We start from the raw sequence: 72,089 nt of genomic DNA, 5'->3' as shown, positions 1-72,089 counted from the left end.
CAAATTATACCTACTTCCGTCTTTGTCAGATCGGCAAGAAAATCTATTCTTTTGGTGCTCCGGGATTTTAGTAGCTTATGTGTGCCGTGAGATGTAAAGGTTGAAAATTGCTGGCCTAGAGACATTGTAGCCATCATAACATTGTAGTACAATGCGTGTCTCAAGTGTTTGTGGTGATGTTGGTGTAAACACACCTACTGCACCACCAGTCATATGAAAGTATAGCACGGCCCTGGCCAGTTTGGCTCAGTGGTTAGAGCAGTGGCCCGTGGACCAATGAGTCGTGGGTTTGATTCTGGTCAAGTGCATGTACCTCGGTTGCAGTTAGTCCCCAGCCCTGGTTGGGGTCGTGCAGGAGGCAACCAGTCAATGTGTCCCTCTCACGTCGATGTTTCTCTCTCCCTCCCTCCCACTCAGAGAACATAAAATAGAAAAATATCCTCGGGTGAGGATTAAAAAAAAATCAGCCCAATATCTTTAAGGTAGAATTTTAAAAAGTGATTTGCTCAATTTCCTTTTGAAAAATAACCAAAATAGCACTGGCTGGTTGGGCTTAGTGGTTAGAGTGTCGACCTGTAGTCCAGAGAGATCCAGGTTCAGTTTCCACTAAGGGCACGTACCTCGGTTACAGTTTGTCCCCGGCCCTGGTTGGGTCGTGTGCGTGGCAACTACTTGATGTGTCCCCTTTACGTCGATGTTTCTCTCTATCTCTCTCCCTCCCACTCTATCTGAAAAAAAAAAAGGAAAAAAATGTCCTCAGGTGAGGATTAAAATATATATATATATATATACCAAAATAGACAAAACTAAAGAACACTGCAGAAAATCTATTTGCAATAAAACTAGACTATGATCTAACCCCAAACCACACTTTGATTCTTACAAAGTAGATGGTCCAGTTTTATTGCCTGTAGAAAAGAGTACCCCCAATAATTGTCAGGTCGGTGATGTGCTGGACCTCAGCTCTTGGTTTATGAGTTTATGGGTTCAAGGACTAAAGTCTGGTCCATGCTGCCCTCTGCTGGTAGCAGAGGCCACTGCAATGAGACCTTCACCTCCTCAAGGCAGCCTGGAGGAGGCCAAGGGCCAGCCAGAAGTAGAACCTAATTGTACTGAATTACTGGGAACAATGTGCTGTTGCTACTTAAGTATGAAAAGCAAGGAAAGACTAAAGAAAACTGGTAGATAGAATAACAGTTCCGTTCTCATCCCCAAATCTGTGAACATGTTACGTTACGTGACAGTGGAATGGGCGTAGGAAGGCTCAGCGACCGACTTTAAATCAGGGAGGTGATCCTGGGTTACCCGGGCGGGCCCAGGGTCACCACAAAGGACCTTTAACATGGAAGGAGAGGGCAGGAGAGGGGTCAGAGTGGCGGAGTGTTAGAGACTCAATCCCTTGCTGGCTTTGAAGGAGGGAAAGGGGCACGAGCCAGGAATGGGGGCAGCCTCGGGGGCTGTAGGTACAGGAGAACAGATCCTTTCGGACCCTCCAGCATCGACACAGCTCTGCCCACACCTTGGTTTAGTCCAGTGAGACTCACATCACACGTCTTACCTCCCAAACTCTCAGATGAGAAATCTGTTTGGTTCTAAGTCCTTCAATACGGGCTCATCTGTCCGGGCAGCAACAGAAGACTAGTGCGGGGCACGAAAGGAGGACTGGGGAGAATTCCAGCAGAGCCCCCGGCCAGGGCCTCAGGACCCACCGCTGCTGGAGGGTCTGTCCACCTGTGCCGTCCACGGAGCCCAGCGGGGCACAGCTTGATGTTTAACACTGTCCAGGAACGAACGAAAGGGCTCGCAGGCTCCGTGGACAAGGTCCTGGTGTTGAAGACCAGAGCGGCGCAGACAGCTGGGGGGGCCCGGCCAGAACCCACCCCCGCATTTCAGGTCAGGACCTCGCTGCCCAGCGGCACCGTGGCCTCTGGAAGGGTCACTACTGCCCGGTGCCCGTTGGTTCTCTCTGTGAGCAGTGCATGTGCCGAGAGTTACTAATGAACCAGGAATAATGAACGTGGTCTAATTGTCATAATCGTGGCTGTTGGTCTCTCACTGTTAACACCGATTTTCCCCCACAGCACGTCCTGACACCAGGGAGAAACTACAACTCGCCACAGTAGCACAAAACATCCAATGCGCTTAAATTGCTCCAAAAATCGTGTGGTCTAGAAGGAATAACTTGGCTGTAAAATCCACTCACTTCCTGTCAGATAGAATTCCTAGTACTTAGAGAATAAATACATCTCACAACGCATCAGAGCACAATTCTTATGTATTTAGCACGACAAGCAAGGTCAATAAAAATATTTCCCTCAGTTTTCTTGATGAAAATATTCACAAGCCCGTTCAAACCATTCAAAACTCTGAAAGTCGTGAACCCACCAATGCTTACAAATCCTCTGGAATTAACTTTGAAAACAAACAAAAAAGAATAAGTACGTCTAAGAACTTGGCAAGTAGCTCATACCTGCAAAGGGGAACATACAGTCACATTCCTTTCCATCTCTCAATAGCCCGTCAGATAATATGTGCCATTTGGCCAAATATGCTTTAGTCTTGGGGCAAAAGTGAGAAGGAAAAATAACCTTAGTTCTCCAACCGATGATTTAGCCATGCAATATAAATACTCAGATGACTTGAAAATTCAAAACAACTCATTGATAACTTACTGCAATCGACAGTTTCCACCCAAGCGTTTGGAACTTCCTGTTTGAAGCTGCAGGTTACATTTCCACACACAAGGACCCCGGTTTCCCAGGCTGGCTCCCCTCAGGGCATCTGGAAGGAACATCCAGAAGGAGCTCCTCCGCGGGCTCTGCATACCTGGAGAGGAGTCCCATTCCTTCGGGTCCCCACCACATCGTGCCTGCAATTTCATGTTTCTTGTGAAGAGTTCCGTCTTAGACTGATTTCCAGAAAGGATTATGGCCTCCACGCAGCCAGGCTGCCAAAAACTGCTGTTCACATCACAGGGTGGCCCCTTCACCCTTTGCCGTCCCTTTGTCTCCCGCCAGCTCTCAGCAGGGTGCTTGTGGCTGCAGATGGCCCGCTGCACAGATCAAACCTGGGCAACTATCAAACCAGGAAGAATTTAGTCCTCCTCAATTAGCTTTTCATTGCAAGGCCCTAATGGAGGAGTTGACTGCCCCCCTCAAAAAACCAATCTTTTAAAGAAACATAAGAGACAGTTCAGAGAGGAACAGAGAGAAGTTGGGAGGAAGGGGGGAGGATTTAAAAGAGTAATAGCTAGAAATATACCGATCAATTCAGATAGTATTCCCAAACCTCCACTGCAATTTCGTTCTTAAAACCTGGACCTAGAAATAGGGCAAAGAGCAGTGACCTTTTTTCAGGGCAACACAGTGAACTCTGAATGTTCATCTGTAGCCCAGAGCATGGCACGCCCGCCCAGCCAGCGTCTTCCTTGGAATGTAAACTAGGAGAAACTTGGAGCATTGTAATATTAAAAATAAAAATAAGAACTGCACTCCAGAGGCTGGTCACTTCTGCAACAAATCCCAGAAAACAAACTATTTCCTCTATAAGCAACTACGGATTCTTAGTATGCCCAATGTTCCGTGCTGTTGACAAAATATTTTTAACAGGTAAAGCTGCCGCTCTCTGTCTTTTGAGCACCTCAGGTAAGTAGAAGACAGGCAGTTCCCACACTTCTTGTGATTCACGCAGTTTGTCTCTAGAGGAAGAAGAGAGGAGAGAAAGTACGGAGCACTCGCTGCCTTTCCGTGGGCAGGCGGGAGCCCAAGTCCTTCTGGGCAGTACTTACCTCCCGAAGCCACAGCTGGAGACACAGTGTGCTGTGCCCGCAGTGCCCGGCCAGCAGACCCACCTGTGTCCCAAGGACCTTGCAACTCACAGGAGGTGGTCCTCACCTATTTCCCACCCCCCTCGGTATTTATTCCATAAGTTCACCCTGGGGTTGATTAGATGCATTCAGAAGTGCTCGGCGGGCAAAGTTGAAGCAGATTGAATGCATTAATGCATGAGACTGTCAAACATTAAAAAAAACACACACCACCATTTCTGATTGTTTCTGTATGTCTGCTGTCTTCCGCAGAAAATACAAAATTATCACATTTAATAACATTGCCAGCATTTTGTACAGAGAATATAATTTAGGAAATTGTTTTCAGCAACTTTTTTCCCTAGAACTTTGTCTCTAGGAGAGAGCATATGTGTTCTGGACCTGGTTGGCTTCCAGATTCTATTTTTTCCTCCAATATGTTGCCCTCATCCTTCGCGTGTAACCTCTGCCGGCGCTGGAGCAGAGTAACCCACCCTCATTAATCTTCTTTTCAGCGTTTTCTTGGTCAAGTCATAGGTCTCCACTCTTCTAAACAAGCATTAGTATTAGCTTGCCAATTTGAAAAGAATAGTCGTATTGGGATTTCAAAAGCAGAATGGCATAGATTTTATAGCATGATGTATTACTTAGCAACCACGCGTTGCATTTTCTATGTGCAAAACACATTTCAGTATTAACACATTTAATCAAGATAACAATCTCATGTGGTAGGCACTGTTATAATCACCCCCACTTTACAGGCAAGAAAAGGGAGGCCCAGAGAATTGGAGTAACTTGCCTGAATTCACCCAAGTGGTGGTACCAGAACCTGGGGTAAAACCCAGACCATCTCCAGTCTGTGAGCTCAGATAAATGCTATGCTGTCTCACTAGTGTATGTCTGTTCATTTAATGATTCTCACTTTAGGTATACGCATTTACAATTCACCTTGCTTTTGCTTTGCATATTTTGCGGCAATGTTCTCCCGGGCCAGATGATGTCTAGATTTCACGGGATGGACTTTGCATCGGGCGAAAACATTTCTCTGGGATTCTTTTCTGGCCACTTGTCGCGAGTAATTGGCACTGTGGGGCCTGTGTGCAGCCCTCAGCGCTGTGCGTGCAAGTGCAGAACATCCTGATCTTCAGGGAGAGAGGAATGAAGTGACCTGGCGTCCTGATAAACAGAGACTGATGACATTTATTCCTAGGCTGCTGTTGTTTAAGCAATTGCGAATGGGATTGTCTTCTTAGTTTCCCTTTCTGACAGTTCATTATTGGTGTATAACAATGCAACTGATCTGGATTTTGTATCCCGTGACTTTACTGAATTCGTTGATCAGTAGTTTTTTGGTGGATTCTTTAGGGTTCTCTATGTAGAGTATCATGTCATTTGCAATTAATGACAGTTTTACTTCTTCCTTTCCAATTTGAAGGCCTTTTATTTCTTCTTCTTGTCTGATAGCTGTGGCTAGACTCCCAGTACTTTGTTGAGTAAGAGTGGTGAAAGTGAACATTCCTATCTTGTTCCCACTCTTAAGGGAAACACTTGTAGTTTTTGTCCACTGAATATAATGTTGGCTGTGGGTTTGTCATATATGACCTTTATTATGTTGAGGTATGCTCCCCCTATATCCACTTTGCTGAGAGTTTTTATCATAAATGGGTGCTGGATATTATCAAATGCTTTTTCTGCTTCTATGATCATGTGGTTTTTATCCTTCATATTGTTTATGTGGTGCATCACAGTTATTGTTTGTGGATATTATATCAACCTTGCATCCCCAGAATAAATCCCACTTACTTCAAAAAAAAAAAAAAAAAAAACACCTAGGAATAAACTTAACCAAGAATGTAAGACACCTGTACAAAAAATTATAAGACAGTGAAGAAAGAAATTGAAGAAGATACATTTAAGTGGAAGCATATACTATATTCATGGATAGGATGAATTAACATGATTAAAATGTCTGTACTACCCATAGCAAGCTATAGATCCGACGCAATTCCTATCAAGAAACCAATGGCGCATTTCATAAAACTAGAACTAATATTCCAAAAACTTATATGGAACCAAAAAGACTCTGAATAGCCACAGCAATCTTGAGAAAGAAGAACAAAGTTGTAGGAAACATGCTATCTGATATCAAACTATACTACAAGGTTATAGTAATCCAAACAGCATGGTGCTGGCATTAACAACAGACACATAGATCAATGGAACAGAGATAGACAGCCCAGAAATAAACTCACACCTTTATGACCAATTAATATTTGACAAAGGATGCAAAACATACAATATGATAAAGCTAATCTACTCAATAAATGCTGTTGGAAAAGCTGGACAGACATGTGCAAAAAAATGAAACTAGACCACTTCTTCCATCATACACAAGAATAAACTCAAAATGGATTAAAGACTTAAATGTTAGACTCCAAATCATAAAACCCCTAGAAGAAAACATAGGCAGTAAAATCTCAGACATGTCTCATAGCAATATTTTATCTGATATATTGCTTTGGGCAAGAAAAACAAAAGAAAAAATACATAAATGGGACTATATCAAACTAAAAAGGTTTTACCCAGGAAAGGAAACTGTCAACAAAATGAAAAGGCAACTCAGTGAATGGGAGAATATATTCACCAATGACACATCTGATAAAGGGTCAATTTCCAAAATTTATAAAGAACTTATACATCTCAACCAAAACAAAAAACAAAAAAACAATACAACTGCAAACTGGGCAAAGGACCTGAATAGACACTTCCCCATAGAGGACATACAGATGGCAAATAGACATAAAAAAAATGATCAACATCACTAATCATCAGAGAAATGCAAATTAAAGCCACAATGAGACATTACTTCACATCTGTCAGAATGGCTACCACCAGCAAATCAATAAACAACAAGTATTTGCAAGGATGTGGAGAACAGGGAACCCTCCTGTACTGTTGGTGGGAATGCAGACTGGTGCAGCCACTGTGGAAAGCAGTATGGAGACCCTCAAAAAATAAAAAAAGGGAACTGCCTTATGACCCAGCAATTCCACTTCTGGGAATATATCCAAACAAATCCAAAACACTGATTCAAAAGGATATATGCACCCCTATGTTCACTGACGCACTATTTACAATAGCCAAGATCTGGAAACAGTCCAAGTGTCCATCAGTAGATAAGTGGATAAAAAATGTGTGGTATATTTACACAGTGGAATACTACTCAGCTAGAAAAAAGAAGGAAGTCTTACCTTTTGTAACGACATAGATGGACCTGGAGAGCATTATGCTAAGTGAAATAAGCCAGTCAGAGAAAGACAAGTACCACGTGACCTCACTCGTATCACTCATATGTGGAATATAATGAACAAAATAACTAACAAAATAGAAATAGACTCATTGATAGAGAACAGCGATCAGAGGGGTGGAGGTTGCAGGACTGGGTGAAAAAGGTGAAGGGATTGAGAAAAAAAAAAAAAGCCACCTCATAGACACAGACAGCAGCATTGCGATTACAGGAGGGAAAGGGGTGGACGGAGGTAGAAGAGGGTAAAGGGGGATTAATGGTAATGAAAGGAGACGTCACTTGGGATGGTAGACACACAGAACAAGGAACAGATGATGTGTTATAGAGATGTTCACCTAAAACCTATATAATCTCATTAACCAATGTCATCCAAATAAATTCAATAAAAAAAATAGGTCAGTGCCCCTGACTAAATAGTCAGGGATTGCATGTTTTAAAAATTCTTACAGCACACCAGTTGAAAATTGCTACTTTAGAGGCTGCTTTCATGAAAAGGAAACCGAAAACAAAATAAAACCAAAAAGCCTAAGTAATCTAAAGGAATATTTGCTTTTGATATGACTAGCTGGGCTGCTGATTCCAATTACTTCTTATGATAAGTATAATCCCAAGCAGTCATTATTATTAATTGTTAAAGATTAAAAGTGTGACATGGCAGCCCTGGCCAGCTTAGTTCAGGTGGTTGCAGTTCTTCTTGTCCACCAGAAGGTGGCAGGTTTGATTCCTGGTCAGGGCTCATACCCAGGTTGGGGGTTTAATCCCTAGCCAAGGCAACTGATCAGTGTTTCTCTCTCTCTCCTCCTAGCTCTCTCTAAAATCAATTATAAAAAAAAATTTAATGTGGCCAACTTATTTTCAATAATACCTGGGACAATGAAAACAAAATATAGCAAATAAAAGAAAATGAATGTCTCCCAATATGCCTTCATGTTTCTATCAGTCAAATGCCCCGTGAGGCAGTGATAACTGTAAAAGCTACACTGCAGATGAAAAGAAAAATGAGTTTCTTAAACAACAATGCAAATTGCTTTCTTTTCCTCATAAAAAACACTCCGGCCCCGGCCGGTTTGGCTCAGTGGTTAGAGCATCGGCCTGCGGTCCGGAGAGACCCGGGTTCGTTTCCCGCTAAGGGCATGTACCTCGGTTGCAGTTTGTCCCCCCCTGGTTGGTCATGTGGGTGGCAGCCACTCGATGTGTCCCTTCACGTCGATGTTTCTCTCTCTCTCTCCCTCCCACTCTATCTGTACAAAAAAAAACACTCCGTAAAACCATGCTCTCGATTTTGCCGTCATCTAAACGGTGGGTCGCATCTGTTCCTTCAGCTGAAAGAAACAGGCGATTAGAGACAGAGAGGATGCTCCTTTCCCAGAGCCTGTCCTGTCCGTCTTTCCAGCCTTCCGCAGACTCGTCTGCACTGCCCGCCGGCATCTGGGTTTGGGCAGGTCCTTTCCCAAACTTTCCCTTTGCTTCCTAAAAATATAGTAAACAGATTCTACATGCTGCTGTTTGTGTGCTTTTTGGCCTTGAAACACCCTTTGTATGCTACTCAGTTTCATTTGCGGTTGCATTTCTCGGGGATATTTTGGCCTGCTTCTATGTCTGCATACAGGATGCCCCTGGAAAAGGTATCATTTTATTTTTCTTTTCACCTAGTCTGCAAATCTTTCGCTTCCCATGAGGGTTATCCCTGGGATAAGCCGTCCATTTCATCCAGCCATCTGATTTCATAATTGCTAAATGAAGCTTTCCTGCGGTTTTCCATTTCTCCATTTCTACACTGACCACGGTTTTTTCTGTTCCTTTTTTAAGGTTCCCCTCGTCCTTTCCTCCCCTCACATCTGGAAAGTCAGAGTGAGAACATTCTGGTGTTTCATTCTACTGGTGATCACCCTTAAAGGTTGATAAACACACTTGAATGTACGTTACTCTGGCAACAGAAAAGAAACAACCAGCTTGTATCCCCGCCTGTCCTTCCCCCCCAGCCCCCAGCCCATCCCTTACAGGTGAAGCCCTTTAGCATATTTGACCTTGGAACCTTAGCTGTGCTCCTACTCGCTCTGCGATGCCAGGCAAGTGAGCTGTCTTGTAACCTCGGTTTCTCACCTGTAAGATACAATCCCCAACAGGGTCCTTTAGGATGTCAGGGAAGGTAGGGAATAAAGAAATCAACACATGTGCCCTGGCCGGTTTGGCTCAGTGGTTAGAGCATCAGCCTGTGGTCCAGAGAGACCAGGGTTCAGTTCCTGCTAAGGGCGTGTCCCTCGGTTGTGCTTTGTCCCAGGCCCTGGTTGGGTCGTATGGGTGGCAGCCACTTGATGTGTCCCTTTCACAACGATGTTTCTCTCTCTCTCTCTTTCTCCCTCCCACTCCATCTGAACAAAAAAAAAAATGGAAAAATGTCCTCGGGTGAGGATAAAAAAAAGAAAGAAATCAACAGACACAAAGTATTTAGCACAACACCGTGCACTGAGCAAGCGCTCAATATATGCCAAGGATTATGCCCTCCTTAGTCTGGCCCACACTGGGAACTGTAGGTGTCTTTTTAAATTACTAACTGAATTGATAAAAAACTCTGCCACCCTGATTCCTTAACATGCATTTCTTAGACTATTTGTGATGTCAAGCATATTTTAATAAAATATTTGGCTTTTTGTAAGCTATCTAATAAATCTGCTCATTTTCTCCACCTATATTTCTGTTTTTTTGTTTGATTTTTATCCTTACCCAAGGACATTTTTGCATTTATCTTCAGATAGAGCGGGAGGGAAAGAGGGAGGAAGAGAGAGAGAAACATCGATGTGAGAGAGACACATCAACTGATTGCCACCTACAGGACTCCATTGGGGCCGGAACGAACCGCAACCAAGGTACGTGCCCTTAGCAGGAACCGAACCCGGGACTCTCTGGTCCACGGGCTGATGCTCTAACCACTGAGCAAAACTGGCCAGGGCTCATTCCAGGGTTTTTATTTCCATTTTTGTTTTTGACCCTGACTGAAAATGTCTTAAACTGATCACTTTAAAAATAATGGTTCCATATGATCTCACTGATATGTGGAATCTAATGAACAAAATAGACCGATGAACAAAACAGGAGCAGAGACTTGGATACCTGGAACACACTGACGGATCTTAGAGGGGAGGAAGGCGGGTGGGTAGTGGGCACTGGAAGAGATTAGCCAAGGGACATGAATGGATACAGGGACAGCCCATGGACCCGGTAAACAGTGTGGTGACAGCAGGGTTGGGGCCTGGGTGGAGGGGGCAACGAGGGGGTAATGGGGACATCTGTAAGTGTCAACAATAAAAACTTTGTTATGTTACTACTTTCTCAAATCCTGCTGTGCTAAGAAGAATGCTTACATAACCCTGAATCTCATCAATCTGAGCTATTTTCTTTTTCTCAAAGGCTGTTGTAGGGTTTTCTCTTTAACCACAAGTGTATGAAATTGAATGACGGTGTGCTGGGGTGACACTTTTGTTTTTGTCTTTTCCCCCTTGTCCTGCGTGGCACTTTGTGGTCACTTGCAATCAGAGAACCTGTTTTTTGTTTTTTTTTTAAAGTTCTGAGAAATTTTCAACTAATACTTTGGTCGAACAATGCCTTCTTTTTAGACTCTTATTTCTTTTCCCCCCAGAATTAATTAGGTGCTTGAAATCTATTGTCCTTGTGTTATCTTTTGCCTGTTTACCATCTTAAAGCTGGAGAGCAATCCATTTTCACACCACTGTAAACAGTCCTCCCAACACATGCTTCTGATGACGTCTCTCTCAGAGCTACCTCCACAGGATCCTGATATCTGCAGAAACACACAAGACGTTTAGTCATCTGCTCCCTGCCTCTCTCTCCAGCCTTCCCTTGCCTGAACCCTTCCTCCAACTCCCATCCTACGTACTCGTGATGACATTTGCTACATAAATGCACCACACTCACATGCCCCTCTATCTGCTCCCCTGGCATGAACGCCTCCTCTGACTGGCCCTTAGAATGCCTGCATCTATCTGCCTGATTCTTCTTGTCCTGCAGGTCTCAGCTCGGGCCTCTTCCCCTGCAGGCTTCCTGCCCTCCCTCCTTGCGGGCGGATGCGCCTCCCAGGGCCTCCTGGAGCCCACCGCGGTCACGCTCCTGTAGAACGTACTCAGCACATGCGCACTGCGGGTCCGTCTCCCAGCAGACGCTGCGCGGCGGAGGGCTGCGGGGTCTCATCCCTGCAGCATCCCCGAGTCTGCGGCACACAACGGTCCACGACAGATATTTTGAGTTGCACATGTGCAACGGTGAGCGTGAGGTAGGGAAGCAAAATAAACCAAACGCTACAGAAAACAAACAGACAAGGAAACCCTCACACTATCGTTCATTTTTCCTGGAACCTGAGTTTGAAAGATCTTGGTTGGGCGGCAGCCTGAAGGCGTTGTTTTGATCAGGGGTAAAGGTACATTTGTTACAAACTGGCTTTAGGAGGGCGGGAAGGGGAAATCACAAAGTGCAGGAGACGGGCAGCAGCAGACGGAGCGTTCCGTGGGGCGAGGAGGGCGTGGACCAGAACCAGGGCCAGGGCGCAGCCTGCACGCGGAGCAGCGTGTCCTGGGCAGAGGAGGTGAAACAGAGAACTGAGAGGGCTTCTCAGCAGGACCCTCTGCAGGGAGGATCCGCACCTCAGGCCTAGGCAAAGTGAAATCAGTCGGTCAGGGAAAGGCCACGCCCGATGAGTTCACGTTTCTGTGGAATCTAAAGAACAAAATGAACCAGCCAACGAGATCCAAACAGACTCAGAGACACAGATGTTGCGGAGAGGCGGGGGCTGGGTGGGAAAGGGGACGGGACGGGGCAGGACAGACTGGTCGTTACAGGGCACACGGGCTGCAAAGTCCAGCACGGGGAGGACAGTAACAACATTGTGACAGCCACGGATGGGCTCCGGCGGTCCCGGAAATATCAGGGGGGCACTTTGTAAAGTACGGGATTATCTGACCACCACCTGTACACGTGAAACCAATCCAAAATTATATTGAAGGCAGACTGCAATTGAAAAAACAAAAAACAGCAGAGCTTTCCGTAAATATTATATAAATATTGTAACGATTTTGGGAAGTTGCCCTCTATGTGACACAAGAGTGTCCTTCCCACTATCATAAAATAAACTGATTAATAATTACATTTTTAAAAATATTTCACCCTGAGACTTAAGCTCTTTTCTGTGAGGTACGAAGCAAATTCTAAGAACAGACCGACAGCTGTGCTCGGCAGCCGTGGACCGTGTCAGGAGTGTGGACATACTGTCCGGAGAAAGGTTACCTCAGATGTGAGGACCCCCAGGTCCCCGAAAGCCTGGCTGAGGCTAATAGTCCCGCGTGAAACAAAAGGAAAATGTGTGAAGTTCGTCTCACAACTGGTGGTTCATAATAACATCTTTTTAAAAGTTGTTTATTGCTGATTAAAATCACTGGTGGATCAACGAAGGCATCCAGGATTACTGAAACATAAATAACAAATTACTTCAAGACTCAAAAATGCTTTAAAGGAGCAAGGAAAAAAAAATGGATATCAAACAATCTGAGCTACTCAGACTCAAGACACGGATGCAAAAAGTTCGTGAATTGACAGGCATCATTAAATCTTGTAATATTTTTGCTATTCATCCATTTTACAAAAGGTAATTTGCCTAAGGCATAACTAAATACAATGTGATACTGTTATAGTAGCCAATTTTAAATTTACAGTTTTTGGTCTCCACAGGTGTCTTCTCTTTTTCTTACTTTTCAAAAGTCTACCCATCAAGCTTGGAGCTCCTGGAACAACATCGTCAGTTAGGAGGACATCACTCCAAGCTGAGATTTACAGAAGCTGCTCACCACTCATTGAGAGAACTGAGCAACACGGCTATTGAATGGCCATTGTTGACAGTGCAGGGATATCTCAGGACAGGAAGCAAAAAGTGAGTTTGTCCGTGATGGGCGATGCCAACCCCAGTGCAGAATGCCCGAATGGAGCCGAGGAACCTCAGCTCCGCACGGCTGCCGACCGGGCAATCGAGCCCTTCTTCCACGACCACGTTGGCTACTAATCTTTTCTACATTTGTCTTTCAGATATTTGATTGAATCCATGTGTCTTCGATTTTGCATGAGCTCTTTTCCTTTATACAAATCATTTGCTATTCTAACAGAAGCCCAGGTGCTCGGCCTTTGGTAAACAGTCAATGAGAACTTCAAGTAAAAATGTACCCTCTCACCTAAAAGCGTTATCGACAATATGCAGTCATGGCTCTTCTCAACCCACACCCGGAGCATTGGTGGCAAGTTTCTGGTTTACTTAGTGTCAAACTTAAAGAGCTGATGAAAATGTTGGGCCAGTTACCTTTGCATTGATTATTTGCACCCAAGTAGCACTCAGTTTGGTTTTAAAAGACAACTGCAATTGTTGGACTGGGCTGATGAGCTTAGTGTCTCCAAAGAGAACTAACATAGGTGAATAAAAATATAACAAAAATAGACATCAGACTCAAGAAAAATAAATATCCAGATGCCAGAAATGAAGGAAGAAAACAAAGTAAAAATGATTGCTAATTTATGCCAGTCAATTCTGTGTGGTTTGGCAAAGGCCAATTGATAAATTTGCTAAAGTGCAATTCCTGTGTGAGGATAACACAGTCACATCTTCCAACACAACATAAGGTTTCTCTTTGAGAGATAACTCTGAAAGAACTACTAATAGATGTCCTTCAAGAAAAGGATATTGAACCCAAAGGTGCTAGTTGGATGTTATAAACTAAGGTAAGCTGAGTAAATATTGACCAGACAGAGTAATGATGACAATGACCAATGTGTGTATGGGGAGATGTTAAACACAATGTGGGAACTGAAGAATCAGACAGCAATTATGTGGGAGAAGGAACGAGGCATGAACAGAGCTACGGTCCCTAGAAATCATACAGGTCAGGATGAGGACAGAAATACTGATTCACTTTGAAAATGCACTCTCCCAAATGGTAGCCTCTGGCTCCAGGGGGTATTTCAGTTAAAATTTCAATTCATTAGAAACCAACAAAATTTAAAATGCATTTCCTGCAGCTCTAACATGTAAGGAGTTTGGCCTTCATCCCTTCCTTCCTAACAACAAGACCAACCTAAGCACACTGAAAACCAATGACGCTTCTTGGACCCATCAGAGATTGAGGTTTCAGGGCAAACCACAGTCCTGAAATCTGGAATCACGAGGGTCCAAAGGCGGTGAGACCTACTGTTTTTGCTCAAACATGGTCTGCTTTTGCTCAGGTCCCACCCAGATATGGCTTTCTCTCCCGCAGTCGTAGGTACAGGAGCGAGCAATATTCTCACATGTGCAACATGCGTTCCCCAAAATCCAAATAAACCAACCCAAAGCGGAGCTGCTCCTTTGGTCCCAGGGCTGGGTGGCAACAGAAGTTTATATTTGATCACTTGCAGAATATTCCAGAAGGCCTCTGTCCAGGTTTTTCCAAAAAATTATACTATCAGGGCTGGTCTTTGGACCTCTGCTGGGTTTGGTGACCAGCTTCAGTTGCTTACGTGAGTCATCCCTGCACTGAAATCAGTCCCAACCTGCTCTTCGGTTTCCAGTGTTACCACAACGTCATCAATATGCTGTCTTATTATACCGGAGAGCTGCATCAAGTCCAGGTCCTTCCTGACCACAGACAGGGCCAGTAAGCTGGTGAGTTTAGATAACCCTGTGACCGTACAGTAGACATACGGGCATCTATCCCATGTGAAAGTGAACTATAGTTGGCTCCTTCCCAAGATGGAATAGGAAGTGTTTGGGGAAAAATAACTGAGTATCAGTCTCCTTTAGCCTATTGTATTATTATTGTTATTGTTATTATTATTATTATTATTATTTCCAACTAGAGATTGCTTCCCCTGCCTAATAGTGTAAACAGAAGGCATGAAGGTCTGCCCTTGGGTGTTTTAATTTGGTATGTAGCCAACAGAACTGCCCAAACACAGGCAGGTAGTGAATTTAAAACAATAACGGAATATAGCAGGTCCTCAATGAGCATAGTTTTGTTCAATGTTGTCTTTGTTATAAAGTTGATCAAATGCTGTAGGAACTTAAGTCTGGTTTCTATCAATGAGTCTCTGGTAAAATTGGTTTCATTATAGTCATTTCCCTTAGAGTCCCAGAACCTATTGACAACTTACTGCTCTGAAGATTTGCTGTACCTAGTAGGCAAAAAGAAATTGCTATTTTAATTAATTACATTTGAAAAGCTGAAGTGCTTGGGTACCAATGAATTCTCTGTACAGTGACCCTCATGCAAAAGGCTTATAGCTCATGGAGACTAACAAAAGACTACCGAGGTTTAAATAAAGGTGTACCAGCCCTGGCCAGTTTGGCTCAGTGGTTAGAGTGTCAGCCCGTGGACCAATGTGTCGTAGGTTTGATCCTGGTCAAGGGCACGTCGTACCTTGGTTGTTGTTCATTCCCAGCGCTGGTCAGGGTCGTGCTGGAGGCAACCAGTCGAGGTGTCCCTCTCATGTCGATGTTTCTCTCTCCCTCCCTCCCACTCTATCTGAAGATAAATAGAAAATATCCTCAGGTGAGGATTAAAAATAATTAATTAATTAATTAGTTTTAAAAAATAATTATACCACTCACATGGCCACAGCCGTTCTGGACACGGTTTATCCACACCAAACAACAACAACGGCATATCTGAGCTGCTTTCCCAATGCATGTGTGTGCTCAACATGAGCTAAGGGACTCCTAACCCTGGGAACTTGGAACAATTTCTGGAAAGGTCTCAGAGGAAGGCTCTTGGGTTGTCCTTGGCTATGAAAGCGAATTCGGGAAGCAGACCCAGCCTGGAGCGCAGCATCCTGGCGCCTCCAGCTGATGATTACATCCCCCCCATGTTGCAGAAAGCAGGTTTTAGTAAATGTCCTATTGCAGAAAATTCACGCTTCAAAAATTCCAAGTTTGTGGTTTTATTTCCTCAAAACCCAGTTCCTGGTTCTTCAGATAACTTCATTAATACTTTGTATTGCTTTTATCACAGATTTTTCTATCATCTCTAAAGTTGGGAGGAAGAATAATTTTACGATGTATTCATTTATTAACTAAATATACACAATGTGCCTGATATCAATGTTAACAATTTTTTAAATTATGCAAACCGTGAATGATTGCATATAACATAAACTCATAGGACATCAACAGGAAAGACCGGGCTTCAGGCTTATGCGTCGTCGGGATGAGAGAGGAGTCTCCATCTCATGGTTGTATCAGCCTCTTCATCAAAATTGCCCACCTCCTGCTCCTTAGAAAGCTCCACCAATACCTAAGTAAGAAACAAAGAAGAAGGAAAAAGAATCCTCAAGTTGTTGACTGTCTTTCAAACAAACAGCAACAGCGCATGTTACTTTCATGTGCAATTTACAAAAATGGTCCAAGTTGACTCACCTTTTCCAATGTGCACTGAGAAAGGCTGTATTCCTCCAGGTCAAAATTGTGTTTTACTGGGAGGAGAATAAAAAGACTAGTGTAGATGCTTATAATTTATGACCAAGAATTATTTAAACTCACACAAAATAAACATGCAAATCATTCATATAGCTGGAATACAGAGCTGAATAAATAAATGCTTGGTGAAAGAAAAACATAATGAAAAGTCAGAGAGAATGTAAACACACGATGAATTCATTGTGTATTAGAATTTTCTCATATTACATTTTGATAATATGTGTTTTGTTACTTAGTCTCTGTGTCCCCGGAGATACACACGTTCCTTGAGGAGCTGCATAGTTGACCGATACATTCTTGCACATGAAGATGATTTCAGTCTCATTCCGTTCCCTTTCAAAGGACCCAACTCTTCTGTGCAATTGTCTCAGCCAGCTCACAGGCTGTACCAGCTCCCTGTGGCCTTCCCCACCAGGAAATCGGCCTGGGTGTGGTCACCAGATGTGCACATTCACGTGTTCCCAGTTCACCATTTATACATTGAGAACCTTCTATGTGTGGGAGCCACCCTGAGGTGCCAGAGGTCGAGCTGCAAATAAAACAGCCCAAAACAAAACCCCCTGCCTTTGTGTCGCCTGCATTCTAGTAGGAGGAATATGGGCATTAAACAAATGAGCCATACATCACAAATATGTTAATTTATATCAACGTAACAAGGTAAATGATGACTGCTTTGATGGAGGAAAGAAAGAAATCAAGGGAAGGAAACAGGAAGTGGTGGGCACGCTTCTGACAGATGGTTCGGAGAGGCCACAGTCACAAGGTCAGAACTGAACAGAACCCGATGGAAGCAAGGAAGCAGCCTGGAGCGTTAGGAAGCAGAGTTCCAGAGAGAAGATGAGCAAGTGCAGAGTCCGGAGGCAGGACTATGATGTGTGGTAGCATTTAGGAAGGACCAGGAAGGCAGGAGCACTGGTGACAGCCAGGCGGGTCCTTAGCTCTTTACAAATGAGCTCAGTTAATGGTAACAGCTGTGCCCAGTGATGTGTGTCGGAGACGAGCCGTCCAGACCTGCGGGGACTGTGCATCTCTGTCCGGTGCCCCCTGGCTTGTAAGCAGCAGTGCGGCCGGGGACCCAGCGGGCCTGCTGCCACAGTGTGAGCCTTTGCCACCTTGCTGTGCCCAGAAATTCCAGCCTGGTGGTTTGCTCTTGGGATTGACCCAGGGCACGTGGCACAATGATGACGAAGGGAGAAAATGGACACTTCACGTGGCCAGAGGAGGCGTGCACAGTGCAGGGGACGCCTTCGCTGGAGACACGGACCGCTCGTCCGCTCGTCTGGAACAGGGAGGCGGAACACACCGCAGCTGCAGGGAAGTGTTCGGTGGCCTCTATGTTCCCGGCGAAAGGTACAGCAAGGGCATCGGCCGCGGGACAAGAGCAGGAACATGGATTGTGTACATGTAAGCAAAGCAGACTTGACTAAAGGGCTTTCTGGGCTCAAAGCCACGAAATCACATGAAAACCAATCAAGCACAACAATGTGTTTTCTGTAGCTTCCATCTGCACGGGAAACTAACCTCTCTCCAGCGACTCGGATTAACCAAAATCAGGGTTAAATCCCATCATGTACCATTAGAATACTTAGGATCATGCCCCACAGGACAGAGTTTAAAAACTGTATTACACAGTTATCTGTTATGAAATTATTATCTAAGTCTGCATTAATTGTTCCAAAGTTTTCTTCTATAAATGGTCATTCTTACCTGCCTCTAATTTGTGAAAGGCCTGAGCGAGAGGATGAGCATCCGCCACGGGCAGTTTATAGGTCAAGAAGGAGGAATACCTGGGAATAGGAAAATGTCAGTTTGACCTTGAGTTTCAAGGAGAAAAAAAAAATGACCATCAATTGCTGATATTATCAGCAATTTCCTCTCTGTAATAAAAATAGTGTAAATGAACCCAGGCCCGCTGGCTCAGTTGGTTGGACATTGTCCTGTGCACCAAAAGGCTGTGGATTTGATTCCTGGTCAGGGTACAGACCTAGGATGTGGATTTGATCCCCAGTTAGGGCACATACGGGAGGCAACCAATCCGTGTTTCTCTCACATCGACGTTTCTCTCTCTCTCTCTCTCTCCCCCTTCCTCTCTCTGCAGTTCTATAAGCATATCCCCCGGTGAGGATTTAAAAAATAATAATGCAAATTAATGCAGATCACCTATGAAATAAATAAAACACTTTATCAAAGGAGATTTTCTGAAGTGGCTTTGGGAGCTGGCCATCAGAGATGATCTAGCCTAATTATAGTTACACTCAGTTTACCCAAACCTTTTTCTTGCTGAACGCGGTCACTGTGAACTAATCCCTTCAGTAAATTCAAATTAGGCTGAAACTAATCTCAACCTACTATTTCACCCTCATCACCAGAAAGCTAAGGAAAGGAAGAGGTTGGGAAAGAGGGGCATAATAGTGGAGGGGTTCAAAAGGCTTGACCCCATCATGCCATGGACTGAGAGGTCCCAGCTGGATTCCTGGTTTGATTCCTGGTCAGGGCACAGGCCCGGGTTTCAGGCTGGATCCCCAGTGGGGAGTATGCAGGAGGCAGCCGATCGATGTCGATGTTTCTCTCTCCCATCAATGTTTCTATCTCTCTCTCTCTACAAAAAAAAAAAAAAAAAAAAATCAATACAAACTATTTAAAAAATCAAAATCAAAAGGATTAACTAACAACGTCCCTGAGCTCCGAGGGGAGAAGAGCTCTTGTTCCCCTCATGCACCTTCCGGCTGTGTGAGCTCGCGCCCCGTCCTCTGCTCCTTCCCAGCCCAGAGTCTGCAGCTCCCAGGTGCCCTCACTGCCCAGACTTCCAGGGCTGCCCTCCTCATCCCAGACACTGCCCTTCCAGCCTGCCCACTCATGATCTCCCCAACTGTATCCAGACTGCGTCTCAGGTTTGTGACCAAAGGTCTAGGAGCAGGACTGTCGCAGTCCTGCCATGCTCGTCAGATAGCGCCATGATGTCGATACTGTGCTGAACAGAAACCGCAGTTATGTCCGGCTTCTTTGGGTGATCATCTCTCCAAGGGAGTTCAAGCTCAGTTCTTGCTCCTTGTCCCCTTCGCTCCAGTAACACATGGACATACACAAGCATTACACACACACACACACACACACACACACACACACACACCCCTTGCTAGTCTTCATTTTGAGTCATGAAAACTCCGCCAAAGGAAGACTCTTTGATGATCTCAGTTGCTATTTGTTCTCTATGAAAGGGATTCACTCTAAATAGTTACATCTTTTAAATTATAAATATTTACCTTCTAAATATTTCTAGGGAGGCCCAAGGAAGGTGCCAGGGGCCTGCCTGTGGTCCCGTGTGAGTTTGAGGCATCAGAAATTCATTCCCCCTGCCCCCCCCATTTTTCCAAGTCTCCCTCCAGAGCCCTGGCTACCCTTGGATGGCAGAGGAAACCCATGAAGGGGGTCCCCAGGCTTCCCTGGGGGACACAGCTTCCGGGGTAGCCCCCAAATCTCATACTCTGGAAGACTCAACAAGTCAGTTCTTGGGGTCCCTACTTTCATTATGAAGTCACATCACCCTGAAGTTCTTACAGAGCAGACAAGGAACCCCCGAGTGGGCACAGCCAGCAGGCTTCACCTTTCCTGGCGCATCGCCTGGGGGAAGAGCTTCAGGATCTCAGCGTGGACCAGAGCCACGCGAGCCGTTTCCCTCACTTTCAGTTCCAGGACGTAAGCCTGGCCAAGTCTGCTTTTCAGGTGCTGGATGGAGCCCACGCATCTGTGGACAAGAAGGAGAACGTGTGGAATAAGTACTGCCCCTGACATTTTTACATTATTCTTACATTTCAGATGTAAGGGAAAAGGCATCACTGACGGAGCCAAAAGGAACCCCAGATGGTGGCTGTCCCCTTTCCATGGGGAATCTCACTTTGGGGTCAAGTGAAGGCTATGGAAAGACACCCACCTCAGCCTCCCAGACACCATGATGGCCACGCGGTCACAAACGGCCTCGGCCTCAGCCAGGTGATGGGTGATCAGGAGGGCCCCCTTCTCGGTGTTCTTAATGGCTGTCTGGATCATCTGCCTGAAGGAAGCCCCCAAAATCAACACCATTAAAAATAAAGAGCTGGTGGGGGAACAGATGACAGGGACATTGTATAGGCAAATCACAGTTTATGACTAATATTTAGATTCTAATTTTTTTTAAAAAAAAGGGAAATGTGACTATTATACGGATCACTGTTGGAAGTGGGTGATGGGATTCATAAATGGTTCTCCCTCTCTCTCTCTCTCTCTCTCTCTCTCTATATATATATATATATATATATATACACATATTTTCATTCCTCGACCAGGGCTGGGGCTGCAACTGCAACCGAGGTACTTGCCCTTGACTAGAATCGACCCTGTAACTCTTTGGTCAGCGGGCTGATGCTCTACTGCTGAGCCAAACTGTCCAGGGCGATTCCCTTCATATTAGTATAAAATTTCCATAACCAAGTTCTTTTTAAAACTTGGACAGTCACAAATATAAAATTGAATTGGAAAATTCTATTAGTCCAAATGGAAAGTCTTTGATAGAAAACTAATAATTATTTAAAAACTAAGAAAAGTTACACAAATTTGACAGATTAGGTAAAAGGGGGAAAAAAGAAATGGGAAAGTTATGTCACTAACTTAATAGTTTGTAAGGAAGCAGCTATAGACATCTCAATAATTAAAAGACAAACATCAAAATACACTCCTAATTGCAATATCTAAAACCCCAACAAAATCCTTAGACATTTGTTGTTTTGCTTTTTTAGAAAAATGTGAAAAATACATGAATATGATACAACATTAGAGAACCTATTTGTTTGATAATTATTTTCCTAATTATATGGATTATCTTCACTGAACTAGGAACCAGTGGATTTGACTTTCTAAGATCAGCTTAAAAATGTAACTTTTAGCCCCAGCCAGTTTGGCTCAGTGGATGAGCGACGGCCCATGGGCCAAAGACTCATGAGTTTGGTTCCCAGTTGGGGGCATGTGCCTGGGTTGCAGGTTTGGTCCCCAGCCCCATCCCAGTCCAGGGTCATGTAGGAGGCAACCAGTGATGTGTCCCTTTCACACTGATCTGTCTCTCTCTCCTTCCCTCTCTTCCACACTCTCTATATCTAAAGGTCAATGGAAAACCATTTTGGGGTAAGGATGAACAACAACAAAAGCAAGTTTTACATAGGCGTATCCTTCTGGCTCTGAGGGTGACGATTCTCACCACATTTGCTGCTGCCCGACAGGGTCCATGCCTGTAGATGGCTCATCCAGGAGCAGGACAGGCGCATTTCCCAGGATGCTCAGCATGAAACACAGCTGAAATGCAGAGAAACACCTCTATTGGCTGCACTGCCGCGTCGGCCCTCAGAACAGCCTCACACAGCACACGTACCTTTCTGGAGGCTCCTGCCGTTAATTTCTGCACTGGGGCATCCAGCTGCTCCCGCAGTTTGAAGGTGTCCACCAGCCTGATGGGAAACAGGGCGAGAGTGTCAGATCCAGGGGGAAAGATCATCACGTGGAAGAGAAACAGCCTTAGAGGGAAGCTGGGTGCTATTATTGTCAAAACTCTGACTGTAATGACCAAAAGAAAATAACAGTTTGTTTCGGAAGATGAAAGATTTTTCATCTCATAACAACTTTTTAAAAGTTATCAATAAAATTTACTTTCAGGCCCGGCCGGCGTGGCTCAGTGATTGTGGACCCATGCACCAGGAGGTCGCAGGTTCGATTCCTGGTCAGGACACATGCCCAGGTTGTGGGCTCGATCCCCAGTGGGGGGCGTGCAGGAGGCAGACAATCGATGTTCTCTCTCAACCATGTTTCTATCTCTCTCTCCCCCTCCCTTCCTCTCTCTCTAAAACCAATAAAGATAAAAACATATATTTTAAAAAAGAGTAACTAGAATTCTGCATTTGGGAGAGAAATGGGTGATTATTCACTAACTGCCAAAAATAGTTCTCATCCTCCCTCCCTGCTCTACCACTGACACCCTCTGAAAAGGGGAAGACATCATTTCTACTTCCCATTCTTTTCTTTTTTATTGTACTTATCAATGACCTGGTCATATTTTTTTGGTCTTTCACCATTTTACTTATTTTTATTGTTGCAGGTAGTACAGATGTCCCCTCTTCTTCTCCATTGACCCCTCCTCCCACGCCCACCCGCTCCTGCCTTCCCCAGCCTCGTGTCTGTGTCCACTGGGTGTGCAAATCTGCGTATACGGTCTTCGGTGTCTCTCTTCCCACCCCTCCCACCCCGTCCCTCTGAGGTTTGTCAGTCTGTGTCCTACTCCCATGACTCTGGATCTCTTTTGGTCGACAGCTTGTTTTGGTCACTATGTCCTCCCCATTCTGTATGACAATTCATCACCCTGCATAGCCTCCCTGCCTCTTGACACAAAGGCACCGCATGACCTCTCTGTACCGTGTGATGGCGACCACGGCGTCCGCGTCCCTCAGCCCCTTCACCGCCGCGAACACCTCCAGGTGCTGCCTCACCGTCAGGCTGGGCCACAGCGCGTCCTCCTGGGGACAGTACCCCAGGAACCGGACCGTGCTGTCTCCCTGAGGGTCCCCAACTGAACTGCATCCTGCCAGCTCCACCTAAGGAAGCAAACCGATTTGAGAAACGCAGGCAGCCTTGTCTGCAGTCACACAGTAGCTCCAGAAACTGGCAGACAGCGAATAAATGTCTTTTTTTTTTTTTTTGGAGGATCAAAGAAATATTTGTAGAAATTACTTCCTATATGTTTTAGTTCATACTTTTTCAATGACTCAAAGCATAGTCATACAGAGATGTAATCTATATTTATCATGACATTGTGGGCCTGGGAATGGAAACTGTCTTCATTAACTACCTCTCCAGCCGTCGGCTTCGTGACCCCAGATATCACTCGAATGGATGAACTTTTACCGGCGCCACTGGGTCCCAGCAATCCCAGTATTTCACCTGGAAGAGAATCATTGATTATCCATATTGGATGTGAAGTGCTGGTCAACATGAACCTGTTTCTTCAATAACCTTCTTTAATAACCTTACTGCCATTTTGAAATGTATAACATACATGTAATCCATGCTACCAATACATGTTCTTGAACTCCTATCATTGTATAAACTATTAGTGAAAAGCTTATGAATTTGATGTCAATACATCTTTTTTTTTTAAATCTTTTAGTGAAAAATGTGCCCCGACTGTTTCCTATAGCAGGGGGCTGACCTGCTGGTACACGGATTAGGATAGCTCACTCGGGAAGTCGGGGACATTGCTCCATCCCAAATTCCACCACCTGTGTTCAAGCCATCTCTCACCTGCACTGAGATAAAAGTCTCTTAACTTATCCACAACCCAAATGTATAGACACGTAATAACCCGTGTGTGTTTTTCCTCAAACCTAACCTGTGACATAACACCGGCTGAAAACGCTCCATAGCGTTCCAGTGACTTGGTGGAGTCTGAGTTCTGTGCTGTATTTCACAAAGCTGCACCTGCTGGGCACCGGCCTCTCTGATTTGCCCCGCCTCCCGCAGATGCAGCCCCGCCCTCTTCCTGTGTGCCTCTCCCCTCCCAAGGCATCCCCGTGTCTGAGTCCCTGCCCTCGGGGTGTCCTCTGCCTGGGGCCCTTACCCTTGTGCTCACAGAGCTGGCACCTTCTCATCCCCCAGAGTACTGCTCCCGGAGGGTCTTCCCTAACTCTAGGTGAGGCAGCCCCAGGTCACACACCATGTCACATGTTCGCCTCTTCCGCATAGAACTTGCCTATGTGATCTTTGATACTTTTCTTGACAAGTGATGTTTGGTTATTGATCCCTCTTAGAATGTAAAATCCATGAGGTCATGAGCTTGCCTATTTCTCTCATAATTATATTTTCAGAGTCTAACACAGTCCCTGGAACCCTCAAAATACACCCGTTAAATGGATGAGGGCGTCAGCATGTACCGTAGTGCCTACTACACAGGGCTTCAGTGGGCATTTCTCAAAATAATGGTGAATTACAAAGAGAGTGGTTCTTCCAAACCTTTTTTAACACAGAAAGAGATATTTCTTATTGCTACTTTCTTCTTCCTCTTTGAAAAGCAGTTCATCTTCGGGCCTGCATATTCTTTGTGCAGACAGCTAGCGATTATGACGGGTCTCTGGAAGAGATGACAAGGTGATTGTCCTCTGAAACTTCAGAGACTTGGAGTTCCCATGTCCTCCCTCCTGGAACCCTTCCCGCCCTGTGTCATAAACCACATCAGAGTTGGCGTGGAGGGTGGTCCTATTGCTTGTTTCCAAGGTAACCTGCACTCGTTCATGTTTCTTGCTTCTCAATGGGCTGAGGAAAACAGCATCATTTCAGGGAAGGTGGCTCACTGCCTTCCCAGAACAGAAGTGTCTAACCTCATGGAAATATCACATCTAAGTCAAAGAAAAGAGTAATGCTTAGCCTGGCCGGTGTGGCGCAGTGGTTGAACATCGACCCATGCACCAAGAAGTCGCTGGTTCGATTCCTGGTCAGGGCACATGCCCAGGTTGTAGGCTCAATCCCCAGTGGGGGGCATGCAGGAGGCGGCCAATTGATGTTCTCTCTCATTGATGTTTCTATTTCTCTCTCCCTCTCCCTCTCTCTAAAAAACATCAACAAAGAAAAAAAATTTTTTTAAAGAATAACGCCTAAAATCCCAATCTCTATTTAGGATTTTATAACAAATTGCATCCATTCCTCAACTCATGAATTTTTTGTTTTCAATATTATAGCTCCAATGAGCAAAGCCCATTTTCTTCCAATCCATTGTGCTTTGTATGCTTCTTGGAGCTTCTAGGACACTCCCAAGAAGTGCCTGCACAGTTCGTAATTATGAAAACGCACCAAACACCCCCCTTTCAGAACGCAAACCAGCACCTCCACCTCTGCTCGTGAGCATCCCTGTCTAGTCCCATTAGCATGCACTCTGTCCCGTGCTCGGCTACCTCTTCGAGGCCAGAGGTGGTCAGGGCGGCTGCCGTCCTCACTCTTTCTGCTTGGACATCCTCGTCTTCTTCGACAGGTTCCTCTGGGTTTGGCCCAGCCTTTCTTCTTTGGGGGGAAATTCTGCAGAGAACGTGAGATGTTTGTGCCGTGTAATTGTTTTAGTTGTCAAAGATGGACCACAAATCAGCCTCCTGGTGATCTTCCCACTGTGCTTTCCCAATGTCACTTTCTTTCAGCACACTGCTGGTCCTGTGACTACTGCTCTGCTTTGGCCAGAAATCCCCACCCCAGTGGCCAGAATCCCTTTCTCTGGGTGGTTCCCATTCTTTCCGTTAGCACCTTAGACCATCTCTAATATGCTAGCAAGTACTGCTGTTTATTTTATTTGTTTATTTTTTAATCCCCACCAAAGATATCTTTCTATTTATCTTCAGGTAGAGAGAGAGGAAGAGGAAGGGAGAGAGAAAAACATTGGTGTGAGAGGGGCACATCAACAGGCTGCCTCCCACATGACCCTGAGCAAGGCCAGGGACGAACCGCAACTGAGGTTGGTGCCCTTGGCTGGACTCGAACCTGGGACTCATTGGTCTGTGGGCTGATGCTCTAACCACTGAGCAAAACTGGCCAGGGCACTGCTGCTCCTTTAAATATCGGCTCACCAACATTTTCTGTTTACTGTGAGCCCATCTGCGCAGCCCAACATTTGCCTTAGCATCTCTCACCGTCTGCCCTTTCTGGAGGCCCCACATGGGAAGCACTGGGAACTGTGCCATCCAACTGATTCCGTCCCATCTCTCCTGCTCAGAGACGGGTGACTGCCTTGGATGGCAGATCGGCACACTGAGGACTCATTACGAGGCTGAGGGACTGAAAGCTTCCCCTGCCGGTGAGTGTCCGAATCCGCTGGGAGCCCTGTTTCCCGCCGGTAAGCCAGCCGTCCCCTGACCGCCAGGAAAGCCAGCTGTTCCCACTGCAGAGACAGGTCTGCATGACAGGCTGACAGTGCAGCCGCGCTAGGAACGCTACAGCACGGTATTCAGTGTGAAATGAAGCTTGAGCCAACCTGAGAACGGGATCCTTTCGCACGACTGTCTGCCCACACTTTATCTCCATGAATCTTAGAACAAAAACGAACAGCAGAGCCTGAAAGTAAGGCTAGAAGCAAAGAAAAACAGTCGTATTTAGGTATTTCATTCACAGATGTAATTTAGACACTCGGACTACGTTGGCGACCTGCTGTCTTCAGGTGAAAGAGGTATGGATCGTCTTACAACCCAGGGAAGAAGTCCGTGAGCTCTGCAGAGACAGTCCAGCCTAATGGGACCCAACTCCTTGCTCCTCCCACCCCACAGCCAGCCTGCCGCAAACTCCCTCTGCTTCACCTTCAGCACTATCCGGGACCCAACCACATCTCACCCACGTTTGTGCTGCCCCACCCGGGCCCAGGTCATTATCATTTCTCATTATTAAAAAAGAAATATCAAAATATGGCAGCACCTTCTGACCTGGTCTCGCTCCCTCTTTTCCCCTCGCTCCCCACATGTATCCTCAACACAGCCTCTACAGCCTCTCTTGTTTGTTTTTGTTGTTGAAAGTATTACAGATGCCCCCCTTTTTACCCCATGGACCCCCTCCTTCCCGCTCCCACCCACCACCTGCCTCTCTTTGGAAACATGTCCTGTCAGCTCACTTCACTTAAAACTCTCCACTGACACCTCAGTTCTCAAAGCAAAGTCAGAGTCCGTATAGTGTCTGAGAACACGCTGGGGAACCTCTTCTATCCACCCACACGTGACCCTGCCTCCTGCCTGACCGTGGAGCAAGCCAGGATGACTCCTGCCCCTGCTATCGGCGAGCTCTGCCCGCGCTCTACGCCTTGCTTCCACGCCTCGGGTCTTTCTTTCTCAGCCAGGCTCTCCTGAGCACCCGTCTGGCACGGCACATATTATCTGCTTAGTTTGTTATGCGCCTTGCACTGAAACGTAACTCCAGGAGGGCAAGGACTGCTGTCTACAGCTGCTCCCAGGCCAAGAAAAGGACTGACACATTGTATTCAAAGACAGTAGCTTTCTTTAGTCTAAATATATCAACAAAATCATTTTTTTCCTTTTCTTTCTATTATTCAACTTTGGCTTTTTTAAAATCTCTAATTCAAAGGACTTAAGTTACATTTCATCTGTACTTTGGACAAGCTCTCTGAAATTTGGAGGGGGCAGTACAAAGGAGAAATAACATGAAAAGTTAATTTCATATTGAATTCTAAATTTATACCATCCATTCATCCATATAAAAAGTAATTCCAGGATTTAGAATCATGTTGGGATGTAACTGCTTATTCTAAGATTATATTAAAAACACCTTTAAAGTTGGCACACTTCAGGCAAGATCAAGTAGTTATTACAGTAAATGATAACTATCCAAAAAAAAAAGGAAAAAAGTGGTGAGTTAGAAAAACCTTCTTACTATTAGGCACACTAGAAAATCAACTGCATTCAGGTCAAAAGATGAGTCTTGATCATTTCTTTGGTGCTCGAAGTATCTCTGCAAAGGCAAAACAAAAACAAGGCTAAATGAAAATTCATCTGCTTCATAATTTTCATTTAAATAATATGGAATTTCACATATTGAATATTTTCCTTAAGCTTGAGTTCCCTATATGCACTTGTGACAAGCAATTCCCTGCGGAGATGTGGGGACTCCCTACTCAACTCTCAATGTTTCTCAGTGAGCAGGTAACCTGTATTTGTCTTCTCCAATTCCTCATTTTTCTTTACTATTTTGGTTTAATGTTGTCTGAAAGCCCACTGAAAGTGTAAAAGAGAGAGGTGCCTTCATTAGGATAAATTCTAGAGGTCAAACATATTTGTCCTAATGAGCCTCCCAATGGTGACTGTTTCCACCATAATAATCAATCCTGTTGTGTTATTCTGTCTTCCTCAATCAATACATGCAAAAAGTAACTCATTACTCCTAAATATGTGTGACAAGTCTAGGTTAGTATATTTCACTTTGCAGGTCTACTTCTGTTTCAGGAGGAAAATGCTTTAAACAAAGGAATAGATTTTCACTTGAGAATCCCAGGCACTGCTCAGTCAATGAAAAAGTGTTCTCACAGATGGAGGGCTTTTCAAGGTTCCCAAGAACACAAGCTTAGGGGAGCCCTCTCTACTGTGTTCAAAACCACTTCATTCAGGATGGAGCAGGGCCCCCCAAAGTATGTTCCTGACTGAGCTCTTCTGCTCATCTCATTGTACGTTTCTTTCCACTCGAATCATGGTCCGTTTCTTTAATGCTCCCTGGTCTTTCCTGTTTCAACACCTTTGCATCCCTCTACTGAACATGCTTCCCTCCTGCTACATTCTCCCTCCAGTTCATTCTTCCTCATTCTTCAGGACTGTGTTTAAACATTGCTTCCCCTTAGAAGAATTCTCTGACTCTCCAGAGCACATCAGCTGGGCTTCAGACTCTGCGCTTCTCCTTTGCAAACGTTAGGTCCCTTGCATTGACTGCCTTGAGGCTGGCCTTTGTCTCCACTACGCTCTGTGAAAGGTAGGACTGTACTATCTTGTCCATGAGATGTCCCCAATTACAAGCACCGTGCCTAACGTGGAATAGTGTTTAAAATATACTTGGAACGAGTGAATGATACTGTACATTGAGTGTATTTCTCGCAGTGGATAAGGAATACCCATGACACGGGGCAACATCTTCCAATCTGGCATTCGTTTTGAATAGGCGTATGTTTGGCAAAGTGCATACAGCAAAGCTTATTTAACAGCTTTACTGCGGTTCCATTTTCACGCCATGAAACCTACCCACTGTAAGGGTGGGGTTCTTAGGGAACGTGGAGAGCTGTGGAAGCAACACCGCAGCTGAACCTGAGAAGAGCCCACCGCACGTCCTCGCCGGCACCGCCCATTCCCTGCCCCGCCCAGATCCAGAGAACCCACGGCCGACGGTCTTGACAGACTTGGGCAAAGCATTTCAATAGGTTGCATAGTCAACATTAGGGACACCAGTTGACAACGTGTCTTACCTCTGCCAAAAAAATTAAAAATCCATCCAAGATGCTTGAGGGAACAATAATCATGCCAAAAACCAAGGCAGATAACTTGAACCGATATATTAAAATGAAGTCTATCAAGCCGCTGGAGGTCTACAAGGCAAGTTGAAATATATTTTGCGTCAGACCTGCTCAGTCATTGACATTTGAGAAAACATTTAAGATGTAGATGTTCTTATCCTATGTCTCATAAATCTCCTATATGCAGATACACTGCTTTCAGAAGGAAAAGGGAGAGGATACGCTTTCGTTAATGAGTATATGACTCCTAAAAAATCAGGATGTCCTCTCCCCTACCCTGAGGTTTTCTAAAATATGTTTTTTTCATTGCTTTTTTAGAGAGAGAGAGATAGAAACATCACTGTGAGGGAGAAACATTGTCCGGCCGTCTCCTGCACGCCCCCTACTGGGGATCAAGCCTGAAACCTGAGCCTGTGCCCTGACCGGGAATCCAACTAGAACCTCTCAGTCAGTCCATGCTCAATCCACTGAGCCACACGGGTCGGGTTAAAATCTATTCCAACTTTTTTGTTCTTGTTGGTTAATCCTCACCTGAGGATAGTTCTCCACTGATTTTTAGATAAAGTGGGAGGGAGGGAGGGAAGGAGGGGGGGAGAGATAGAGAGAGAGAGAGAGATTAATTAGTTGCCTCCCCTGCAACCAGGTAAGTGCCCTTGATCGGGAATCGAATCCATGACCCTTCGGTCCAAAGGCTGATGCTCTAACCACTGAAACAAACCAGCCAGAGCAACACTGAAGTTTCTAATCGTTATACCTGCTCCATCAATTCCCCATTTCACATACATGATTTTTCAGAGATTATACATTTTGATTGTAATGAACTCATTTTCTTTTAGCTTACTGCAAAATGTTGGGGTGGAGATAAAAATAACATTTTACTTTTCTAATTTGAGGATCAGTTTATTAGTAAACAAGTATGTTTTGAGCACTTTATTGAACCTTTGCTGAGTCTCATTAATGTATTAATTATAATAAAACTAGTAAGAATGAAAAGTGCTCAATTCATTGAATATTACACAAATGCCAGGGATTAAGAATTGAGCATAACGTGGCTGGTGTGGCGCAGTGGTTGAGCATCGACCCCTGCACCAAGAGGTCGCGGGTTCCTTTCCCAGTCAGGGCACATGCCCAGGTCGTGGGCCCAATCCCCAGTGGGGGGCATGCAGGAGGCAGCCAGTCACTGTTGTCTCTCACTGATGTTTCTATCTCTCTCTCCCTCACCCTTCCTCTCTCTCTCAAATCAATAAAGAAAAAAAAAAGAATTGAGCATGCACTGTTTACTTTAACCTCACAGCAACTCTATAATGTAGTTATTCTTATCATCCCTCCCTTTATATATTGGAAATCCAGGGTCCAGGGACATTAAATAACATCCTCAAAACGACACAGTTCGTAGGAACAAAGCTGGAACTGAAAACTATGGGTGGGCGTGACTGCTAAGTCTTTATGTCAGAAAACCATACTGTTTTGAAGAATTGTTATATACAGAGAATGTCCTATTGTTACTAAGTGAATTTAAAGTTATGGGAGAAAATGTAATGCATATATAAAAACAACTGGGGGGGGGGGGCACACAAAAAAACGTATAATCAAGGATTCAGTACGAGCACAGTAAGCGTGTTAGATGGGAAGTCCAGAGAGATTTCTCTCGCTGGGCAGCCCCACATCTCTCTACAAAGGTATTGCACAATTGTCCATGTCTGCGTATGTCTCTCCTTTTAGTTTTCATGACATCTCACTTCTCTATTTTTTCCCCCAGCTCCTTATTTTTGATAACAATGTGTCCTTTAGTCCAATTAGCTGACTCTGCTTATTCCACTAGGCCTCCATGTTTCTACTTTTGTGACTCGTTCTTTTCTTCCTTTCTCACCCACTGGAACAAGAGAAGATGTCAAAACGCATGAAAAGAAATATTGCATTGCCCGGGGTGCAGTGAGATGTGACCATGTGTCCACCACTGGGCTGAAATGTGGGCTGAAAGGATGCTTCCTTATTAGATAAGGGCCTAGGATACTCCTGAGGTGCCACACCCTTGGGGGTACAGGAGTCCACTGGACTCTAAAAACAAATTAACTATTGACTGTGACTTTACTTGGTGATGGGGAGACATTGCCTGTACTGTCCTTCCATGTATATCAAAGATCAAGAAAGGACATCAACATATGATACATTTATATACATGATCCTGCAAGTAATAAAACAATGACCTCAGTCCTAAGACGGGCATTAAACTGGTTTAAATGTACACTCACTGCATGGTGAAAGGTCAGTTATCATGCTACTTACCCTCAATACATATTTTGAATGAAATTAAAAGTTCTTGGTAAAAGGCATAAAGTTATTGCAAACTGCTTGAGGTCTCGGTGAAGATGTAAAACTTAGGCTACTCAAATCAAGATGCTGATCAACACAAATTTCACTTCAGTTGTTGATCATGCTACCATCTCTTCTTTTTCTAATCCTCACCCGAGGATTTCTTTTTCTTTTTGTTTTTTGTTTGTTTGTTTGTTTGATTTATCCTCACTCGAGGACAAATTTCCTTTTTTTTTTTTTTTCCAGATAGAGTGGGAAGGAGAGAGAGGAAGAGAGAGAGAGAGAAACACCGACGTGAAAGGGACCCATCGAGTGGCTGCCACCTGTATGACCCAACCAGAGCTGGGCAAAGGCAACCGAAGTACATGCCATTAGCGGGAACCAAACCCGGGTCTCTCTGGACTGCAGGCCGACACTTTAACCGCTGAGCAAAACCGTCCAGGGTGGATTATTTTATTTTATTTTATTTTTTTAGATAGAGTGGGAGGAGGGAGGGAAAGGGAGGAAGAGAGAGGAACATCGATGTGAGAGAGACACATTGACTGGTTGCCTCCCACATGACCTTGACCAGGGCTGGGGATCGAACCCACAACTGAGGTAAGTGCCCTTGACCAGGAATCAGACCCCTGGACTCTTTGGTTCGAGGGCTGACACTCTAACAGCTGAGCCAAACCAGCCAGGGCCCATCTCATATTTTTGACATGAGGAACAACATAAGGTCTGAGACCTGTTTTGTTCCTGAGTCTGTGACTAGTTTTCATGTGACCTTGAACAAGTTACTTAAATATTTTCACTCTAAGGAAATGAGGGGAATTATACTAGATAATGTTGAATTATTTTCAAATCTGACATTCCAGTATGCCATAAATATGTAGTTTCTTTTCAATGGTATAAAAATAAAATAAATAAACAAGTACACAAATAAATATTAAAAGGGGGAAGAAAAAGCAGAAATTATAAACACGTATTATACTATATCACTATGATGTAATTTTTTTACATTTTGAACAAAAATCTTTACTTTAAAAACTTTACTTTGCCTCTGTGATACTGCCTTATTTTAATACGCAATAATTCAAAAATGGATGGCAAAGGAAAAATGATATTCAATCATCTATAGATATATTTGAAAAATAGTGTTTCAGAGTCACCTGTTCGATTCTCTGCTGTGGTCCTTTATTTGCTATAGTTTGTTCCCGTCACAGTGAGAACATCTTAATCCACAAACGTTTGTCCACACACCTAACAGAAAAGGTGTTCTGCATTATCGTGACTTTCCCTAGAATGACGGTCAGGTTTCTTCATTTGCTCGCCTGTGCACGCGCAGCAGAGGAATTACGCAGGAGGAACTCGTCACGTGAGAATGCAGATTCTGTTTTGCCCTCTACCATGTTCTGAAGGAACTTTGTCCTCGTTAGACTTTCATCCCTTGTTGTACGTATGAACCGTATTTAGGGAAGTGGTCTCTGCTCCCTGAGCCAAGAGATGAAAGCTATGGTTCTGGAAGATTATGGTGTTTTAAGTTCGGGAAGGTCTGTCTTGTTCTGTGGAACTGATGCACTTTGAATTTCCGGAACTTGGATGAGAAAACTCTGTCTGCGTGTTTGTCCCAAAGCGTCACTGCGGAGCCTGCATCTCCAAGCAGAGCCCCCCCGCCCCCCCCCCGCCCTGCTTTTCCACTTAGAGCTGCAGGGTCGGGGCTGAGGGGGGTCTACTGTGGATGCCGACGTCCCGCCACCCGAGGGACTGTCAGATCTACACAAAGCACGGTGACTTGTGAGTATAAGGTAAAGCAGGGCCTGGTTTTTCACTTGATACAAAGAAAAACTACATTCCTACAGACTTGTCTGTGTCCTGGTCTGGAACGGCTTCTGTTTAAGGAGAACGAGACAAGAAGGACAAAGAGGCTGATTGCTCAGGACTGGAGACAATATGTTTAAGGAGTGTCTGGGGGGAACTCGCTGGGCTGTTCCAAGCCTCAGGATGGCACTAACAGACCTGTCCACAGTCCTATCGGCAATACCCCTGACATTGCTTGAACATCAGCTCTGAAAGAGACTTTCATTCAGAGTTGAAACTACTCGAAAATACAAAGTTTGTTAACTTTTGCTGGACATCTGTAAGAGTGGGAAGGAAATCAACTATGCGTCAGAGTCTTTTCTCGGACATCTGCACTGCCTGCCCAGCACCTGGGTTCACATGGGCAAAGGCAGTCAGTCTGTGGACTGAACTACCAGCTCCGCGCAAATGTGAATGGAAGGACTAGCGTGCCAGGCCCTCATGCCTGCCTTGACGCCAGTCTTCCAAGTGAGGTGCAGTATCTCTGAACTCGTACTGCATCGTCCTGCTGGTGGTAAGAGGGGTAGTCATAGACATTACCTGCTGAATGCCCAGAAATACAATCTAGAGAAGCCAGATCAGAGTACTGTCCACTGAGAAGGGATAAGGCAACGGCTACCTGCTGACCAGAACAGTCTAAGGCCAATTCCTGATAGAGGCCAGTGGGCGACTGCAGACGTGTTTTCTTAGCAGATGCTTCTGCTTCCTCTTGTGGTTTCAGGACTTCAACTCCAACAGTTGGGAGCTGCGTTTGCAAGACAGACATTGCTCCACCACTGGTTTGAGGGTATCAGCTAAAAGGAACCCACAGTGCTGGGATTAGGCACTTTGGGTTTCTTTTCATCTTGGGTGTCCAGAGTCTTGGGAAAGATTTCCATCCAAGTTTTCAGTAATCTTGAACTTCTAGTAATCATTCATTCATATTTACTCATAAATGCTCTGCCATATGTATAAAAACATGTTTGATCTCTGAAATTATTAGCATCTTAGGTTAAAAGACAACTTCTTAAAGACTGTAGAAATGGACTGTACTGTCAGGTTTTATCAATCCAATTATTATTGTTGTTATTATATTATTATTTTGGTTAATTCTTACCCGAAGGTATTTTTCCATTTATTTATTTATTTTAAGATAGAGTAGAAAGGAGGGAGGGTGGGAGGAAGAGAGAGAGATAGAGAGAGAGAAACATCTATGTGAGCGAGACACATCGATTGATTGCTTCCTGCATAAGCCCAACCACGACCAGAGATTGAATCCAGGTATGTGCCCTTGACTGGGAATCAAACCGGAGACCCTTGGGTCTGAGGGCCAGTGCTCTAACTGCTGAGCCAAACCAGCCATGGCTATCAAACCAATTTTGTCCTGCTATTGCCAGGAAGCCCTGTTTTCTGAAGGATTCATAAACTCAAGAGTAGTTTCCTGGGCTTTGGGTTTATACAATCTAGTCGAGGGACTGTAGGCGGATTCTGCAGGGACACTGCTGAATCAGTAACGTGTCACATTCTTTCTCCTTTCTCAGGGGCAATCTCCAGGCATCCCTATCCTATTGCTCAGGGCAAAGGTGACTGTGTTTTCTGTTACACTACAACTACAGGAAAGAACCCCTTTTAGTATATATATTTATTACATACTTACGATAAAGAAGCAAAATGACCAAAGGCCACTATTTTTCCTCCTCTTTCGAAAAATAAATGATATCACATATGTCAAAAAGACGAGAGAAGCTGCATAACCAATCGTAATTACAACCTAAAGATAATATGAATAATATCAAAGTCAAAACATAAGATATTAGTGGAGGGAAATTTTACATTGGAAGCATTTTTAAATATCTTATTGAATATTCACTTTGAATTTTTTTTGTCTTAGTTTAAGACAAAATAAAAATGAAAATGTCTTGATTATATAAAACACAAATGTAAAAATCTGTCATGAATTGCCTTATAAGACAATCTCTACATAATGTTTTACTTACCAGAGCAAACAAAATTCGACTTGTGATATAAACTTCCACTATGTTTATTAAGTAGATGATTAATAACATTGCCAGGAGTAGGAAAGCGAAGAGGCTGACATCCACCAGGGCCTGCCCAAACCAGTAGGCCGAAGGGTAGAGGCCTGAAATCCACAGCTGGGCCTTAGCTCTCCTCTGACAAAAAACACAGGATACACATAGACCCAATTAAAATCCAAATCCGAAACAAAAGCATTGGGAGATAGGTTAAATAGACTCGAATCTAATAATTTTAATTCTTCTAATAATTTTAATTATGCATATACTGTTTAATGGCATTTAGCTCATTGCATTAAGGTGACCATTTTAAAAATGAGTATGTTTTCATTGTATAGGTTTGATTCCCAACACCATCTCAACTTACGCATAATAAATAGAAAAGCAGATTTCATAATGATCAAGGGATAAATCTCCTTCAAAAGAAATATTATTTTATGACCCGAAGAAAAATAAGTTCTCCATTATCCAGATATGCTTTGGGAGAGTTACTGGCTCAGAATGGGGAAGGATGAGTCATCTAAATCTTCTACTCTTTGACTTGAATAATGGACATAACCAAACACAAATATAACAAACAACTGTATTCCCCACAGCAAAAAGGGAAGGGGATTCGGGTCTTAAATCTGGTCTTCAATTTCAATATCAATGATTTCTTCTTTGTAGTTAAGAAATAATATAGTCAAATGTTTTATAATAGTCCCCTTTGAAGGCTCGGATTAACCCGAATCCCTATAAATCACTGTACATTTCCTTTAATTTTGAAATAAAAAGTATTTTGTGCTTTTTTTTAAATTTATTTTTTTATCAATATATTTTTTAAATTTTTGTTACAGATGCTTCTCATTTTTCCCCACTGACATCCTCCCCCCCATCCCCCGCCCCATCCCCAGCTTTGTTGTCTGTGTTCATTGGTCATGCATATACGCATGTACGTCCTGTGGTTTCTCTCCTCCGGCCTCAACCTCCCTCCTCTGTGGCTTGTGCTTTCAGAAGTAAATGTCTGACTTGATAGAAATCGTGCTTCACTACATGGTCTAAATTAAACGTATGCCTAAATGCTTTCCTCACAGGATTGTCATTTTGAACACACAGCATTTACAACGCAGTTACTGAGGTCCCTGAAGTCTGTCTTTCCTCTGCCCTGTTCTTACCCTATAATCGCTGATGCTGCCCATGGCGATGTAGGGAGAAATGCTGCACATGGTGAAAAACAGGAAAACAGAGCCGTCCGGCAGCCCCGTCCAGGTCAACACGTAGTTCTGCAAATGCAAAAGGCATTGAAGCTAGTGAATATTTTAAAAAATTAAACAAATACTAATAACCAAAAAGTGGTTAAAAGGTAAGGACAAAATTAATTGTTTAGGGTTAACAATCAACGATAAATATTTAAGGGCTAAAGAAGGAACACAGGTGTCTTGGCAAATTCCTAATTGTTCAGAAGGAGCAAATCCAATACTTACTAAAGGAAATGGGCTTCTCCCGATGCGAATCTGCTGTGTGTGGTTAAGCATTCGAAGCAGACCGTTGCTGAGAATGTTCATAAGAATAGGGAAACAGTGCAGTCTCTTGGTATTGCACACAACTGAAAACCTATAATCCTTCAAATAAAGACAAATGAAATGTTAATTCTGAATAACTAAAGAACAAAGATTTTAGGGAACATCATGAACAAAATAAGCTGTTGACCAAAAGAGATCCAGAGACATGGAAGTAGGGAACAGACTGACGAACCTCAGAGGGATGCAGGGTGGGAGGAGTGGAAAGAGATAAACCAAAGAACGTATATGCCCATAGGCACAGCCAATCACCAAGGACATCAGGCTGGGGAAGGCAGGAGAGGGGTGGGAGTGGGGAATAGGGGTCAATGAGGAGAAAAAGGGGGCATCTGTAATACTTTCAACAATAAAAAATAAAGAAAGAAAATAAAGAAAGAACAAAGAAAAAGGTCAAATGTAACAGTGCCATATTCTAGCTGCGTGGCCCTCTTCAAGTTGACTGACGTCTCTGAGCAGCAGCATCCTCATCTGGGAAGGGTATATATAATAAATGGGTCCTCGTACAATTTCAGTGGGATAATGTGTATTAGATCCTAGCACAGTCAGCAATATGAATTTTTATCAGTATTACTAACTTTGGATGAAGTTGTCCTTACTTTGCTGACCAGGACATTTCAGCTGATGGGAGGTACAAGCGGCCCTGCCGAGGAAACTGTTTCCGTTTGCAGGGAGCAAGCAAAGGAGCCCTGTTCTGGACAGGAAACAGGCATGGGATTCATATAATATTCATGACTACACTGCCAGCAAAGCACTTTCCAGGACAGTTTCTAGGACAATGTGTATGTTCTTCAGGTTTATGACAATGTTCCTACATTATCAAGGGGTTCGATATTGTGTAAATGTTACCAAGAGTTCATGTAATAAACAGGCTGGATAAGTCACGGGTAAAGCAACTGCCTGGCGATGTAGTTCCCCACCCTGAGATGACACTGAGTGTGACGCACTTAGTTTAGGTAGAAGTGAATTCAGTGTTACCTCTTCTCCCCTTGTGGCAGGAAACAAAGAGGGAGCTTCACATAATTTGACTCCAGTTTTCATTAGAATGTAAGTAAGACTCAGAGTTGACTTATGATTATGAGGTATTTCCAATAGTCTCGTTCCTGGAAGGATCTCTATTGCTTGCACTCTTTACCCAAATTGAAACATGTCAAGATAGTAGGCAGAAAAAACTTTCCTCAGAGATTGCAATGGCTATAAGAGTATCTAATGTATTTTCTCAACATATAAAAAGCCTGTTTGGGTAGTTAGCCATTGAATAGAATCCCTTAAATTAATAATTATCTTGGTTGGTAACCATAAGTTCTAATATTTTAATAAGTTTGAATAATGCAATTATATCCAGCTACTCTGAAATATTAAAAAAAAAACAATCATCTAATTCCAACGTTAAGATAAAAAATGTTTTACAAAAACTTACTTAAACTTCACAAATGATTTAACAACGACCCAAAACGTTTTGAGTCAAGTTGCTGTACACTAGCTAGGTTGACTTTCCACAGTTTTCAAGACAGTTAAAATACAGCACTCGATCAATTTTTTTCATAAAAACAAACACGAGACGCAAGAGGCAAACATACCTTCTGTTTACCAGACACTACGATGACTCCATTGTATGACAGATCATCAGAGCTATTTCTATTTTTAAAGTCATCTATTTCCAACAGTATATTTTGATGCTTCAGGGACTGTATGAAATCTTCAATATTTGATCCTGGTATTAAATTAGTAACAGAAGACCATATAAAGTAACAACATATATGTCAATTTTTAAAAATAAACCATATACACAATTTAGATTTATGTTATGTGAAGACATGACTCTTTAGGCATCACAATAATAATATTGTCCCATGAAAGAGAATCCATTCTACCATCTTCTACAGTGATACCTCGGTTCTCGAACATAATTCGTTCCAGGAGGACGGTCGAGAACCGAATTGTTCGAGAACCGAAGCAATGAAACCCAATAGGAAAGCGTGACTCCACAAAGCGTGACTCTCTCTCTGCACTCACACTGATGACGCGAGCAAGGCGCGCTGGGCCGAATGAACGCCATTCGGCTCAACTCGGCTCATCTCGGAAGTTCGAGTTCCAAATATTTGTTCGGATTCCAAGACAAAAGTTTCTCGAATCTCCTGGTCGAATACCGATTTGGTCGAAAACCGAGGCGTTCGAGAACCGAGGTATCACTGTATTTATCAAATCTTACACTGTGATGAGTTAGCTTTATAATTCTATTTAATGAAGTTAACGTGTGACTAGTAACACAATATAATTCTATTTTATGACCCTTGGTTTAAAAAAATATACTTGAATTCAATAGTTTGTGGAAATACAATAATTATATGAAGAATACTTCTAACTGGTTAGCCTAAAATGCCCAATAATAGCTCTTCCCTCGCTCCCTTATTTTCCAAATAACAGAAAAGTAAATATATGTAGGTGTATATATGAAGGTATTTTAACACATAAATGTAGTTTACTTATCCCCATATATATTACATACATATATTTTTTCGTTAGGAGGTGAGAAATGAAGAGTGCCACTATCAGACCATAGTTGTTGTTAGGGTTCTAACTAAGAAAACAGAAAGAAGAGCTGAGAAAAACCCACAGTCTCTAGCATACAGGAGCCAACAACTATAAAGAAAAAACCAATTTCCAGGGTATCTAATTCAGAGCAGACAAATTCAAGGGGCAAAGTAGGCTCTGAAGCCAGAGTCAGGCTCATTAATGGGTTGACCACACCCAGAACAAGATGACCACAGGCTCCCTCCTCTGCTCCACAGAGCAGGAGGCAGCTGTACTTGTCCTCAGAATACAAGTCCCCAAATCTACTTTCTCCAAGACATTATCTGGGAGAAACAACAGTCTACAGAAACTCCAGGCAATGAAAAGACAGAATGGAATGAAGAAAGGAAAAGGAAGGACTGTCGTTTTTGGCTCATTTGGTCTTTGAAGTGGGAGTTGGGGACAGATGGGGTTTGGGCATCAGGAAAATAGGGCCAAGCCCCAGATGAGTTAGGATTCCCACTGGGTAGGAAAGGGCACCCGCACAGGAAATAAGTCTCCTTGCATCTTAGGGCAGCCACACTGAGGGAGACAGACAGGGCTGCTCCGATGACAAGATGAACCTCGTCCCAGCAATCGTGAATTTTTGAGAGATAAAGGAACAAGATGGCATGGCAGCTCCCAACTCAGCTAACTGAGCAGAGGGAAGAGAAAGGAAGGAAGTGAAGGCCCTAGATTGTTCTCAGAGACACTGGAGAGGGAAACCCATGCAGGAGACAGCAACAGGTTGAAAGGTAAAGAAATGATTCTAGGTCTTGGAAATCAAATACACAATTAGCAGGCCTTCCTTTTCCTTTTTTCATTCCATTCTGTCTTTTCATTACCTTTAAGGTAGTAGAATGAATAAAATTTACTTTCTAAAACTCAAATGGAAACCAACAAGAATGAGAAATAAAGACCACTTGTGTTTAAAGAGGAAACATCTGTAATCTTGAGTCACAAGTGGATATGCAGTGGGCAGAGGAACTCTTCAAAGGAACTCCCACTCTGAATAGATTATGTTAACATTTTAGAAAAAAAAACCTTCTTCTGCAAAGTTAAATGAAAAGTTAAATGAGCAGTAGATGTAAGCAGGGAGACAACAAGTACCCATTACTGAGGCTAACAGGAGCACAAATACCAAATTGTTAAGGAATCTTCCTCGATCCTATTGAATCTCTACATGTCAATCCATGTGTATAATAATTAAGGGAGAGGTTGGGCTGCTGCAACAAAGAGATCTCAGAATTGAGTGGTTCAATCAAGATAGAAGTTTGTCTCTTACACTGTCGATTGGGGTCCTCAGACAGAGAAGCAGCCCTCCTCTACCAGGTTAAGTAGTGGTCCAGGATCCTTGTCTTGTCCCCTCATCCCAGCCCCTCTATACTCAGAGAAAATGTACACAGTTCCTCAGAAATTGCTTGCTATTCAAAAAGTCTAAACACACACTTTCTTCTCTTATGATTTGCTCTCTCCGCCTCTACATAGAAATAACTTATTTCTGGATTTAAATTTTGTGTTTCTGTTCACCTGTGTTATTGATGATCAATAGGCTGGTAAGAGGGTCTCGGGGAAGTTGTCCAGGGGAGAGGAAATACAGTTCAGGTTTAAATTCCCAATCACTCTTTTCGACTAACACAGCTTCAACAATCAGTTCCACAGTCATTGGGAACAGTGCAATCCCAAATACCAACAGTCTACCAATAGAGAAAAAAATTACCACATGAATCTGAAGGAATTGTATTTATTCAGTCAGGCATTTCACAAATATTTGTAGTATAGCAACTTGACTCTATGCCAGCCATAATGATAAGTGCTAAAATTTTGGAAGTCATACCTTAGATGCTCCACAGTACAAGAAGACATTGCTATATCAACACCAAGCAATCAAACAATGACAACTAAACAGACCTGTGGATAAGGCTAATCAAGTGTTAACCTACAGATATTCCCACTGAATACTTATAAAACCAAATGCTGCATTTATCTATCTATCCTCTGGCAGGAATGTTGGGTGTTCTGTTCTAGTTTTACATTTTATTCTGGTTTAGCCTTTCCTTGAAACTCACTGTCCAGTAGAATCACAGTATTCTGACACTCACAGGGTCCACAGTGCGTTCTTCCCATGTTTTAGCTTTAAGAAAGAGAGCCGGGCTATTGCACAGAGCTGCATTCTCCAGAGCTCCCAGTCACTCACAGTCTTCTGAATTTCAGGAAGAGACGAGTAAGCTGGATCCATCTCACGTAGGTTTTCTGGGTCTCTCCTCATCTCTACTTGTTCAAAATAAACACACATGTGTGCACACACACCCGCACACAGAAGTTATTAATGTCATTCCTGGGTCATCACAGATTTCTCTTGTTAGAGAAACATTGTTTTGCGATGTTTATGGTTACAAAACAAACAAGGTAAGCAACAAATTATGTTCATCATGTCCACCTTCCATAACCTCAATGATAAAATATTCTGGATTCATACCAAAAAAAGAATTCAGTAAAGGGTGATCTCATTATGCCCAGTCTTTCAAAAGGCCCAGGAGGTCCGATACGTAACAATATTCTGAGGAACTTCAAGAAGTCTTCTCCACAGAAAGAGCCAATCCTTGATGTCTAAATGTCTACTGTTAAGGTATCAATAACTTAGAAGTCTAGGTGAGAGACGACCAGCTCTGAAACCACAAGACCTGTATGTGATTTTCAAATATCTGATTTACAAGTGGTATAATTTGGGGAAAATCACTTAACTGCTCTGAGGTCTGATTGTCTCATGTGTAAAATGGTTCCAGTTTCACTTGTTGGATTGGTTATTGCAGGAGAGCAATGCAATGCAGCCACCCAATGATCAAAGTGTCTGGCATACGCCCTCCCTAAATGACAGCTCTTACTGTGATCACCCATTAAAATACACAAAAGATGATTCTAAGCCTTTCCCCCGCGCGACCTTAGTGGAATTTTATACATGAACAAGCTGAGTGCAATTTTTATACAAAATATCTGCTCAGCCTTCATGAGCATGATTGAGAGCATTTCACATCCTCAAAGTATCCAAGAAACAGGGTGCATCTGGGGATAGAAGAAAACTGCCCAGAGAAGAAGTCAATAGTTCCGAATGTACATTTGGTTTATTCCAAGAGGGGTCTGTGTTCAGTCCTAGTAATGATGTTATAAAACAATGACTGCCCTTCCGAAACAGCAATGTCAAATTTGGAATGAGTAACATTCTTTAGTGTGAATCAGCTATAAGACATTATAAAATACTAAATTTGTATATGATCACTTGGGAATTGATTTTATATGAATTATACAAGTGAATTTACCTGGCTCAATAGGTGATATTTCTTCCACTTTCATGAAGACTTCATTCAGAGTTGACACAGAAATATCATAACTCATCACACCTTGGCCAGAATCCTTATCAAGATCACTGAAAAGGTCTAAGGTAACAGATAGGAATAGATGCATGTGAAATACCACATCAGTAACTAAACCTAGTAAATTAACACATTTAAAAGATGATGCAGAATATTGTTCATAAACTGTATATTTTTGCAATATCATAGTAAGCACAAGCAAACTTTCACTGGGGTGCTCTCCCCTTCTGAAATTAATATGTCAGACCTTCACTTCTATCCACAAACTGTCTGCATGTCTGCACTTTGTCTTATTCTCAGCTCATGAACTTCCTGCAAATGTCTTTGAGGAAATATAAGCCATCAGAGAGAGCATCATCTTCTATCCTCTGCATCACTCTGGGTCTGTATAGGTAGAAGACTTTTAGCTGCTCCCACCAAAGGCTACCTTTTGACTTGTGTTCTAAATTCCAACCCCTTTGGACATCTCAGGGACTTTCCCCAAATTATCTGTTCTCTCTGTCTCTCCTTTCTTCCTCCCTCGCCATCCTGACTTATCAACTTTTTCTACATGTACTGGGTCATGTAAGGTTGGCCATTAAAAAAAGGCAAGCAAAAAAATAAATCGATAAATATCTTCCCCCTACACACACACACACACACACACACACACACACGGCTCAAACATATGTATACTTTGTTTCATTTAATTTATCACATTTTATTCAACCTAACCCCCACAAATCCAAATGCTATTCCCTGTCCTTCCACAGAGAGACATCGATGTGAGAGAGACACATCAATTGGCTGCCTCCTGCAAGACCGCAGCCAGGGTTGGGGACCAACTGACCCACAACTGAGGTACGTGCCCTTGACCAGAATCAAATCCACAACTCTTTGGTCCATGGACCAACACTCCAACCACTGAGCCAAACTGGCCAGAGCAATTTCACATTTTTTTTTATCCTCACCCAAGGACATTTTTCGATATTTTGTTCAGATAGAGTAGGAGAGATACAGAGAGAGAGAAACATTGACATGAAAGGGACACATCGAGTGGTTGCCACCAACACCACCCAACCAGTGCCGGGGACAAATTGCAAGGGAGGTACGTGCCCTTAGCTGGAACCAAACCCGGGTCTCTCTGGACCACAGGCCGACGCTCTAACTGCTGAGCCAAACCAGCCAGGGCCGATTTCACATTTTTTAATTCAATTGTCAATGCTTTTTGTTTGTTTTTATTCCTTAAACTGGTCTTTCTCTCTCAAAAAAACAAAACAAAACAAAAAAACTCAGACATTCAAAGCTGTTGAATATTCCCTCCTTCTAGAAACATTTTCTCCCTTGAGTTAATACGAACATATTCTCCTGTTTTTGTCTTCAACTTCCCCGAGGGCTCTTGATTCCCAACACCCTCTGACTCCTCCTCTGCTGTCTCCTGAAGGCTCAGTCCTAGACCACTTTCCATTTCCGGCACTCTGATACCATCTCTTTGCGTTAACTCCATCTGTATCCAGTGATCCCCAAATCCAATTCTCACTTCCTTCTCTGACTTCCAAAATCTTAAACCAACTAGATGTTTGGCCACTTGACAGCTCCACTTGGGAGCCTAAAAGCATCTCAAAGTAAACATTTCCAAAAGAGAACATTAAGTTACCTTTCTCCATTTTACCCAACTGCCCCTCCCATCATTTTACAGTAAATGTCATCACCTTCCACCCAGTGACTCAAACCGAAATTCTCTAGGTCCCTCTTGACCACGTTTCCTTGTGCTCCACAGACTGGCCATCAGCTAGATTCTTTGGCTTTATCCACAAATATGTTTCAAATCCCCCCACTTCCATCCACCTTTCTACTGGTGCCATGGTAGCCCAATGACCATCACCATCATCTGTCACTGATCCCTCTGACATGGTCAGATGGTTGGTCTCCCAGTGTCCATTCTTATTCCTCTAGAACCTGAGTGATCTTTTATATCCAGAGAATGAAAATACAAGTCACATCACATCAATCCCCTCTATAATGACTTTCAGTACTTTCTCAGCACATCCATAAAATCCAAAGACCATGTCACAGCTTCTGAAGCTTTATACGAGAGAGTCTCTATCTATTCCTACTCTTACCCATCCCCACTGGCCCCTCTACTTCCTCACTCACTGAACTCCAGACACCCCTTTTCCCCCGGTGCTTGGAGTACTTTGAACCATTTTCTTCTTGCGGCATTCTGACACTTTGTGCAAACCACAACCTGACATCAGTCATCTCTCTGATCCATAGGCCTTGTTTGTTAGTTTATGATACAGCTATACATAGTTTGGTTTATTGTGTGTTTGCACATCTCTCACCCAATGGAATGTAGGTTCTAGGAGGGTAGGACCTTGTAAGTCTTATATATTCCTGTACCCTTAGCATCTTGAGCAGTACCTTTTATATAATACATTCCCAATAAACATTTATTGTGTAATATTCCATGATGGATACTTGGAGAAGCCGCTATATTGGACAGGGTGGTGGTCCAGCAAGGTCACTGCGAGGAGCTGGATGAGTACTGAGGTTACAGAAGCACTGTGTCTCCTCATGTCTGCACATGGCCTGCAACGGACTGTCCTGCTGGGACACAGTACGCCCCTGGCCTTGCAGAGGCCTGGGATTTCCCTGAGGAGGCTCTGCAGTGTGCTAAGCTCATGTTGAGCACAAGCCATATAAGTCAGAAAATGAATGTTTCTGGACACATCTCTTAACCAAGGATGGTTAGGAAGTAGCAAATAAACACCCCAGCTTTCTCACCCCTCTGGTGACGTAATTCTGAGCCCCGGCTCGATAATTCAAACTTCCCCAGCTTCTTTCTCTTCCCTCTCTCATGTTCCCAGTTCCTCCTGGTGCTTCTAGGCATAAGTTACCTAACAAATTGCACTAAAATCCTCACCTCAAGTTCTGCTTCTTAGGAAACGCATCCTAAAATGAAATCCAAGTCCACTACACAAGAAAAGTTGTAAAAATAATGTAAACACTTGTTCCCAACTTTAATTCCATTGTAATCATATTTAAGTTACCTGGAAATGTATTTGTCCTTTCCATAGGCAAAGTGTACACCAGCTTTTCTTTGCTTTCTGTTTTTAATTTAGCATCGGGGATGTGATGATTGATGAGGGATGTTATTTTTTCTGGATCACATGTTTCATTTCTGTACAAACTAATGTTTAAAAGAAAAGACAATACACTTGTGTTTTCTCCAGGGCTATCACAAAAGAGGAGCTTTCTACTGAATATCTAGCCTTTGAGTACTACTTTACTTGGCTTTAGGGAGCAAACAAAATGAGCTAATAATTAATGATAATAATAATAATGCCATCAGTTTGAAAAATCTTCTGGTCTATACAGAGAAGGTGTATAAACTCAGAACAACTACAAATATACAAATACATGATGGGATTGAAACTTGATATATACCAAGTAGAAAGACAAATAGAAGGAGGTGAGAACATTCAACAGAAGAGACTTCTTAGGGAAAATCGTTATTACACCAGACTGTGTAGATATCAGAAATTAGTGGCTATTAGAAAAATCTGGCCGAATGGCATGCTTCATTTGTCCAGAGAGTTTTTGTTTTAATTCTTTGCCTGGACACACTTCTTGTTAGACAGAGCCCTCTTTACTCTCTGCCCCCCGATTTACTCCCATTTTTGATACTAGCTTCTGAAATTATTTGATCTTGTACCCTATGGAAGAAGGAAACTATGCCACAGGGTTGCATGGACCAGCTGAGGAAAACGGAGGGGAGTCCATGGAGCAGCCCTGCTATGACCTATAAGTCTGGGCTGATAATTCTGAAATTTTGCTCATCACAATGGGATGCAGGAAAAACAATGGCCCAGAGCTAATCATAAGGCCCAATCTCTCTCACAATTATCTACCTTTTTGATAAACCAGTATTGAAAATACGGATATAGATATATCCAATTTATCCCCAAATTCTTTACCTTAAGTGATATCCAAGACCCCATTTTCTCCTCAAAAAGACAGAAGAGCCTGCACACATCAATCTCCCATTGGACATGATCACTTTTCTATCTGAGTAAAGAGGAGCAAGAGGAAAAGGACAATAGGAGTCATTTCTTCCCTCTCTAGAAAATACAAATGAAGAGTCAATGCTCAGATTTCCATAGAAGCGTTCTATGGGCATTGCCATTTCTACTATCTGTTAAAAATTTTGAAATACACATTAAAATGGATACACTTAAAGAGAGCTTATGAGTTCCAGTTCACTTTAGTGTCCTTCAAAATGTAAATTAAAAAAAAAAAAAACAGAAATTACTTGGGTGCATTTTCCATTCTGAACGGGATGCTAAAGGATGCATGAATATTTTCAACCAAATATATATTAAAGAATAATTGAATGTTTACATTCATTGAGAGCTGATCTGGGGGGGGGGGATCACAATTTTTTATTAGTGGTCAAAATCTCACGACCACGCAGTAGAGGAATTCTACAGAGGGACTAGCGGGCTCCTGTCATCCCCAGACGGCTGTGCTAGTAGCACCCCGAGGCAACGAGAGCAGGGCTGTGGCCCTGGAAATAAATATTGCTCAAATTCATTATTGTAGCACGAAGAGAAAATCAACAGTCACCAGCCAGGACGTCAGCCTCATCTATGACATTGGTACTCAAGAGGATCACACGGTCTGCTTTGCGCTCCTTGAGGAAGCTCCACACTCGCTGCCTTGAAAAGGGATCCAATCCAGCCATTGGCTCATCTAATAGCAAAACCTACAGAGGATGATGACAGGTGAGATATGTCTCTCTCCCAAGTTAACGATTTCCTGATGATAGCATGGAAAGCAATAAAAACCAAAAAATATTAACTATCCAACCATTTATGTCTGATATACTTGTAGTCATAGTTGAACAGAGCAGATTCTCTCCTGGTACATAATAATGGAAACTCTACTATTTTTAGTGGTAAAAGAAGAGCTTGGCTTTTTATTGATATTCCATCTGCATTCCTCCACGGGCATGATGGCACTTACCTGAGGATCTCCTAAAATGGCAATTCCAAAGGTCAGCTTTCTTTTCTGTCCTTCACTTAAATGTTTAGCAAGGTTATCCTGAATGTTTTGTATGTCCAACTCCAATAAAATCCTTTGTACCTGTAGAAGAAAATATGCAAAGCTTAAAATCCAAGATAATTCATATTATGCAGTTTTAACTGTTCCTTACACATCAGTAGATATTTTATATAGAACCTCAATGTCTAAAGTCTATTCATAACTAGAGAGGTCATTCACTAAGGGGAATTCTGTGGTCATGATTTAATTTGACAAATGGTTGGCAGTTTAATTAATCCAAGCATGCCCATCTACCTCTTGATCGACTTCCTGTGGCTGAATCCCTTTAATTTTAGCAAACAGCCTGAGGTTTTCCTTCACAGTAAGTGTGTCAAATTGAACATTGAATTGAGGACAAACACCAGTTTTCTTTCTGATTTCCTCCAAGTGTTGCATTTCAGAGAGATTTTTATTGTAGATGGTAACTGATCCTAAGAAAAGAAGTGAAAGATAATTTAACATTGACAAGATAATACATTTTGTTGAAGCTTTGGAGATCTTATACGTGAAAATATTTGCATATATACATAAACATCTAAAATGATGACTTCATATTTAATAACAACTATTAATCATTCTTAACATAAGCTTATGCTTAGAGTAGCATATATTCCCCCTGTAACATAATGTATCAATGAAATAAAGATAATTTTCATAAAAATGGGGGAAATATATTCAAAATCATATAGTTCTGATAAATACTTTTAGATAAACAAACATTATTTTCTCTTAAGGTATCAAATATAAAGCCTGAAATGAGAAAGGTGACATATGACCTCATTCTATGATCAGACATCTTGCCTTTGAGGAATTTCTTTTTGCTCACCTTCTGTTGGAACCGACAACCCATTAAGGATGTTTAGCAAAGAAGATTTGCCAGCTCCGCTATGACCCAGAATTGCTGTGATTTGACCTTCATATATGTCAAACAGCAAGCCTGTTGTTAAAATAAAATATCAACATCTCAGAGGGCATTAGGAAAGGCTGGTTCTAAAGACAAAATAAAAGCTATATACATTCACATGCTCATATGTGCACATTTATAGACACTGGAAGTAAGTGTAGTGTTTATATTTGGAATTAGAGTTCATTTTATCTTCTCACTCCAGACAAGAGGTAGTCCTTGCAGAAGTTGAAGATGTGTAGACCTAAAAAGTTTATGGTTATTGATGAGTGCGAAAGTAGCTAACTATGTGCTCTGGGCATTGAAATAATAAAATTTTAAAAATACCTCAACATATCCTTGGCTGAAATGAAAAAAAGAAACCACAGATCTACATAGTGTTTGATGAGGAAAACCTGATAAAGGGAGAATAAACTTGCTCATACAAGTACATTAAATTCTGAAAGAAAGCTCTAATCTCAGAGCAATAAGCAAGACCTTGAGTTAAGGGGTGCTGCATTCACTGGAAAAGGAACACAATGAAAACACAAAGGACAGAACTCTTAACTTTCAAGAGGATCTATGGCTTACTTAAATATTTGTTATAGAAAACTGTATTTGTTAGAATATTTAGCATCATATATGTTGGCTCATTCAAAACACTAAACTACGTGCGTCATAGAATACTGACTCAAGAAATTTAATTTATGGTCAATGGTGTTATTCATTTTGTTTTAGTTCATCTCACCAGCACATGTAAATTATGTGATTTTTCTGGCTAGTACAAAAAGTTTATCAATTTTACATCTAAATGTTCTTTCCTCATAGTACAAATAAAATAAAATATTCCTCATTGAAAATTCATCCCAAAAAACAAAATGAAATTGCAATTTTTATTGTATGATCCCATTTCTGTAGATTAACAGATCCACAAAACATCCAGAAGAATTTTACCCTCAGCCCTTAATCATGGCTAATTGCCACATGGTGGAATTAGAGTGTACACATTTTTCCTTTCTCTTTCTATTTTACTTATCTATACTTTCTAATTTCCCACAAGAAACTGTCCCCAGGTTTTGAAATAAAGAATTCAATTAAACGATAAAATGTTTCCTTTACCTTTCAATGCTTCCACCTTTCTAGACTTTTCCTTATATTCTTTTTTAACATTTCTGATTCTGAAATGACAAAAGGGGTGCTTATTTAGACATCACAGAAATAAAAATGATACAGATCATGAACAACCCTAGATGGATGCAGTCAACCACTTTCTGTGAAATAAGGAAGACGAAGGCCTTGTTTGAGAAATCATTTCCCCTGAAATAGGGAAAAAAAAGTCTTTTTCGAAATTTAAAATTGAACAACTAGTGTTTTGCTTAGAGAAGTAGAGCACTCTGTAATTATCCTCACTTTCTCCCTTTCGTCTTAGAACACTGGGTGTTTTCTCCCCCTTGTCAAGATTTAGTGCATTTATATGCATTCTATAACCATCGCCTCCCAAACCTGTGTCATCTGAATTCTCCACTCTCATAGCTCCTTTTTGGCCAGTACATCTGCATTAGATATGATCAAATTACTTTCTCCCCTAATCTTAAAAAATTCTCAAAATAGAAGTGTAGGCTTGACGTGCATCCTCACTTCTCACTTCCTCCTCAGTCACTGGCACTCTGGCTTCTGAACCCAGGACACTGGTGAACCTCGTCATACTGAAATCATTAGTGGTCTCCGAATCACCAAGTAAACAAAAACTTTTCCATCCTTACTTATTTGCTTATGAGTCATCACTCATGACTTTCTCCGTGTTAAAAATGTCTACTTTCAAGGAGACATTCCACTTTATTGGTTTTCTTCCTACTTTTTATTTTTTTCCCCCTCACCTGAGGACAGTTTTGCATTTATCTTCAGATAGAGCAAGAGGGAGAGAGAGAAACATCGATGTGAGAGTGACACATCGAGTGGTTGCCACCCTCACGACCCCAACTGGGGTCGGGGACAAACTTCAACTGTGGTATATGCCTTTAGCGGAAACTGAACCCAGGACTCTCTGGTCCGCAGGCCAACGCTCTATCGGCTGAGCCAAACTGGCCAGGACTATTTTTTCTATATATAAATATAAAGGTTCTCTTTATAAGGGTCTCTTCTTTAAACCAACACATCATCTTAGTGCTCCACAGTGTTCTTATGTATGTTACAGTTCATCTCAATCCTGACCCTGTCGATGTGTTACCTCATTGGTTCTCATGGTTTCAACACCAACGTAATGTTGAACCCATTTTTGGCCCTGAGATTTAGGTGGCTCACATATTGAAATATTTGCTGGATTTCTTCATACAACTATCACACACACACACACACACACACACACACACACCCCTCCAGTGGTTGTCAACCTTGAATGCACCTTGAAATTCCAAAGGGAACTGCCTTGATCCACATATTAGTATACATGTAATTAATTACCTGATAGCCTCCTTTCCTTGGAATTCTGGAGCTATTGGTTCAAAATAATCATCAGAGGGATGCTCAGGATCTGTTTCTTTCTCAATGATTCGATTATCAGCCCTTTGGTGTTGGAAACAAGATGATGAGTTCAGGAAGAATAATGGAGAATAACGACGCTCATTTCCATCTAATTAATCAAGAGGTGATAAAATATTGGATCAGTAACATTAAACCAATGAGCAAAGAATTCTTGTTCAGAATAGTGCAGAATGTCTTAGACTTTTAAGCATCATAGAGAAATTCTTTTCCAACTTCCTATTACTGAGCATATTATCAAGAAAACTTGATAATTAAGTAAGAAATAAAAATTCAAAGGAAGTAACACATTATCACAAAAATTAACCAATAGAACTTTCAATAAAGCATAAATCAAAGGTTTGAATGAAATGTGATCTAAAAGGTATTTGGAACAATGAATAAAAACAAATATTTAGAGGAAAAGCCTTAATATGCCATACAATTAATTCTAAACATATTTGTGAATTTAATCATTTGACCACAGCAATACAACTGAACATAATATTGAAATCTACATGGTACATGAGTTAAAAGTACATGGAGCAATTATATCTGTTCAGGGTGAATATAGGGTCCCTTTCTAGATTTAAAAAATAACAAAGTAGTATTTGCTATTAAGAGCCTTCAAGATATAAACCAAAAGTGATAGAAAGACAGGTCTACATAGAAACAACCTTAACTATAGTCAAAGTGGAAGGAACATAAAAAAATAAGAAGATAAATAAATAAGAAGACAGTGCAAGGGGAAAAGCATTCTGATTCCAGTGTATATGTAGGAATTCTGGGCATATGTAAAATTTTGGGTTGTTTGTGAGATGAAGGAAATCTAACGGGGCAATATGCTTCTATAAACATGAACAGTATAAGAAAACTTTTCAGAATGATTCTGAAATGGTCTCTCTAATTGTCATTTTGTGATTTCCTAAAAGGATGGCCATCTCCTTTCTGAAATGGTCCTCCCACAGATGGGAGGGAGGAAGGCAATGATTAGTTCAGGTCCTTACTAGTTGTATTTTGTTTACAATCTGTCCCATATTCATTGTAAGAAAAACAAATATTTACTAGAAAGCACTTTCACTGTATAAGCAAAAACCATCTTAAGAACTAAGTTATTTCAGCTTGTTCTGATACAAATCCTAAATATCATTCTTTGAAAACACTTTCAGGGATTCTTAAAAAAATGTAACATTATATAATGCTATATAATTATAGTATGTATTAAAATGATCGTTGTTGTCTGTTTATAGTGTATATTATTAAAGTCAGAAGAATGATTGTACATAGATATTTTTTCAGACAATTAAAACCATGAAGTAGAGCCCAGCTGCTGTGGCTCAGTGGTTGAGCATCGACCCACGCACCAAGAGGTCACTGGTTCAATTCCTGGTCAGGGCACATGACCAGGTTGTGGGCCTAATTCCCAGTGGGGGGCATGCAGGAGGCGGCCAGTCAATGTTCTCTCTCATCAATGTCTCTATCTCTCTCTCCCTCTCCCTTTCTCTCTCTCTCTAAAATCAATAAAGAAAAAAAATTTAAAAAAATAAATAAAACCATAAAGTAGAACAAAGAACTCATTCAGCCTGTGATGGGAAATGCTTATTATTCATCATTTCTTAAACTATATTTATAGAACCTTAAGAAAAAACTCTTAAATATGATCAACATTTGTAGAGATCAGAGAAAAATCCACTTTACTTACAGGGTAAGAGTTTGTCAAAGTATAATGCCAATACCAAGTACATAAAAGCATCAAATGCCAATATGAAAAAAGTTGCTATCATTATATATGAGTCTCCTGATGGGTCAGGAAAAATTACACCATTCATATTATAATCCAGGTGGATAATCTAAGATTTAAACAAAAATAATAATAAGTACTTAAATTAAATAAATAAAAATAATGCAGTGTAGTAGCAAGAATTATCATTTTATTAAGTAGCTTTTCAAAAAAAACCCTTTATTGAAGTTATTAGGAAACTACTCCTATATTATAGCAATCAAAGAAATATCAGAAAATACTGATTTAAAAAAAATACAGTGATCTAAGAATAGAAATTTAAATTATAATTCATTTGCTTGTTTTTTTGCAATATGACAAAATATTTATCCTATGCAACAAAAAAATACAAATTTTAGAGAGAAGATGAAGAATATTTTGAAACATCTTATTATAATACAGATGAGAGAACTTACCTCTTTTTCTAGTCATTACTGCAAATAAAGAATTGTATTTTGAATTTTTATGTAATAATAGCTACTATGTTCTAGGCACAGTGCTAAGTGCTCTTTATATTATCCCATTTAATCATCATCATAACCCTATGAGGTAGGCCTTAATATTTTTATCTGCATTTTACATATGATAAAACCGAGTCACATAGAAGTTGAGAGGCTTGACCACATGAAATTTTTAAAAATCACATAGAAAGGAGCGGCAAAGCTAAAATCAGAACCCAGGAAGTCCAGCTTCCAAGCCCAGTTCCTTACCTGGACACTATACAACTTCTCGATTCACGTTAAAATATTAACATTTAGCCCTGGCCGGTTTGGCTCAACGGTTAGAGCATCGGCCTGCGGTCCAGAGAGACCCGGGTTCAGTTCCTGCTAAGGGCATGTACCTCGGTTGCAATTTGTCCCCGGCCCTGGTTGGTCGTGCGGGTGGCAGCCACTCGATGTGTCCCTTCACATCGATGTTTCCCTCTCTCTCTCTTCTTCTCTCTCCCTCCCAATCTATCTGTACAAAAAAATGGAAAAATGTCCTCGGGTGAGGATAAAAAAATAAATAAATAAAAATAATAAAATATTAACATTTAATGAAAACGTTGAGTTTATTCTAAAAATGAAAGGTTGGATTGACAGAGGAAGCTCAATCAATGTAATTCAACATAAAACAGATTGAAGGTGAAAACAATGTCAATCTAATATGTAGAAAAAGTATTTAATAAAATTCAATATTTGCTTATAATGAGGAAAGTCTCCTCACTAAGATAAGAGATCTTCCTTAATCTGGTGAATCAGATGTACAAAGACCAACACCAAAAAATCATGCTTAAATGTGAAATGTTGAAAGCTTTTTCTTTGCCTATATTTCTATTCAACATTGTACTAGAGGTCCTGATCTGTGCATTAAGGTAAGAAAAATAAATAAATGGCATAAGGACTGCAAAAGGAAAAAACAAACCATCATTATTTGTAGACAACATGATTATACACAAGAAGGTCCCTAGATAAAACCATGAAAAATACTTGATTTAATAAAAGAATAGAATGTAGCAAGAATACTGGGAAAAGCCCTGGCCGGTTTGGCTCAGCGGTTGGAGCGTCGGCCTGCGGTCCTGAGAGACCCGGGTTTGGTTCCCACTAAGGGTGTGTACCTCAGTTGCAGTTTGTCCCCGGCCCTGGTCGGTTGTGCAGGTGGCAGCCACTCGATGTGTCCCTTTCACGTCGATGTTTCTCTCTCTCTCTCTCTGTTCCTCTCTCTCCCTCCCACTCTACCTGAACAAAAAATGGAAAAATGTCCTCTGGTGAGGATAAAAAAAAAAAAAAAAAAGAATACTGGGAAAAAAAATTACCAATGTACCAAAATTAGTTACATCTCTCTACATTAACAACACATATTTAGAAATAAGACTTTAAACATAGATGCTATTTATAACGGCATCAAAAGTATCAAAAACTTTGGAATAAATGAAACAAAAATGTGCAAGTCTCTCTGCTGAAACTAAAACAATTACTAAGGGAAAATTAATATGAAGATATATTATGTTCATGATTTTTTTAAAATGTCAATTTCATCCAAATTAAAAACTTCAACTGCATCAAAATCTCAACACCTTTGCATACACACTGTATGTGTGTAACTTGGTAAGTTAATGATGCAACAATGATAAATTATATCATTGCAAAGACTTTGACTAGAAAAGGCTCTCTTGAAAAAGAAAATAAAGTGATTGGATTGTTACTACAAGATATCAAGACCTATTATAAAGCAAAACCATTCACACAATGTGTCAACAGTACAAAGATAGACATATGGGCTAGTACATGATTGGTTGATTGTAAAACAAAGCACACACTGCGATTCATCTGGGGGAAGAATGGTCTCTATATAAAAGAAAAATTTGACAAACTAGACATCATCAGAATTAAGAACTTCTGTTCATCGAACAAAAGCATCACTAAGACAGTAAAAATGTTGGTAACAAATAATTGCAAAATGTCAGATATTCAGCATGTATAAGGAATTCCTACAGAGTATAAGGCAAAAGTAGAAAACTTGGCAGAAAAAATGGTGAAAAGATTTAAATCAGCAATTTATTTTTTTAATCCCAAAATACATTGCCCTGGCTGATTTGGCTTAGTAATTTGAGTGTTGGCCCAATGCAACGAAGGGTTTTGAGTTCAATGCCTGGTCAAGGGCATGCACCTGGGTTGCAGGTTCAATCACTAGCCCCAGTCAGGATGACTGTGGGAGAAGTCTCTCATATCAATGTTTCTCTCTCTATCTGTTCCCCTCCCTCCCTCCTTTCCACGCTCTCTAAAAATCAATGGGAAAAAAATGCCCTCAGGTGAGGATTAACAAAAACACATCAATAATCAGGGAAATGCAAATAGATTCTGTGATGATAAATTATAACATATCCACTAGAATGGCTAAAATTAAAAGACTGAGAATACCAAATATTGGTGAAGATTTGGAGCAACTGAAACTCTGAAACACTGTTGCTGCAAAAGTAAACTGATGTTACCACTTTGAAAAAAAGAAATATATTTGACAGTAGCTATGAAGATTAAACTCTAGGTCCCATTATTAAACTTCTAGATATATACCAAACAGACTAAATGCCTACATTTATTAGGAAACATGTATAAGAATTTTTTACAGGGTTATTAATAACAGTCAAAACCTGGAAAAGATTCTTGTCCACCAATACGAAAATCTCTAGTATATCCACACATTAAAATACTACATAACACTTAATTACTATAGCTACACACAAAGTATGAATGACATCTAAAAACAATGTTGAGTGAAAAAAAAACAGATTTTCAGACTGGCAAATCTCAGAGTACGGGGGTGGAGGGGATGGATGAGATGAACCAAAGAACTTATATGCATGTATGCATATCCAATGGATATAGACAACAATGCTGGGGGTGGGGGTTGGGGGGGGGGAGGGCAGGATGTGGAGGAGGGGGTCTAGGGGTAAAAAATGAGAAACATCTGTAGCAAAAATAAATTAATAAAAATTAAAAGAAAAACACAGATTTTCTAAAATACACTTTGTATAATGTCATTTAAAGTTGAAAACAGGAAAAAAATAATTACCTTTAGGAACACATACTTAGGTGATAACAAAAAAAAAAAAAACAAGAAATTATAAAACAGCTCTAGAAAGAAAGTGTTTGGAAGTGATTCTGAGGTTGTGGCAGCATTCTGTTTCTTGATCTAGTTCATAAACCCTTTGATTTACTTTATAAATTATTGGTCAACTCCATATTTATGTCTTACAAGTTTTTCATATTTGAGGTATCAAAAAGAGGTACCTGGCCAGTTTGGCTCAGGAGTTAGAGCATCAGCTCGTGGACCAGAGTCCCAGGTTCGGTTCCCTCTAAGGGCATGTACCTGGGTTGCAGTTTGTCCCTGGCCCTGGTTGAGGTCATGTGGGTGGCGACCAGTCGATGTGTCTCTCTCACACTGGTGTTTCTCTCTCTCTATCCCCCTCTCTCCCTCCTGCTCTATCTGAAGATAAATGCAAAAATGTCCTCAGGTGAGGATTTAAAAAAAAGAGATTTAACAACAAACTTTAATAAACTAGCAGAATACTTCATGAGAAGTGAACAGAAAGAAATTTTGTATATAGAAATAAGACTAGAAGAAAATATTTCAAAATGAAAATACATTTGAGATGTGAAAATTTGGAAGACTTTCTCATTCTTATTCAAGTAACATTTTCAAATTTAGCTTTAATTGTTTAGAACAAAAGCTCTTAATCTGAAAGTGTTGATTATAAAGAGTCATGAAGTCTCAAATTCTTTTTTAAAGTTCAATAGCAAACCGATCAATCATTCTCTCACCTGGGCCAGTCCAGCAGTGAAGGCAAAAGGACTAAAAATACTCAAAATCCACTCCAAAGCTGAGGGAAGTTGTCTATAAAATGCAGAGAGTCCCACACCCCCCCAAACGAGAGTGAGGAGAAGCACAACCAAATTGGTGAGGGCAATTTTCTTGAATAACACGCTCATCAGGAATGCTAAAGCTATCTGAAAGACAGAGAGGACGGGTAGATGTTATCAATTCAGTTCACTGAGAAACAGTAGCAGCACAATTAAATAAGGATCATAACGTCTTCATGAGTGAGTCAGTGATGGAAATATTAAGGTATCATTATGCTCACTCCTTCTCTCAACCCTTTATAAACAGGATCTCTATTTGTCCTATTCAACTGTTGGGCTTCTTTGCTGGGAGAACTGCTGAGGAAAGGGTGGAAATGCAGACTTGGAAAGAATGAAAGAAACTAAAGTGTCTACATACCTTCTGCAGAAAACAGGCTGAAAGGTGGGAGAAAATAGAGGCTTTTGTTCAGAGAAGGGAGAGGAACGACACAAGAAGTCAGGGCAAGGTGGGATACCACAGGAGAAGAGTTGCGTAAAGCTACCATGTGATGGGGAAATTTGGAGGAAAAATATTGGGTTCACTGCTCATATGCATCCTTGTTAATCATCTACAAAAGTCTTAGATAATTTAGAGTCAACATAATTGTTTTCTTTTTGATGCATCATTTCATTAATTCAGATCTTTATTTAAAGTGAGGTCCAGTCCGGCCGGTGTGGGGCTCAAAGGACTGACTGCTGTCCCATGGACTGAGAGGTCCTGGTTCCATTTCCAGTCAGGGCACAGGCCCGGGTTTTGGGCTCGCTCCCCAATAGGGGGCGTGCAGGAGGCAGCGGATCAATGTTTCTCTTTCACATCAATGTTTCTATCTCTCTCTCTCCCTTCCTCTCTCTTTAAAAAATCAATAAAAACAGTCTGGCTGGTGTGACTCAGTGGTTGAGCGTCAACCCATGAACCAAGAGGTTGCAGGTTCGATTCCTGGTCAGGACACATGCCCAGGTTGTGGGCCCGATCCCCAGTGGGGGGTATGCCGGAGGCGGCCAATTGATGTTCTCTCTCATCAATGTTTCTATCTCTCTCTCCTTCTCACTTCCCCCCTCTCTCTAAAATCAATAAAGGGAAAAAAATTTAAATCAATAAAAAAATATTTTTAAAAAGTGAGGTCCAACTTTATTTAGGTTACATCATTTTCTCACACTCATAGAGATTTTCTCAAACACACACACAAAGTGGACATTAAAGAAACAACTGTAGGAGCCTGCTAAGGCTATTTTTGCTACATATAGCTAAGACCTAAAGCCAGAGAAGGGGGTTGTCATTGTGTGAACTTACCAAGGATAAGCCATATAAGAAAAAGAGTGTAAATATGACCATGAAGCCTGTCATGACTATAATCTGGGTAGTCGTTATGATAATTCCAATAAATATGGAAATAATGAAGATGAAGCCAGCATAGATTAAACTCCAGGAAAACCTAAAGACAAAAAGTTATTGCAATTATTTTAATTGTATTACAAAATACTGAAAACACGAAATTTCTAAAGAATGATGTAATGATTGTCCCTGCGCTTGTCATCTAGATGAATAACTAAAATATTACTAATATTTCATTGGCATTGCTGTGCCTACTGGCTGTTAGCTCTGTATTCACATACTTATAAAAAGTATGAACACTGCATAAACAGGATCATCTTGTAGAAATTCTTCTACAACTTGCCTTTTATCAATCAACACATGCAATAGTATACACTGCTATGTAACATTTCATTGTATGAATATATCCCAAAGTTCTCTTGCCCACAAATATTTTGGTTGTTTCTTTTTCTTTTTTCCCCCTAGTGCAATGTTTCTAAGAGCATTCTTATACCTGTGCTTTTGGGGGGAAATGCACAAACATTTCTCTTGAGTAAAATTGCTGAATTAAAGGGGATAAGTATTTTGCATCTTCAGCTTTATTATAGATCACCAAGGTGTTCTAGCTATAGAACTGGAAGGAAACTTGGCAGTTGCCAACCAGCTGCGTAATCATGGCAGCATTGGGGGCAGATGATAATTCGACTGTTCTTGAGAACTCAGCCAGCAGCACCTCCACTCTACCTGATAGTAGAAAACTGAAATTCCTTTACTCCACTAAGCCCATTCCATTTTTGCCATTCCTAGTCATAGTTTCTTTATTTAAACTGATATAAATTAGGGTATGCCTTAAGAGGTCACACTGTTTTGCTTTTGATATGCTTAATGGTCACATTTTATGAGGCAGTTATTAAGAACTAGTATTCAACCTTAGATCTAACAAGCCTAGAGGGTGTTTTGGTCAACCTTCTCATTTTGCAGATGAGTGAATGCAGTCTCTATTCTTAGTTAAGGGCCTATTCAAGGTAATCAGTGAAACAGTTTAGCAATGCAAAGATGAAGCTTCTGGCCTTTGCTCGGTCCAGAGCTCTTTCCTCTACATGAAATTGCCTAAGTAAGAATTCAACAGCTGAAAACAATGGCAAAAGTATTAAAACTGGAAACTTGTATCAATATGTCCCAATAGACATGTTTACTGCTTATTTGATTTTTTTTTTTTTTTGAGAATTTCAAGGTTTATTTATTTAGTTAAATTTATTGGGGTGACACCGGTTAATGAAATTTATAGGTGTGCAATTATTCAGGTGTGCAATTCTATAATACATCATTTGTATATTGTATTGTGTGTTCACTACCCAAAGTCAAGTCTCCTTCCATCACCATTTATCCCCCCTTTACTTGGCTTAATCCCTTCGCCTTTCTCACTCAGTTCCGCAACCTCCCTCCCCTCTGACAGCTGTCAGTCTATTCTCTGTATCCATGAGTCTGTTTCTATTTCTTTTTTAATCCTCACCCGAGGACATTTTTTGATATTTTGTTCAGATAGAGTGGGAGGGAGAGAGAGAGAGAGAAACACCAACATGAAAGGGACACATCGAGTGGTTGCCACCCTCATGACCCAACCAGGGCCGGGGACAAACTGCAACCGAGGTACATGCCCTTAGCAGAACCGAACCTGGGTCTCTCCAGACCACAGGCCAACGCTCTAACTGCTGAGCCAAACCGGCCAGGGCTCTATTTCTTTTTTGTTAGTTTATCTGATTCATTAGATTCCACATATGAGTGAAATCACATGGCACTTGTCTTTCTCTGACTGGTTTATTTCACTTAGCATAATGCTCCAGGTCCATCCATGCTCTCACAAAAGGTAAGATTTCCTTCTTTTTTACAGCTGAGTAGTATTCCATTGTGTAAATGTACCACAGCTTTTTTATCCACTCATCTACTCTTGGGCTGCTTCCAAATCTTGGCTAATGTAAATAACGCTGCAATGAACATAGGAATGCGTATATTCTTTCAAATCAGTGTTTCAGATTTCTTCAGATATATTCCTCAAAGTGGAATCGCTGGTCATAAGGCAGTTCCATTTTTAATTTTAAAGGTAATTCCATACTGCTTTCCACAGTGGCTACACCAGTCTGCATTTCTACCAACAATGTACGAGGGTTCCCTTTCCTTCACATCCTCACCAGGACTTGTTGTTTGTTGATTTATTGATGATAGCCATTTTGACAGGCGTGAGGTAATATCTCATTGTGGTTTTAATTTGCATCTCTCTGATGATTAGTGACATTGAGCATCTTTTCGTACGTCTATTGGCCATCGGTATGCCCTTTTGTTTTAATCCCCACCCGCAGGCATTTTTCCATTTTTTTTGTTCAGATAGGGTGGTAGAGAGAGAGAGAGAGAGAGAGAGAGAGAGAGAGAGAGAGAGAGAGAGAGAGAGAGAGAGATCGACGTGAAAGGGACACATCGAGTGGTTGCCACCCGCACAACCCAACCAGGACCGGGGACAAACTGCAACCGAGGTACGTGCCTTTAGCGGGAACTGAACCCGGGTCTCTCTGGACCGCAGGCCGATGTTCTAACTGCTGAGCCAAACCAGCCAGGGCTGTATGTCCTTTTTGGAGAAATGTCTATTCAGGTCCTTTGCCAATTTTTAAATTAGATTGTTTGTTTTTGGTGTTGAGTTGCCTAAGTTCTTTATAAGTTTTGAATATTAACCCTTTATCAGATGTATCATTGACAAATGTGTTCTCCCATTCAGTAGGCTGTCTTTTCATTTTTTTGACGGTTTCCTTAGCTGTGCAAAAACTTTTTAGTTTGATATAGTCCCATCTGTTTATTTTTTCTTTTGTTTCCCTTGGCAATGAGATATGTCAGAAAAAAAAATACTGCTATGAGACTTTTTTTAAAATTTCATGTCTTTATAATGACTCAGCCTGTGTTAGAAATATCAGCATTTTTGAAAAAACATAACATGTTCTGCAGAATCCACTTCCCGAGAACATAGGGAACTACAATAGGTAGGACTTGAAAAACCACAGGGTAAGGGAATTCCAAGTACGGGAAGCTCAAACAGTATCTAGAAAAAGGAACTGATTGCAGAGTTGGGGGTAGGGATGGGAAAGATGTTACTGCACTCAAGAAAACCTTCATTATAAAAACAAAACAATTTAGACATCACACTTAAATAAACACTGATTATATTTAGCATTCATTACGTGAGCAAAAAAAAAAAAAAAAAAATGTTGTCATGAAGTTTATTTGCAATAGCTAAGTACCCTGTACTTAGTAAAAAGTTTCAGAATCTTTTTCCTTCTTTATTTTAGAATTTATATTTTATGTATATATTCATTTTACTGTTTTTGGTTACATGCATTCTAAGAAGCATTTATCCTGAAAATGAATCCACCTCTAAATATCCAATGTCTTTCTGATTTTAATGTAGAGTTGACTTGGTCCTACCTATTTCAGTTGACCGCAGAGATGCTGCCCCCCAAGACATGCCCTAAGCTGAAAGGGGGTCTCTTTTTTTCTTTTTTTTTTTATCCTCACCCGAGGACATTTTTGCATTTATCCTCAGATAGAGTGAGAGGGAGCAAGGGTGGAAAAGAGAGAGAGAAACGTTGATGTGAGAGAGATACATCAACTGGTTGCCACCCACTTGTTGCCAACCAGGGCCGGGGACAAACCGCAACCGAGGTACATGCCCTTAGCGGGAACCGAACCCAGGACTCTCTGGTCCATAGGCCAACGCTCTGACCGCTGAGCCAAACCAGCCAGGGTGAAATAGGGTCTTTTTTACACAGATCCCATCTCTCTTCCCTCTTCATGGACACCACACTCTTTTGTACTTTCCAAAATTCCACTACATAAACATCCTTATTTATTATTGAAAGACACCACTTCCCCTTTTTCTGTTTCACATGTCATATATATATCAGAATCAAAACTCTGTTAAGGAAACATAATTCAGAGAGAATTTAAAATTTCCTAGGCCACACTTGTATTTCAGAGAACATGTAGCTTGTAAAAAGATTGTTCGATACATAGTTCTACTCCAGAGAGTTCCACATTCCTAAATAGGATTTTCAGGATATGAGGATTATGCCGAGAAACATCTCCCAGGTTTCAACATTGAAGTTTCTTTGGCGGTAAAATTAATTGATTTTACCCCTTTTCCTTGACAGTGAGGACTTCGTGACTGATTGCACTGCAAAATTCTCTGCTTTGGCCTCCGCAGTTAAAGCTTGTAGGATTTGCAGTTTCCTCTATCAATCTTCCCTAGTTATTATTTTGCTAGGTCTTTGCTTCTACTCCTCAATTATTTGTTTCTATTTTATTATTACTATTAATTATTTTTAATCCTCACTGAGGGTACTTATATTGACTTGAGAGAGAGAAAGAGATGGAGAAAGACATCGATGTGAGGGAAGTATCAGTCTGCTGCCTCGCACACACATCCCGGTAGTCACCTCACCATCCTAGGTAGGTGCCCCAACTGGGAATCGAATGCACAGCCTTTCCGTGTGTGAGACGATGGTCCAACCAGCTAAGCCACCTGGCAAAGGCTATTTCTATTTTAGTACAAACACACACACATAGATACATTCACACATATGTATTTCAAATTACATAATCACTTTAAACTATTTGTGGAATCGGGCACGATATGAATGTATCAATGTATACAGAAAATTCTCTTGTTAAGTCCTTCCTATACACCAGTCTATGTGCTGGATACACTGGGAGCATTACATAAGTTCTCTCTTTTAACTCCAACATGAGATATTTAATTGCTCAAAAAAATATATCCCTGGTGACCCAACCTCTAAACACACTACACATTACAGGATTGTACTTTCTTCAACACAAGAAGCTCTCAAAAAATCAAATGGTAACTGCTAGCCAGAGAGTTGAAATAAGGGCCCCTGGGTTGCCATCGAAGCCCTGGCACTGGTCATCCATTTAACGCTGGGGAACTTAACTCTCCTTGATGTTAACAGTAGTTCTAGAACAGAGTTAGCTTTCTTTCTTTTTGCGTTTATCTTCAGATAGAGTGGGAGGGAGAGAGGGAGGAACAGAGAGAGAGAAACATCAATGTGAAGGAGACACATTGAGTGGTTGCCACTCACACGACCCCACCAGGGCCGGGGACAAACTGCAACTGAGGTACATGCCCTTAGTGGGAACCAAACCCGGGCCTCTCTGGTCCGCGGGCTGACGCTCTAACTGCTGAGCCAAACCGGCCAGGGCCACCGTTAGCTTAATATGCTCTGGCACAGGGAAAGCACTCAGTAAGTTATGATAACTAGTTTGCATGGCAAAATTGAACAAAGACTAAATCAAAAAGTCAGACAGAAAACAAAGTAGCCAGTGTAATCAGTTTAAATCATGATGTTCTGAAACACTTAATACTTTTTTGCTGTTTCTTCATTTCTTTTAAACTCATTTGTACCATTGAATCGGTCACTTACCAGAAAGCTGAATCTTGTAGACCCATCACTTTCATCAGATCCTTACTCTTTTTTCTCTCTTTTGTGACATTGAATGATGCAAAATATATAAATGAGGAGAAGTAAAGCAAGCAGTAGAAAATAAACATCTCATTTTGGAGGGTATCTTTAGCAATAAACGGTAATGTCTTCATATTTACAGCAGTAACTGACATCAACTCTTCCATCACCGAGTGATCTGTCATGGTCTAAGAAAATGTTTAAAACAACAAAATCATTATTTGAAATCGGCAAACTGGTGAGATCAATAAGCTATGGGGATTGTACCAATGTCAATTTCCTGGTTTTAACATTGTCCGATGGTGCCCTGGCTGGTTTGGCTCAGCGATTACCAGGTCGGCCCACAGGCCAGAGAGTCCCAGGTTCGATTCTGGTCAAGAGCGTGTACCTTGGTTGTGGTTCGCTCCCCCACTGTGATTGTGTGGGAGGCAACCAGTCAATGTGTCTCTCCCATGTCAATTTTTTCCCCTATTTCTCTCTCCCTCCCACTCTATCTGAAAACCCTCCAGTGATGATTTATATATATATAAAGAGAGAGAGATTGTCCAATGGTAATGTAAGATATTACCATTAGGAGAAACTAAGTGAAGGGCACACAGACCTCCCTGGACATTGTTTTTGAATTTCCACTCATTCCCTAACTACTGGAAATTTTAAAGTTAAGGGAAAAAAAGCAACGTGTTCCTTTGCCTAAACCCCATTTCACCATTTGTATACCTGCGTCATCATATAACCATGTGAAAACCTGCGTATATATCACCTGTCATCAAAATCTTGATGCTTCTGGCATTAGTTTACATTATTTATTAGAACGTTTCTTACTTCTATAATAGCAGCATTAATTGCAGTTTGTAAAGTCACAAATCCTGTATACCAGTATTTGGCCAGTGAACATGTTGAGTCATTTCCTTTACCCCAGCAATGAGCTGTAAAGTACAAAGAAGAGCAGAAATCAACATAATGGGATGAAGGCATTTGGAGAATAAGAAATGGGAATCCAAGAGAAAACAATCTAGAGGGGCTCCACCAGTAAGAACCTTTAACCACACAGAGAAAAAAGAAGCAAATGAAAGTTCTCAGTGAGGCAAGTTTATTCATGGAGATCATAGCATGCATAGGGAGGCTTAGAAGGAGAACAAGAAAAAAGCTCCAACCACACTGGACTCCTGACTGCGCCTGGAAATGCCAAACGCCCTCCTGTGCCAGAACGCTGGTGCTCAAATGCTTCCCCTCCAGAGGAGTTCATGGCTCACGCCTTGCCTCCATCTCTTTTCACAGGTAAACTCATTATAGAGGTCTTTCCTGGCCACCATACATGAAAATATCTAAAATAGCCCTTTCGGTCTCTATCTTCTGTCCCTGCTTTATTTTACTTTGTCGCTTTATCACCACCTGGCCAGAATGATTCATGCTAGCAGGCTCTGTGTTCTGTTCACTTCAATCTTCGAGGCCAAGAAAAATGTGGAACACACAGCAGACCCTCCGTGAAGGACTGGAAAAAAACAGGTCTACTAGTCCCTTCAATTCTGCTTCCTAAGTGCTCTTCGATCTCTTTACCTCCCTCTCAGCTGCCTCCACTCTGGTCTAAGCCACCAGCAGCTCACTGGTATGTTTGGTTTCATTCTCCCTGACTCCTCTGCAATCCATTCTCCAGGCTGTATCCAGACTGCTACCTGAGGCTTGGAAATCTAATCACACCTCTGCCATGATTAAAGTACCTGAATGGCTCTCCATTGCCCTAGGATTAAAGGACACCTCTGGACCTGGCCCTTGAATAATTTCAGCCTCATTCTCCCATCACATTGCTTCTTGTGTTCCCTATTCACTTATACGGTTCTTCTTCCATATACATGTAGCAGATGTCCCGTTTCACCGCAGGGCCTTCCCACCTGCCCTTTTTCCATCTGAAACACCATGCCCCTAGCACCTCACGTGTGCTCTTCCTTCTGACTTCCCCAGAATATTAGGAGCCCCTGGTCTAAGTCCCTTCAAGGACTTTCCCTTGCACTTATCATGAATAGATCTGCTCAGTCGATGTCTGTACTGCTAACTGGGACCTATCACTCTTGATCACCCTCTGCATCCTTCGCTGCATCCACCTGTGAGCTCACTATACATATACTTTTGTTGGATGGCTCTATGGTCGTCTGTGCATCATCCTCTAGTGGGAAAATACGATTGACCTTGGAAGAAGTTTAGCAATAAAAAGGTGCCTTTGAATGTTCTCATATGCCATTGAAAGCATCTCGGTTGACCGCCCCAACCTGTTCCTTATGTTAAAAACATAAAAAAGTGCTATAATGCTATTTTATATAGGAAATCACCTGAGAGATGTTGTTCCTTCACAAATGGAATGCCATGTCCCTGAAAAAATTTTAACTTATAAGATAAAGGGTCACTAAAGACAATTCCCACTGCGTTTAGGAAATGGCTTAGAAGTAGCTCGTCCACAGATTTTTGATCTGGCGCCCCAATGACTTTTTTCCCTGTGGATTACAAAGTAAAAATAGACATAGAAGATGGTTAGACTTGCACCAAAACAGAAGACATCCAACTGTCTCATCATACATTTTTTTCATTAGACTTAAGATAAAATGTTTCCCCGTTTAAATGAAATGTATCCCAAAAGGCAAGGGAGGAATTTTTATTTTAATGTTTTAGGTTCTAGAATCAGGGGACATACATGCGAATTAAGTATTTTCCTTTAATAATGACAAGTCTCAGGGCAAGTTTTAGGTACATGAGAGATTACGCCAGGATAAATATGCATAAAAAGGGATCATTGGTACGCATAAGAAATCAGTTACTGAAGTAAAGACATCTCCTATGATCTTTTGCCTTATGCAGGAACCAAGAGCACAGAGTGACTCTGTATCTAGCAGCCAGCAATGTCAGCAGTTAAAAACTGAGGGTTAAAAAGCAGGTAGCCAGACTGCACCCAGCTCACCCATGAGTGAAACACACATTTTGACTATCTCAGTTACATAGTGACCACATTTACAATTAAGGCCTTTAAAAGGTGCTTACAAATTGCACCAAGCACGGATTATCTTTAGTTTATCCACCCTCATCATAGTTTTGAAATTACTGTTTAATAACCATGACCTAAATTCTTTTATTTAGGTGTTTTTTTTTCCTTGCGTTATAAATCTTAATCATTGTATTCCCACGTTAAAAACACCCCCATCTGCAAATGGCATGTTCTTCCTAGATACTGTTATGCAAATCTGTAATTAGAAATCTATTGTTTTAGGTAAATTCCAATAGAAATGTAGGCCTCCCTAAATTGGACCCCTAATCAAGCTGAAAAAGGGTTTAATAGGCTAATTAATTATTGTTAGAGAAAGAAAAAACTAACCAAATTTGTATGCTATTTTAATACCTAAATAATTAGCATAATGGGTCATTGTAACTTCAAATTAAACATACTCACTCTAACCAAAAATATAAAGCAGTGTCAGTAATTCTTTTGTCATTAGCTCACTTACCTTTCATAAAGGGAGCAAGTGCCGTTTTATTCATTATCTGGTTGGTTATATTAGAGATCGGTGTATACACAACATCCATAAAAGAGTTATTGTATTTATCTACCCTTCCCAGGTCCTGAGGAGGCATTTCAGAAAACTGGCTATTTTCTTTTGAATATGAAATAAAGCCCATATACAGTCCTAGAAGTATTGGAAACCCCCATTCCTAAACACAGAGGGGGGAAAAAAAAATTTAGATCATAATCCCTTAAACAGCTCAACTGATACCAAAGAACTAAAGACAAATTCCAATCTTGCCATAGTCTTGGCTTCTCTTTGCTCTCCTTCAGAACAAAAGGAACCCAATGAAAGACACATAGTGAGATAATTGCCACAAATATCATTCTCCATGGTAGGACTACACTTTTTCATTCAATCAGGAACCAATGTAGAAGCCATCCTATAAACTAACAGGATGACCACCTCTGTATATGTGGGCATCTGATTCTAAACTCCATGAGACACAGATTATCCCAGTTAAGTTCATGGTAAAAATAGCAATGTTCTTGTCAGTTGTCATATCCTAGTGTGGGAAATCAAAGAAAATGAGTAGGAACTGAGTGGTAGAGACTGTCTTGTGTTTCACCAACATCAGTAATGTCTTCCTGCTTGGCACAGTGCTACACTATATTCCCAGCCTCTGGAACTTAAGTGGGACCAAGTGATTGAGTTCTGGCCAACGGAATATGGTCAGAAATGATAGAGTGCACTTCCAGGCCTGGCTCATGGAACACAACCTTCTGTATTTTCTCTGTCCAGGTCTCTCTACTGATCTTCTGACTGGATGCATAGAGCCAGGGAAGGTCTCCAAGGCCCAAGGAGAGAGCTGAATTCCTAGGTGAAGAAGTCTGGGATCCTGAAGACTATGTGCAGAAGATTCCTTCAGCTACCCAACCCATTTCACTGTTACTGCCAACTTTATTTAGGCTGTAACAAGAGTGAAAATTAAAACTCTTCTCTGAAGCCATTGCGATTTGGGCCTATTACCTGTAAATCAGGAATCAGTGGGCTGTAGGTAGCCCACTACCTGATTCAAACTGACAATCAGTGGTGTTACTTGGTCATAATTCTTGGAAATAATTTCTGTGTAGATCATTTGTGGCCTTGAAAATAAATCCTTAAAATTAAAATTCTTTGATTTTTGCTAGGCACTGCTATTATTCTTTCTTTACTCTACATGTAGTACATGCAAATTAAAGCAGCTTTAATAGTCGTTACAATTTATGATGTAATTAAATGTTCACTTAACCTCATTTTTAAAAAATGAGTCAATACATTCAGTCTTTGCAATTTTACATTATTTTTCAGGACTGCTGTGAGTCTCTCAATTCAACAAGTACTAGAGACAACCTGAAAATCAATAAATCCAGTCTGTTCTTTAAAATGTAAAGAGAATCGTTAGGCAATGAAATACAATAATGCTAATTGTGGAAAGAGGAAAATGTTCAAACATACCAATAAGCTCTCTCTTTTCATCCTCCATTTCTTAAGGAAATTTTTGCACAGAAGTGCTCGAGTTTGTTGATACACATTTTTCTGTTTCCTGTACATTTAGCCTGTTCTTTAAACGAACAAGGAGAGAGTAAACACGGTGGAGCATAAACTAGAAGAAAATGCATAATAAGAACCTTGATCATATTTGGGTGCAACATATTTCCTACCTTTAAGAACTAAAAAAAAAAAAAAAAAGGATTTAAAAATATTTCAATAACGCATGACAGTAAAAGTTTACATCACATACACTCACTGTAAGCTGTTTGGTGTGTAATAATGGGGAGATGATGTGACTATCATCATAATTTTACAACAACATAGTATTACAATAGAAAGGATATTAGATTTCAGATCCTGTCGGATACTTCACATTTTTTACCTTTCATAGTAGAAATTCAATTTAACTAGCGTATCTGAATTGTATCTAGCTGATTAATAATTTGTTATTCTTTGCATTTAAATAGAAATCCCAGAATTTACATCAAATTAACATCAAACTTCTGATTACTTGAATTCACCTGAATAATTAGTTATGTAACCCCAATGAAATATTTTCTTGTGGTATTTACCTTCCAGATTGACTTGAAAAACTTTTACTAAAAGAGTTAGGCTATAGGATAATAATCCATATTCAAACAACTTGAAACTTGATTTTGATACACAGGAAGAATAAAACAATGTATCAGTATTTTCTGAATTCAGAAGTCCCTGAATAACTACAAAGTTTAAAAAAAGAAAAACATCACACGGGAAAGTAATTTTTATTGCCCACGTGTTTGCAAGTAAACCAACAGAGATTTTTTTTTCCATTTTTGAAACCTCAAAATTAAATTCTTTTAGATTTGCATAACAAAATATTCATATAATTCTCCCTCCATTAGCATAGATGCGAATTTTCCTATATTCTACTCTTGTATCTATACAATAAATTTGGTAGGGAAAAACAGGAGGATGTTGTCATTAGGTCTTCAGTGTAAAAAAAAAAAAAACCATCTGAGAAATAGATTGATTTTAGCAGTGTCCACCCACCTATTTGGTATAACACAACAAAACGAAGCTTTACTTACTGTCAGAAAAATCAGAAGTAGTACTCTGGAAACACTCTCAAAGCACTGTTCTCTTTTTGTCTAAGGCAATGATTAAAGTTTCTCAATTGCCACTTCTTCATTTATTCCTTAAATGGGTGCCTACTCCCAACAGTTCTTAACCCAGGCTGAATTCTGAAAAGGGGTGTAGTCAGACCAAGCTGCACACGATGAACTTGTTTTGTTTTCTGTCTTTGCCTCCTTGAGCCAGTTATTCTGCAGGGAAATGACCGTTCTGTGGTTGGTTGAGAATAAAACAAACCCTGCGCTGTGCACTTGGCCTTTCAACTCCAGGATAAGGGGACAGTGGTAAACAAGGACAATGCAGCTAGCCCTTCAGATATGATGAATAAAGATGCGAGGAAAGAACAATAAGTGAGAAAAAACAATAACTAAGCAAAGTGGTTACATTTGTCTGAGGAATCTCTAGCTATTTTTTCACTCCTAATGCCTAAACACAACTGCCAATGAATGATACATTTGACTATTTTACATGAAATACACAGAATGTGCTGGAGCTGGGCTTTTTTTTTTTTTTTTTTTTTACCTAATAAAGCTGAGCAATCCATAGCCTGCCTTGGAGAAACACCTAAGTTGGACAAATAAAAAATAATAAATATACTCCTTTTTTTCCCCACTTTGTTCATTTTGGATGCAGAATTTCATAAGGCGACTGAACAAAATAAAAGTGGATTGCTAAGAACTGAAAAATGTATAAGAATCAAATGATTCAGGTCAATTTTTATGCATGACAACCTGGCAAAAAAACTGAAATTTATTTAACCGCTATTGAATAATTTATCTTTCCCTGTAAAGAGTTGCAAACTTTTCTTGACCCGCCAAAGTAAATGGCAAAACAGGAAACCAAAGTCCATGAATTGGGAAACCTCAAATATTTGACATGGCTCCTGATCCACAGATGTTAATAATCATAAAACTGAGAGATGTTCTGTAGAAAAGGAGAAAATTTTTAAACTTAAAATCATGATATCATGTATAAACATTTCTCTAATTGGTTATTGATTCTATCTTTTAAAATAGTCAACAGTGAACTATTATAACATGTCTTTTACATTTAAACATGGCAAACACAAAGGTAATAAAATTTTCTAAAGTTCTTGTCGATGGGGGAAGAGTAGAAGGTCATAAACACTGTTAAAATTTTTTATCAGTAATAGGTCAAGGGTGCAAACAAGAATTCTAAGCTT

The 72,089-nt window shown here is 41.3% G+C and overlaps 1 protein-coding gene across 1 annotated transcript; it reads right to left on the bottom strand.

The window, feature by feature from the left end:
* Positions 1 to 16,110: 16,110 nt before the first annotated feature.
* Positions 16,111 to 71,036, bottom strand: ABCA6 (ATP binding cassette subfamily A member 6). Its single transcript, XM_036269267.1, has 39 exons — positions 70,864 to 71,036; positions 69,758 to 69,905; positions 68,264 to 68,468; positions 67,100 to 67,261; positions 65,598 to 65,701; positions 64,737 to 64,963; positions 59,236 to 59,377; positions 57,867 to 58,052; positions 53,488 to 53,635; positions 51,729 to 51,897; positions 50,388 to 50,446; positions 49,212 to 49,322; positions 48,641 to 48,816; positions 48,308 to 48,427; positions 47,909 to 48,047; positions 47,260 to 47,350; positions 46,333 to 46,472; positions 43,247 to 43,363; positions 42,032 to 42,200; positions 41,460 to 41,626; positions 38,957 to 39,090; positions 37,284 to 37,421; positions 36,975 to 37,082; positions 35,785 to 35,958; positions 35,445 to 35,558; positions 29,609 to 29,728; positions 28,036 to 28,113; positions 26,636 to 26,727; positions 25,572 to 25,692; positions 24,637 to 24,754; positions 23,477 to 23,568; positions 23,044 to 23,222; positions 22,010 to 22,085; positions 21,839 to 21,933; positions 20,543 to 20,662; positions 20,216 to 20,356; positions 18,319 to 18,398; positions 16,552 to 16,607; positions 16,111 to 16,429 (listed from the first exon to the last, which is right to left on the bottom strand). The coding sequence occupies exons 2-39, from the start codon at positions 69,851 to 69,853 to the stop codon at positions 16,328 to 16,330; spliced, it is 4,866 nt and encodes a 1,621-aa protein (XP_036125160.1). The 5' UTR covers positions 69,854 to 69,905; positions 70,864 to 71,036; the 3' UTR covers positions 16,111 to 16,327.
* Between the last annotated feature and the right edge of the window lie 1,053 nt (positions 71,037 to 72,089).

Source organism: Molossus molossus, unplaced genomic scaffold (assembly GCF_014108415.1).
Source record: "Molossus molossus isolate mMolMol1 unplaced genomic scaffold, mMolMol1.p scaffold_m16_p_19, whole genome shotgun sequence".
Classification (NCBI taxonomy): domain Eukaryota; kingdom Metazoa; phylum Chordata; class Mammalia; order Chiroptera; family Molossidae; genus Molossus; species Molossus molossus.
Note: the sequence above shows the minus strand (reverse complement) of the source record. Positions and strands in the feature narration are given on the sequence as shown.

Bases quoted from the DNA above. Each gene is read 5' to 3' on its own strand.
- ABCA6 (XM_036269267.1), bottom strand. From the start codon at position 69,853: ATGTACAGGAAACAGAAAAATGTGTATCAACAAACTCGAGCACTTCTG. The intron at 20,663-21,838 runs GTGAGAATCGTC...GGCTTCCTTCAG, and splicing joins GTCGGGCAGCAGCAAATGTG to GCAGATGATCCAGACAGCCA. The intron at 20,357-20,542 runs GTGGGTGTCTTT...TCTTGTCCACAG, and splicing joins ATGGTGTCTGGGAGGCTGAG to ATGCGTGGGCTCCATCCAGC.